Source organism: Bufo bufo, chromosome 5, assembly GCF_905171765.1.
Source record: "Bufo bufo chromosome 5, aBufBuf1.1, whole genome shotgun sequence".
Taxonomy (NCBI): Eukaryota; Metazoa; Chordata; class Amphibia; order Anura; family Bufonidae; genus Bufo; species Bufo bufo.
In genome coordinates, this window is record NC_053393.1 from 274892358 (window position 1) to 274964446 (window position 72089).

The window sequence follows — 72089 nt, forward strand, 5'->3', positions numbered from 1 at the left end:
TACTACATAAAACAAAAATATACATTACCCAAGGGTCAAGTGATGGGCAGAGTCTTGGGGCAGCCAGCTCTCAAGAGTTTTTCCCGATAATCCCAATGATTCTCCAGAGATCTATAATCCAAATGTTTCTTTGTGTGTTTGTTTTTTTTCTTTTCTTTCCTTTTTTTTTTTTCTTTCTGGTAACTGGTTTCTTAACCCAAAACTTATCAGATGAACACGCCCTCTGAGTTTGGAACTTCCAATCATTGTTGGATGGGTGTGGGCATTGATAAGGAGCATGACGTCATAATACTACCCAGAATGCACTTTTGCTACTGATGTCGTATCAACTGCTCATATCTAGGTGGCACTGTTGTGTAAGCAATAGGCATCATATATTTAAGGGTTAACTCATATATGCCTGATATTTTTACTACTACACCTCTGACGTCTAGAGGCCTTGTCTCAGGGCCGAGGGACAAACTTTGATACATGCATGTATACTTTGAGGAACATCTAGACAATTCACACACTGTGGAATTCATGTTCAGATATGAAAAACAATGAATTCTTAGAATTTGCAGGTGCGGTGTATCTTCTAACTTTCTAAATGTATAATATATTGTTACAATAACACTAGCTTTTGAGCAGCACAGTAATCTTCTCATGGACTTACTTTGGCCTACATGAAAATCCATACAAAAACAGTGAATATAAATCAACATTGCTCCTTAAAGGCAATGAATACCCATTATAACTAAAATAAGTAGATATAACTGTTACACTTATGAAAAAGCACAACAAATCCCCCTTCATTACAATGTAATCCAATAGAGAAGTTGGACTACATTGGAATGTCACAAAGGGCTTTTCATTCGGATTCTTCAGAGACATTAGTTCTTGTTTAAACTGTTCGTGACTCTCATGAAGATTTATTGAATGAGTCAATAATTTTGAGTGTAAGTCGGTGGTAACGACAGTACCCTCTACAACGGAATATAAGTCCGATAAATGTTTTTTCTGATTCTCCATCTCTGCATGAATACTCATTAGGTTCCTTTTCAGTGAACCAATCTCAAGTTCCAATGTCTTAATGGAGATGGAATTAACAGCTAATACACTGATACACCGGTGGCAATGACAGTGCCCACTACGGCAAAGATTATGGCGGCTGTAATCGCAGAAACGAACCGCTTTGGTCGTCGACTTGTTGAAAACTGTTCTCTAGTCATGGTTTTCCTTGTCTGTTCCAGGATCTGTGTAATCCTTTCTTGGGAATAGCCGATGTGCATTTGATACCAAATCTTTATCTCCGGAGACGAAATCTCGGAAATGTTGAACTGTCTTTCGACGAAGACACGTGGATCCAAACTGACGTAGATCTTTTGGGATAGAATCCTCTTATTCGTCAAGAGGAATCCCGTGGTATCCTGTAGCATGATCCCAGATGAAGGGCCTGGTACAGCAATCGGCTCGGCCTGGAACTCCTTCCCCAAGATCAGGATGATGTAGATAATGGCAACAACACTCGATGCCATCTTGCACCTGAAATATATTGTATGACAAATATAAGTACATACATCTTCCACTTTTTATCACTCCTGCAAGAAAAGAGTTAATACGACCATACATCTTTGATTTGGCATCGTTTCTTTTCTTGGACAGAGCAAGTTCTCGATACAAAAGTGAGTCAAGAGATAATTAGTTACAGAGGAAAATACATGAGGATAGGTTAGTACATTTGTATGTTTATACTATACCAATCCTGGGTTTCCGTCTTTAGCTGGAACCTTGATATCTCTTTACTCTTCATCATCCGGCAATCCTTCCATTTGGCGAAGTTGTGACCTAGGATGACAAACACGTAATTGATTAATATGCACCCATTTCTCTATAAATTCATCCCCCTTAGGAATTTTGATCTTGTAGACCATAGGTGACAATTTGTCAATGACGACATAGGGTCCCTTCCAGGAAGGCAGAAACTTATTTTCCTTCACCTGATCCCGGGCGAAGTTATAGTGATAAACCTGATCGAAATTTGGTACTCCTTTTGAGTAGTCTTCAAATCATAGTAGGTTTGGCGCTTACGGGCTGCTTTCTCCAGATTCTTCTGGGCAAATGCAAAAGCATGCTGAAGGTGCTTACGTAGATTCTCTATGTATTGATGGGCTGTTGAAGCATTTATCAAATTTTGATCTGTTGTCCGGTAGAGTAAATGCTGGGGTAACACCATCTTCCTTCCTGTGATCATTTCGAAGGGAGAAAGTTTGGTTGCTGCGCTTGGAGTGGCTCTGATGGCCATGAGAACCAAAGGCAACTTTACATCCCAGTCCTTACCGGATTCATTGACAAATTTCTTTAGAATGTTGACAATTGTTTGGTTGTAGCGTTCCACTCCACCACTAGAGGCTGGTCGGTAAGCTATATGTAGCTTCCTTTTTACTCCCAGTATCTCCCACGTTTTTGTCATCACTTCACTAGTGAAATGACTTCCGCGATCGGACTCAATGCGTTGGGGAAGACCGAACCTGGAAAACACGTGGTTAATGAGTAGAGACGCACACACACTTGAACTGCAAGTCTTGCAAGGCAAACATTCTACCCATTTTGTGAATAGACAAGTCACGGTTAACATATATCTGTTGCCTTTTGATGAAGTTGTTACTGGTCCAATAAAGTCAATCTGGATGTCTGACCATGGCGATGGACATCCCCTTTTCATCAGCGGTGCCCGATGAGTGGGGCTTGCGGCTGGAATTGAGGGCATATTAAACATCCTTGACAATATGTGCGAACGTCTTGCAACATATGAGGCCAAAAAGCGTAATCCCGTAGTAATTCATACGTTAACTTCTCACCTCGATGACCAGCCGTTGGGGCGTCATGGGCGTGTTGTAACATCAAACCTCTGGATGCTGTGGGGTACCACCCATTGTGAGATACCATTCTTCGAGGTTCTTACCAACAATCCATCCTGTAACGAGAATTGGGACTTACCCTTCATCAAATTCGTAACTCTTCTTGGCCTGTACAGTCCTTCCATAGTTACGGGACAGTTCTGCGGTATCTTCAATGTGTTTGTAAAACATACCAATGACTGGATCCCCCTTTTGACTCGCGATGAGATCCTCACTAGGGGAATCTTGGCTCCATTGTGCCACATTGGCTTCGGTTTCCCTTTTGGGCCTGTCTTCTTGTCATTGCATCACGTGGATAGTTCCCATGAGGTCATCAACGTCCAAGACTTCTCCATTAATGGCTGCTTGTTTAGCGACGGAATCTGCCAAATCATTCCCCTCTTTATCCATACCTGGAGATTTTGAGATGACCTCTTACCTTCTTCCAATAATGGTGAGACCATGGGTGGTAACCATGTCGGTCGATCTTACAAAAACATTTTACCATGCTTGACAGGCTTATTGTTACTTCTTGCCCATCTTAGACCCTTTTCCATCAGGAAGTACTCCACGAAGCTACTGCGAACATAATTAGAATCTGTGATTATAACAAACTCTTTAAGACCAGAATCAATAGCCATTTGTACTGCTTTATACACAGCGGTGAGCTCCGCGAACTGGCTACTTTTGGAACCAATTTTATATCCGACGGACAGGTCTGGGAATGTGTTATTCCATACGATTCGATACCTGCAACCAATTTGCGTTCAGTTTCTACATCGGTATGGAAAGAAACAGCCATCAACATATACACATGGTAAGGATTTGCAGTATTCCTCTTCATAAGGACTTGTATGGAGATGAATATTGTTCTTTCAGAAATCATTTTGTGGCGATTCACCCTTTATGTCCTGAATTGGAACAATCATGCAGTTCGGCTAATCCTTGAGCAACTGGATTCTTATTATTTTGTTTGTACCTGATTTCCAATGGCCATCCCATTAAGGACATCGTCCAGGCGGTTATCCTGCTGTTTGATAAATTCCCATCCTTGATTCTATCACTCTGCAAATATTGCAGGGGTTGGTGTGCAGTTTCCACAATGATCTTTTCGCCCTGGATAAAAACTCCTGAAATATTGCAAAGCCCACACAGTTGACAGTATGCTTTTTCACAGTCATTGAATTTTACCTCAAACCGGTGACAAGGACTTGCTGGCATAGGCGATGATCTTGTTTAGGTTGTCCTGTTTTTGGAAAAGGACTGCACTCACGCTTTTGTCGGTGAAGCCTGTTTCAATGTAAAAGGGTTTTCCACCTTCTGGATAGGCAAGGCATGGGGCCTGGATAAGTTTGGTTTTGAGCTCATTCCAGCTTGCTCATGACGCTCACTCCACTCCATTTTACCCTTTCTTCAGTAACTGCAAAAGAGGTTTTGTAATCTCGGCATAGTTATCTATGAACTTACGTGAATAGTTCATCATGCCCAGGAAGGATCTCAACTCCTTGGTAGTTGTAGGTGACTTTGTGTTGATCACTGCTTCCACCTTCTTCTTCTGTGGGTTAATTCCATCGGTAGTGATTTCATGACCTAAAAAATTGACTTTGGTACGAAACCTTTGAGCCTTCTTGTAAAGAAAGTTTTACCCAGCGTTTCTCAGTTGGGTTAGTACATGCCTCAGTTCCGTAATATGCTCCTCAAATGTTGTGCTTTTGATTAGGATGTCATCCACATAGGATAAGGTACCTCGTTCAGTGGCATCAGGCATTGCCTTATGCATGAACACAGCAAACTCATGACCCGCATTTATGTACCCGAAAGGTAATCGGGTCCATGCTTATGTTGCTTTCCAAAACGTAAAGGCCAGTTTGTACTGATCCCTCTCGTCACTTTAATTGTCCAATATCCTTGCGCACAATCCAGAGCAGTGAAAATTTTGGATCCCTGTATTTGCGCCATAACTCTGGTCAATATACGGCATGGGCCATCCGGACATGTATACACGTTTGTTTAACTGCCTTAGGTCCGATACAGAGACGAATGACCATTGGGTTTGAGAATCCCAAGCACAGGATGGTGATGTATGAGCTGTGTACTGGACGGATGATCCCCGCTTCTCCAAGTTTTTGACGATTTCCGATAGCGACTCATACGCCGCCAGCGGAAGTCGATACTGGTTTAACATATACAGGGGGTGCATTGGGATCTGTTTGAATTCTTGCAACGTGTAGGTCAGTTTCCCCACAGTCGTAAGAATCCTTAGCAAACATGTCCTGGAACTCGGCGAAGAGCCCCTTTAGCTGTTGACGCTCCGACTCCTCGGAACATGCGTCAGCCACAGAGATTTGCTCCTCCACCCGTTCCTGAAATTCTGGAAAGATTTCAGGCTGACTTAACTCGTAAGTTTCTTCAAGCTCACTAGTTAAATCGTTTTGAGTATTGCGTACCTTCTCCTTTCCTTGTTGGCATGACTCGTACTCCTTCTCATCGATCTCATGGTTGAAAACAAATGATGACTCTTCGATGTGGCATGTACCTTCTTCAGAGCTGAAAGGATAAACAGAGTGGATATTAAATAACCCCTCAGGTGTTGAGGAAAAATGTTGCTCCACTACCTGTTCTTCTGTCAAGTATTCATCAGGAATAAGTCCAATGACATCATTTTGGAAACCAAAAGTGTAATACTCCGAATCCATAGCCAGACCAATTATAGTGTCTTTTTGTAAAGATATACTACGGGGAGCCATGTTATGAATTACCATATGCAATGGATCCTGATGAATGTTTACCATAGGAGTCGGCTTTACCTTCAGGCAGAGTTGCTGCATCCGGTTGGACAAACAGATCAAAGCATCTGCATTCTTCAGTCTTTGTCCCTTCTTTATTTGAATGGGAAGAAGAAATGGTTTACAGCCTTCAGGGATTTTAACCTCATCTGCAACCACGATACTCACGGCATAGGCATCTGTTGTCCCCATCTCAAGGTCTTGCTCTTCATTCTGGAATCCCTCCGGGTTCCCAGGTAATCTGGACCATAGAGTATTGTTGATCATATCAATCTGCACAGCAAATCGGTGTAGAAGGTCATTACCTATGTACATCTGGTACCGTGGTTCATTCAACACAATGAATAAATGTTCTGTGGTTTTATCTCCTATGGAAATAGACAAAAGCAGGGCTTGACAAATTTCCTTGGAATCTAGGAGCCAGCTAAAAAAGTTAGGAGCCAGGCGGAGCCGCGTCATAAAGCACCCAGTAGGTGCCCCCATAGTGCTCCCCCCCCACTTTTCCATAGAGCCCCCCAATAATGCTGTATACCATGTTGCATATACCGCCGCTCCGTCCCCGGACCCTATTGACTATAAGGGGACGGGGGTGGAGCTCCGGCACAGCACGGCAGTTCGCGGTGAGAGGCCGCCGGACTAAAAAGTTGGACATGCAGTACTTTTAGTCCGGCGGCCTTTCACCATGCACTGCCGTGCTGCGCCAGAGCTCTGCCCCCATTATAGTCAATGGGGACGGAGCGGTGGTCCGGCGAAACAGCGGAAGGACGGATCTGACAGGGTGAACAGCCTGCCGGATCCGTCCTGCCGCAAGTGTGAAAGTACCCTTAGTTATATAGCTACTGAATGAGACAGAAGAAGGGATGCCTTTTAACATGTATATCTCCTTGAGAAGCCAAATTGATGCTAAAGGGTTAATTCAACCTGTAATCTAAACTGTGTCCTGTCACTTTATCTCTCTGCTCCTGTCCCCTTAATCTGATCACTGCTGCAACAAAAGCATCAGCCGACACAGCCTCGTGTAACCTGTTCTTTTAACTCAAAGAATCTAATGAGTCTCTAACTAATCGGATCTTTAGATTCTTTTAACCTGAGACTCATTCGATTCTTTCTAGACTCCCTCCTGTACTTGTGTCAGTGACCTAGAGCTGCTAGTCCTTGCCTCAGCTCTGATTGGTTGGTGGGCGGGGAGGGGAGGGGCTGGCAGAAGCAGCTTCCACTCTAGGATCAGATTACACTTCTCCCGAGCCCCTCCCCTCCCTGCTGCCAGCGTCTCGCTCTCTGTGTGCTGTGACTCACTGACTGAGGAGCTGTTTCAAACGGTGCTGCCTCCGGACAGAACGGCAGCTCCTCGCCCATCGCCCGGGCACCTTTGAAAACGGGCTGACAAATACCCAAGCGCCAGGACTAAATTTCTGGTCGCCATGGCGACCTGGCGCCTGGGATTTGTCGAGCCCTGGACAAAAGACATCTTGCAATCACATTATGACTCTGTGAATCTCCATCCAGATCATGAACCCATTGGTCCTGTGGAGAGAAAACTTTAATCATTTTAGGATTAGCAATCTGTTTCAAGAGACTCAGGCTTATGTAACTGGCTTCGGATTTCAGATCCAATTTGGCGTATTTCACCCGGGCCATATTGTTCACCTGTACGGGAATCAATAAGTTATCATTAACCTTCTCAATCCGTACCATGGATTGAGTATGCCTGGTCAGGTCCGCGACTTCGTAACTTCTCCCTTTAAGAGAAATAGTTAATGCATCCCCATCCAGGGTTACCTTTTCAATTCTGTCCTTCTGGATGGTTATGGTATGTGCGGCACGTTGACGGCTTCTCGGGCTCACCATTTTTCAGGATCGTGACATACAGTGTTTGATTGTTCCTAAAATGCACTTCAACAGAGTTTAAAAACCTTCCTCAATCACATGGACAATTACGTTGGGATTGTGCATTGCAAGAGTACTCATAGGCAATGGGTGCCTTCACCTGAGTCCAGACGGCTTCATTGATGAAGTCTACTATGGAACTCAATCTTCTCAGGAGGTCGATTCCTATGATCAGCCGATCATAGGGTAGGTCCACAATCAGTGTGGGATGTCTAATTATCTTCTTGCCAATTTGAATTTTAACCATGATGTACCTTTTACCTGCAAAGCGTCTCCGCCGACACTTATCAAAGAGCCATCAAACGATTTCAGTTTCGGCTTCTTTGCTGTCACCTCCGATACTTGTTCGAAATAACTATATGACAATATAGTGGCTTGTGATCCTGTGTCAAGTAAACCCCTGATTGGCCCAATAAGTTCATCTTGGAGATAGGAATCAAGAAAATATCGGCCTTTGATCTGAAACAAATCACATAACAAATTAGGGTGATCACTTATTTGACATTTGTTAAGGATTTGACCTTTCTGCAGCGTCGCGACCTCTGGTGAATTCTTGGAATTCCTGCTGCTCGCGGCAGCAGCAGCAGCAGCCCCCACCTTTGGGGAGCACTGGATCACATCACAGCTTACAGATGACAGCTCACAGGTTGATGCTGAGAGGATAGGATCACTCACTGGAGAAGACACATTAGTGCAGGAATCATCATGATTAGACTGTAATATAGACAACATGTTAGACATCTCCTCCTTGGCCTCAATTTTAGGGTCACGAACATTGCAAGGCAAAAGTAGGATTAGAAATCAACATTAGATTCTGTTACAACTATCTCAGTAGCCTTGCACCGGCCTGGGCTCTGACCCTGCCCTGCCTGCATTATGGGGCTGAGCTGGGTCCTGCAGTTACCCTAAAAAAGACTCAGGCTGTTTTCCAGTTGACACCTGGGACATTTTACTAATGATCTCCTGTAATTTGGCTACTTGATCTGCCAAATGATCCAAACAATGTTGTTTGGTTTGCGCACAGTTTGGACTTCTGGTGCTCCCTTATTGGAAGTGGGTGACCGACCTCTAGGTGAGGTAGGGGATTCAGGCCTATTTTCCTTCTGTTGTCTGGGCCTGTTGTTCCAGCGCCTGTATCCTTGGGGACCTCTATTGTAATATTGGGGACGGTAGTTAGACCTCCCAGCACTGGAGTTATCCCCCTCTGGCCCCTTTGGGGCTCTGAGGTCTTGCTTTCTTGGGTCCTACCTGTTGTTGCTGGGTTTGTTGGACAGGTCCTGTAGCCTGAGGGTACTTACGTGGCTGCGTTTCAAATTTGAAACCAGGGTTTACCTTAGCTTCTGCTACGCTTTGTTCTGGGGACTTTTTATATCTCCTCTCACCTGTAGCATGGCATTCACTGATGTTATACAGTGAGGTGGCAGCCGTCACCAACCTGTCCAAGGGAGCTTTGAGATCAAGATCTCTAGCCAAGCTAAGTTTAATTTGCATGGGCATTGCATCATAAAACAGCTGTTTGAACTCCTCAGACTCCCAGTTTGGGGATCTATACGCCAACCCATAGGCATTTTTAGGGATGGGGAGGAATTCCCGGGGACTCTGATTGGGTCTACATGTGAGTTTATAGATATCACGTTTTGCAGCAGTCACAGTACGGTAAGGGCCAAATTCTAATTTGACCTCATGCAAAACATCCTTCCAATCCAGAATTCCTCTCTCCCTAAATGAAATAAAGTAGTGGCGATATTTACCATCAAATGCCCATGGTAGGAATCTGATCCTGTCCGCATCAGAATACAATTTTAAAGAATCCATGTGGACTGGTACAGTTCTAAGTGATTGGCAATTTCAGCAGAACCCTTTTTAGAGAATTTGGGCACAGTGACATTTAGAAACTTAATAATACTCGAGGAGTTCTGATCCTTTTCTGAACACTGAGTATAGATAGTATTGATTTAGTAGCAGCATGAGGAGGCCAAAGAGTGGCACAATAAAGAGTGTGGAGGTGGCAGCAGCATGAGGAGACCACAGAGTGGCACAATGACAGAGTGTGGAGGTGGCAGCAGCAGCATGAGGAGGCCACAGACTGGCAAGGTGACATAGTGTATAGGTGGCAACAGCAGCACGAGGAGACCTGAGTGTTGAGGTGGCAGCAGCATCAGGAGACAACAGAGTGACCCGGTGACAGAGTGGGGAGGTGGGTGGCAATAACAGTACTCGCTGATGATGGTGGGTGTAAGAAGGAGCACCTGGCATCAGATGTGTGGCATCAGGTGGGTGGCAGCATCAGAATAGTAGCTGAGGCAGGTATCCAGAAAAAAACGGTCTCTGTTGTCAAGGTTTGGGTGAGGCAGCATGGATGATCTACATTGATGCATCAGGCATTGGTGGGTGGAAATACTGGCTGATCCACGCCTGATTCATCTTGACTAGAGTTGAGCGGACACCTGGATGTTCGGGTTCGACAGGTTCGGCCGATCTTAAAAAAAAAAGTTCGAGTTCGGCTCCCGAACTTGACCCCGAACCCGAACCCCATTGAAGTCAATGGGGACACGAACTTTTGAGCACTAAAATGGCTCTAAAAATGTTATGGAGAAAGGGCTAGAGGGCTGCAAATGCCTGCAAAATGTGGTTAAGAGCATGACAAGTGCTCTGCAAACAAATGTACATAGGGAAATGACTTTAAATAACATAAAATACGTAAAAATAAAAATCTTGATCTAGGAGGACGGGGTCCATATGGAGTAGGAGGTTGAGGAGGCAGTGGATGTGGCAGTGTAGGTGGAAGCGGCGGTGGAGGAGGTAGCCTACACTGCTTTTTGGTTTTAAATTACTTTAAAAAATTTTAAATTAGGGTACACCCCAAAACATTGGGAAATATAACTTGTGATAACCCCCTCCAGTCGTGCTAAACACATGTTCAGACAATACACTGGCTGCAGGGCAGGCCAGCACCTCCAAGGCATAAAGGGCAAGCTCAAGCCATGTGCCCAATTCGGAGACCCATAAGTTGCAGGGGCAGACCCATCAGTCAGTTCGTGTAGGCGTGTGCACATATACTGCCCCACCATGTCGCACGTCCCCGTGATGTTCACGATCCAATTGGATATCTGCTCTATCAACTTTCGATGTTCTTTTCTGCACCTACCATGTTGATCACGGTTAGCGGCGAATCAGGGTTCCACGCCGGAGAGGGAGCGTGAGAAAGGGATAGCACATCCAAGGGAGATCAATGGATGAAATTTAATTGTGATCGAGTGGAAATGTGGGAGAAGCTATTAAAATGGAAGAATCGAAGGAAAGGAGCAATTACCCACTCCCGACTCGGGGAGGTAGTGACGATAAATAACAATACAGGACTCTTAAGATGCCCTATTATTGGAATGATTAATAACAAATTATAGGGAATGTCACTGGGGTATTTAGGATTTGGAAACGCTTTGTTGACTCTAAATAACTTCTGCCTAATTGCACGTCCCTGTGACGTCCACGATGTTCTTTTCTGAGCCTACCATGTTGATCACGGTTATCGGCGAATCAGGGTTCCACGCTGGAGAGGGAGCGTGAGAAAGGGATACCAAATCCAAGGGAGGTCAATGGCTGCAATGGGTTTTTAATCGCCAGAAATAGGTTAGTGTCACCCACCAATGGAACAGATGATTTTAAAAAATTTCGGTTCCTGTCACCTATGCAGAGCAGGGGTTTATTCACGGCAAAAATTGTAAAATGTCACCCAAGAATGTAACAGAAAAATGTGTGAAATGTATTAACCTGTCTACTAGGTAGAGCAGGGGTATATCACAGCCAAAAATTGGTGAATGTCACTGACAATGTAACCGAAAAATTTGTGAAATTTATTAACCTGTCTACTAAGGAGAGCAGGGGTATATCACAGCCAAAAATTGGTGCATTTCAGCTGAAAATGTAACAGACAAATTAGTGAAATTTATTTACCTGTCTACTAGGTAGAGCAGGGGTATATCACAGCCAGAAATTAGTGAATTTCACCCGAAAATGTAACAGACAAAGTGAAATTTGTTTACCTGTCTACTAGGTAGAACAGGGGTGTATCACAGTCAAAAATTGGTAAATTTCAGCTGAAAATGTAACAGATAAATTAGTGAAATTACATAAAATAAAGTACAAATTGAATTTTTTTTTATCTTGATGTATGAGGTGGAGGTCCATATGGAGTAGGAGGTTGAGGAGGCGGTGGATGTAGCGGTGTAGGTGGAAGCGGTGGTGGAGGAGGACGAGGTAGCCTACACTGGTTTTTGGTTTTAATTTTTATTTTTATTAGGGTACACTCCAAAAGAGTGTGAAATATCCAAAATACAACAATGAGCAATTGCGCTGTAGTATAACAATGGCTGGTTAAGGCTGGTAAACATGTCTTTTCTGCACAAGGTACGGACAAGTCCTGTGGGATCCATGCCTGGTTCATTTTAAAGGGAACCTGTCACCAGTTTTATGGTGTCCTAACTAAGGGCAACATAAATAAGTGACTGATTCTCTTAGCAAAATGCTGGGTCACTTTCTTTAATTGACCCAGTCAATCTGCCAACATCTTGTATTGAAAAGCTCCAGCTGATAATGATGAGTCATGAATATTTATGAGCTCCTGACTCTCCCCACCTACCTGCTGCTGAGTGACAGTTATTTTCCATTTGAATCAGCAGCAGGTGGGCAGGGGAGTGGCTATAGCTCTGAATTAAAAATACGCTGGACTCAAATCAGCTCATTAGCATGCGGCATGTGGCATCTTTATGTGTATATTATGAGATAACCATCTGTCACACCAGTAAGTGAATACATCTAAGGTACTTTTTAGTAGTTAATGATTGTATATAATTAGTTAGATTATAATCAAATATCCACATGACAGGTTCCCTTTAATGAACGTGAGCTTGTCCACATTTGGCTGTGGACAGGCAGCTGCGCTTGTCTGTGATAACGCCCCCTGCCTTGCTAAACACACGTTCAGACAGTACACTGGCTGCAGGGCAGGCCAGCACCTCCAAGGCGTAAAGGGCAAGCTCAGGTCATGTGCCCAATTTGGAGACCCAAAAGTTGAAGGGGGCAGACTCGTCATTCAGTACGTGTAGGCATGTGCACACATACTGCCCCACCATGTTGCTGAAATGCTGCCTCCTGCTAAGACTTTACATATCAGCTGGTGGTGCTGGTTGTTGTGGCGTGCTGACAAAGCTTTTCCACATTTCGGCCATGCTAACCCTGCCTTCTGAGGTGCTGGTGGTGCCCCAGCTGCGTTGGCGACCTCTTCCTCCTCCTCTGCCTTCTGCTTCCACTGTGCCCCCGCTATCAGCTGGGAATGCCACCAGCAGCGTGTCTACCAGCGTGTGCTTGTACTCGCGCATCTTACGATCACACTCCAGTGACGGAATTAAGGACGGTAAATTGTCCTTGTAACGGGGATCCAGCAGCGTGGCCACCCAGTAATCAGCACAAGTTAGAATGTGGGCAACTCGGCGGTCGTTGCGGAGACACTGCAGCATGTACTCGCTCATGTGTGCCAGGCTGCCCAGAGGCAACGAAAAGCTGTCCTCTGTGGGAAATATATCGTCTGTGTCCTCTGTATCCCCCCAGCCACGCACCAGTGATGGCCATGAGCTGGTTTGGGTGCCACCCTGCTGTGAACACGGTTCCTCCTCCTCCATCTCCTCCTCCACCTCGTCATTCTCCAGAACTGTGCCCTGGCTGGACAATTGTGTACCTGGCGTTTGTGGGTGCAGGAACCCACCCTTGGATCCACTTGTGAATGACTGGCCGGAAACCCTATGCAATGATCCCTCTTGCTCCTCCTCCTCCTGTGCCACAGCCTCTTCCATCATCGCCAGCAGCGCTTTTATCAAGGAGGCATAGAAGTGGGATAGTAACGCTGAGAACTGCGTTATCGGCACTGGCCATGTTGGTGGAGTACTCGAAACAGCGCAACAAGGAACACAGGTCTCGCATGGAGTCCCAGTCATTGGTGGTGAAGTGGTGCTGTTCCGCAGAGTGACTCACCCGTGCGAGCTGCAGCTGAAACTCCACTATCGCCTGCTGCTGCTCGCACAGTCTGGCCAGCATGTGCAAGGTGGAGTTTCACCTTGTGGGCACGTCGCATATGAGGTGGTGAGCGGGAAGGCCGAAGTTACGCTGCAGCGCTGACAGACGACCAGCAGCAGGGTGAGAACGCTGAAAGGGCGCACAGACGGCCCGCACTTTCTGCAGCAGCTCTGACATATCAGGGTAATTTTAAAGGAACCTCTGCACCACCAAATTCAGCACATGCGCCAGGCAAGGGATGTGCGTCAAACAGGCTAGTCCCAGAGCTGCTACGAGATTTCGCCCATTATCGCACACCACCAGGCTGGGCTGGAGGCTCACTGGCACCAACTACTGATCAGTCTGATGTTCAAGGCCTGTCCACAGCTCCTGCGCGATGTGGGGTTTGTCCCCCAAACAGATAAGTTTTAAAACTGCCTGCTGTCGTTTACCCTGGCTCTGCTGAAGTTGGTGGTGAAGGTGTTACACTGACCAGATGAGGAGCCAGTAGAGGATGAGGAAGCGGAGTAGGAGGAGGAAGCAACCTGAAGTGCCCTGCAATCCTTGGTGGTGGAAGGACTGGGTGGGAGACAATGTAAAGGAACTGGAGGCACTGTCAGCAACCCAATCTACTATCACCTGTACTTGTTCTGGCCTCAACATTCGTAGAGTCGCATTAGGCTCGATCAAATACCGCTGAAGGCTCTGTCGCCTACTCGCACCTGAGGAAGGTGTTTCACTTGTGTGTGTGTGTAGCTGGCACAGATCAACCACGTCCTCTCCCTGCAACAGGAACTCCACCAGCAGCACCACGACCGGGGCCATGTCTCCTCATTCTCCGCAAATTTAGGATCGTTTTTGTAACTAATAGAATATAAGAGTGGTACGTAAAGCTTCTATTTCACCCTAAAAAAGGCTGAAAAATTCCAAATTTGAGTGTTTTGGGAACAAAAAGCTGTAATTTTACTAAGAAAATAGAACTGGATTATCTATGGCCTTTCTGTCACACTGTAATATGCTGAAAACAGCCAAATTTGAGTGTTTTGGCAAAAAAGCTGTAATTTGACTAAGAAAATAGAACTGGAGTATCTACGGCCTTTCTGTCACACTGTAATATGCTGAAAAAGGCCCAAATTTTGTGTTTTAGTATATCACACCCCTGCCTCAATCAGTTTGTTTGGGGGGGCAACTGGTATATCACACCAGTTGCAATTAGTTGCTCCAATAGCATTTTTCCATCTGTATAGCTGCGGTATCTCAGCAGAACTGCACACAACTGCTGCACAATACAAATGCACTTTATGGAAATTATATTATAGGTATATCACACCCCTGCCTCAATCCGTTTTAATGGGGGGCAACTGGTATATCACACTATTTCCAATTAGTTGTTCCAATAGAGTTTGTCCCTCTGTATAGCTGCGGTACATACAAAACAAAGTCTATTTACCCATTATGTGTTTCCACCGAGATGGCGCCAGCCACGACGCACGTTTCGGCGAACCTTCGTCTGGTGGCGTCATTTGCGAGGGTCACACATTAAATCTATCTATCTATTTGCGAGGGTCAACCAATTATAGGCCCCACAACATGATTGGGAAAACAATGACATCTGGGCATATAGCACTAAAGTACAGGAGGTGGGGAGAAGGTGAGAAAAAACAGGAAACATGAAGGAGGTGCAGAACATCGCGCAATATCCAAGATGACACGGCAGTCATATAACCGCTCGAGTCACATGGTGTCCCCAGCAATACCGCGATACTAAGATCGCGAAAGCGCCGATGGAACACAGCGTGATGTAGCACATGCGCGGGCTCGGAGCATTGAAATAGATAAGATAGTTTAATCCAGTTCAGTGGATGTATCTATATACTATAGAACAAAACATCAGAGTAGTGAATATAATTTATAAAGTATTTGAAACCTAGGGATGTTAGTGCATGGAAAAGAATGTATGAGAATACAAAAAAAAAAAAGGGTGTAAAGTGATGATTTGTGTTAAAGATCAATTGTGAAAATATAATAGACAAATAATGCAAATGTGAGCAACATAAAAAAAATAATGCAAATAAAATTGAAAATAAAATGAATCATGGTGAAATTTAAAAAAATGTGTATATAGACAAATATGAATGTATAACTATAAAAATCAAAAACTTGATTAATCAGTGTTTTAAACCAACCAAACTGATGATGATATTTCAATATTTTTTTTTTAAATCTGTTTGGTTGGTATAAAACACTGATTAATCAAGTTTTAGATTTTTATAGTTATACATTCATATTTATCTATATACACTTTTTATTTCACATTCACATTTATTCACCGTGATACATACATTTTCTATTTCATTTTATTTGCATTATTTATGTTGCTTACGTTTGCATTATTTGTCTATATTATATTTTCACAATTGATCTTTCACACAAATCACTTTACACACTTTTTGTATTGTCATACATTCTTTTCCATGCACTAACATCCCTAGGTTTCAAATTCTTTATAAATTATGTTCACTATTCTGATGTTTTTTTTCTATAGTATACAGCCACTGAACTGGGTTACGCTATCTTATCTATTTCAAAGCGCTGGGCCCGGGGGGCGGAGCCTGCGCCGGACGCTGGTGGTGGTGTGAAGCACAGCTCCGCTTCAAGCTAAACCCTCACAGCGTATTTAAGCCTAAAAGAAGTATCCAAAATGGTCAAAATCGGTTGCCCTAAAGTCGTTGACCCACCCGGTCCAACTAAAAACAACACTCAAGCGGGAGAGATGGAGAAATTCATCAAGAAAGCGGCGACCGCTTATATTGCCAGAGATTCTAAGATGGCGCCCCGGAACGCCGAAAGCAACCGGATATAGACCCCGCGCCTCTGAAGCTTCGGGTGCAGGTAGGGATGATTACCCTAAACCTGAGGGCCTCCCAATATCTAGAGCCTTCCCTAAAGAAACCCTGGCAGAAGCGCTTTACCCCTTGAGCCAAGATCTAACCTCAATCAAAGAGGACGTGCGCCATGTGGGGAGAAGAGTGGAGGCCCTTGAAGAAGCCCAAGCTGCCGCCAACCTACATCAGAGCGCAGTCTCTTCTAGCCTAACCAAATGTCAGGCCCATCTAAACGCTATATATTTAGCGATTGAAGACCAAGAAAATCGGGGGAGATGCAACAACCTGCGATTTAGGGGTATCCCTGAAATAGTCACTGCTGATGATATTCCTGACACAGTCGTCCAAATATGTCTGTCCCTCCTTGGCCCTGATTCTGCACATGAAGTGCTCCTGGAAAGAGCCCACAGAGCTAAACCTCAACAAGGTGAACCACCTAGAGACGTGATATGCAAGTTTCTGCACTACCCTGTCAAAGAAGCCATCTTAAACCGTGCTAGGAACACCCCAAATATTTTATGGGAAGACAACCAAATCTCTGTTTTTCAAGACCTAGCACAGTCAACATTGGAGAAAAGAAGAGCTTTAAAGCCCCTTACTGATTGGCTTCGTGCCCACAAAATAATTTACAGATGGAACTTTCCATTTGGACTTTCCTTTCTACATGAAGGTCAACGTGTTAATATCTCTTCTTTCTGCGACCTAGACAAGGCCTATGACCAGCTCAAGATTCCTCCTCTTCAGATTGAAAACTGGGACCCTGTTCTGGACCTTGCCATTCTCCCTGATCTTCCCCTGATCACACCATGGGAGACCCCCAAGATTCCGAAATCACAGAGATCCAAATGAGCCAACTCATCTTCCACTCCAAGAAGAATCTCCCTGGAAGACTAAAGTTAGAAGAAATGTACAGCTGATCATCAATACATACAAGGAACTCTGTGCTTTTACATAAGTATTGCTCTTATTCTCATATGTGCCTTATTTTTGAGACTATAAAGTGTGACTTCATGTATAACAGCCAGACGGGCCACCTGGTTGCCTTCCCCCCCTGCTTATGCCGGGGGGGGGGGGGGGTCACCCAGGTTTGCTCCGTTATCCTTCACCCTTTAGCTTCAGGAGGGTGCTACAATCTGTCATAATTCCCCCTTGTGATTTATCAGAGCTCTCAGACTCTGACAGTTCTCAGTTTGTCCTCCTTAAGAGAGTCTACCATGTTAGTTCTTCTCTTATTGTTATTGGGTTTTTTTTTCTTTCGTTACCAGAACCGACCATCTTAACATGCCCAGTACCTATTTGAGATGGGACCCCCTGCTGGATCCCGCTGCTCCGCCCCGGAGGGTTAAGTATATTAATGCAACACATTTGCACGGAACAATATCTAACAGTGATATCGAGGAGGTTCTTCTCTGTTTTCTATGGGAGAGATTGCTAACATTGTAGTTTCATCCTTTAAAGGGAACCTGTCACCGGGATTTTGTGCATAGAGCTGAGGACATGGCTTGCTAGATCGCCGCTAGCACATCCACAATACCCAGTTCCCTTAGCTCTGTGTGTTTTTATTGTGTAAAAAAACCCGATTTGATACATATGCAAATTAACCTGAGATGAGTCCTGTATGTGAGATGAGTCAGGGACAGGACTCATCTCAGGTTAATTTTCATATGTATCAAATAGTTTTTTTTTACACAATAAAAGCACACAGAGCTATGGCGACTGGATATTGCGGATGTGCTAGCGGCCATCTAGCAACCCATGTCCTCAGCTCTATACTCAAAATCCCGGTGACAGGTTCCCTTTAATGTTAAAGGCCTTAACTCCCCTTGAAAGCGGAGCAAAATTTTCTCTTATCTTAAAAAAGTAAAGTGCTCTATCATTATGCTTCAAGAAACCCATTTTAAATTAAATAAGTACCCCAACCTCAAACATTCTATATTCCCACACTGGTATCACTGTGGTTCCGATTCAGCGGCATCCAGGGGCGTGAGCATCGGGATCAGGAGGGACGTTCCCTTCTCCTATATCTCACACACTCAAGACACTGAAGGTAGATATGTCCTACTTAAGGGCAATATAGCAAACCAGACCTATACTTTCATTAATCTCTACGCTCCCAACAAAAATCAGATATCTTGGTTATTGTCCATCCTGATGAAGGGAAAGTGAATCCCGAAACGCGTCTGGGCTGGATCGCATACCTGTAAAGAAGCACCTCCACACCCACAAGCATGGCCATTCTGTAATCGAAATAGAGGACTGCCTAAACGATCATAACTGTGATCATAAATCGAGAAAGACACTTGCCTTCCCACTGTGCTGGACGCAAATCACGTGGGTCAGGTAAATTCCAAACGCACCAACTCCCGCGAGATCTCGGGTAAGTTGGCTGGAGGAAATCGTAGTGAGACACCGGCATTGCCCCGCGCCGCTCGACCGCCGTTACATCAAGTGTAAGACGTCAAAGAAAGACAAGCATTAAAAGGAAGGTAAGAAGATCTAATCCATAAAAACATATATGGTATTGGCATGGGACTGAAATATAACATCCACCTTACTGCACCAATGCATAAGATCAGGTGAAATAAGGCCCCCATTGGAGATATCACACAGCAGGACTTCCAATACATAGCTTCCTTTGGATATTCATCTATATATCCCAACTGGAGTATAAACTGCAGAGCACTTTATCACTGTGCAGCAATTTAGATATTTCAGAGGTATTGTGGATACAAGGAAACATTCCCACCAACGAATTCATTCCGTGGACTTTTGAGTTTTATGAATTGTATTTTAATAGATTTTATTGTATTTTAGTATATTGTACATGTGTTCACCTTATTATTGTGATTTAATTACATTTTATTTAAGTCCATAATTTTGGTTTTTCATTAATTATTCATTACTAGAGGGTGGGTGTCCCTCTTATTTGGGTTAGCAGCACCTACTCCACAATTCGTCTAGAGTGAGTCACCACCCTTAAGTTTAACTTCTTATTGTCCATCCTGTCTACACTGGAGCCATTGTTGGAGGGTGTGGTGGTGCTTGGAGGCGATCTAAATCTTACTCTAGAACCTTCAGTAGACTCATCAACAAAAAAATCCGCTATATCTACTAAAGCTCTTAACAGCCTTAAAAAAAAGCTTCACTCCCTCTCATTACTTGATGTTTGGAGATTGAGGAATCCCTCCACACGCGATTACACTTTCTACTCTAACATGCATGGCTCATACCAGAGACTGGATTATTTATTTATTTCTAAGGAGCACTTACAGTTTTGCCCTAAGACCTCCATAGGTAGCATCCACTTATCTGACCATTCTCCTGTGTTCATCACCATCTCTGCTCCCTCTCTACCCCCATCCCCCCTTTCATTTAGATGGAGACTAAACAAACTCCTTATCTCCCCCGGAGATAATCTCCATCGCACACAGAATCTTCTGGAATAATTTTTTGTCCATAACTCTATACCAGAAACCTCCCCCACGTTATATGGGATTCACATAAAGCCTATATACGTGGACATTTTATCAGCATGGGGACTAGATTAAAAAAAAGAAAGATCAGCCCACATTGACTCACTACTCTCCCAGATCAAAAAACTTAAAACATTACACAAACAATCCCTACTAGAAGCGCACTTTATTGAACTCTCTGATCTAAGAGCCCAATTGAATAACACATTGAACTCAATATCTACAAAATACTATCCTCACTCCCAATTTAAACATTATGCCCACTGTGATAAAGCATCCAAGTTTATGATGCAAAGCATTAAACAAAGGAGAGCACATAACTATATCCACAAAGTTAGCGGAGAGGTGGGGAAGAGGTCTTTACCACTTCAGCTATTGCCTCTCAATTTCAGAAATGTTATCACAAGTTATATAACTTACGTGATAATGAACTTGGAGGCAAGACCCCTCCTCCCTCACTACAAGCAATTAATAATTTCTTACAATCCTTTGCCTTACCATCCATATCAGTCCCACAAGCTCATACATTACAAGCCCCCTTCACTTTACAGGAAGTCGAAACGGCCATAAAACAACTTCCTAATGGGAAATGCCCTGGCCCTGATGGTCTCCCTGCCTTGTATTACCGCACCTTTAAACAGATCTTGTCCGCTCATCTTCTTACGATTTACAATAGTGCCCTGTCGGGTGTTCCATTCTCAGAAGATACGACTAGAGCTCACATCTCCGTGATTCCTAAGGAGGGGAAAGACAAATCGGATTGCGGGAATTACCCCCCAATCTCTTTACTGAACTTAGATCTTAAACTATTTGCAAAAATTCTAGCCTCTCGCCGCTTCTACCTGACCTAATTCATGTCGACCAAGTAGGCTTTATTCAAGGCAGAGAGGGTAAAGATAATACCTCCAGAGTTCTTAACACTATTCACCACTCTAAGAAAACAAAACAACCCATGATTTTTCTTAGTACTGAGGCCGAAAAGGCATTTGACAGAGTGGACTGGGGATTCATGCGCCTGACACTGCTAACCTTTGGGCTCCAAGACCCATTTGTCAATGCAGTCTTCTCTATGTATCTAAAAGCTTCTGCTTCCATAATCATTAACAACACTTTGTCCCCCTCCTTTGTTATCAGAAATGGCACCAGACAGGGATGTCCTCTCTCCCCCCTCCTTTTCGTTTTAGTCATGGAGTCCCTTTTACAGGCTTTAAGAAGAGATTATAGTATAGAAGGGGTTAAAATTGGCCACCGCTCACATAAAGTCGCCGCTTTTGCTGACGATTTGCTGATCTTATCCACTAACCCTACTACATCACTCCCTATTATATATAATACCTTAGAACTCTTCAGCTATTTATCCAACTTTAAAATCAATATGAAAATATCTCAAATTTTAAGCCTTGACCTCCCCCCTGCCACCAAATCCGAACTCATGTCTTTCTCCCCCTTCTCGTGGGACTCGCCATTTATTTCCTACCTAGGGGTTAAAATTGCCTCTTCCCTATCGATGCTTTTTAGTCTAAACTACACCCCCCTCCTTCACTCAATATCTGACCAACTTTCCACTTTACAACCCCTAATTTTATCATGGTTTGGGAGGAAAAACATTATCACCTCGTTGACCTTACCTAGACTTACCTACTTACAACAGGTCCTTCCTATTCCGGTGCCAAAAACATACTATTAAACCTTAAAGCGCCACATAAAACAGTTTCTATGGGCAGGGAAGAAACCACGCCAGACCTACTCCTCTCTTAATAATCCAACATCCCACGGTGGAATTGGTCTGCCCGATCCAGAGTTGTACGGCAGAGCAATCTCCCTATCTAGAGTGGTCAACTGGTTCATGAGTTCCCAACCTAGCGCTTGGGTGCACATGGAACAGACTGATTATAAACACCCTTTCTCCAGTCTTTTAGTTGGTGATGTAACCCCTCTTTCCTACACCAAACCTAATAACCCCTTGATCAGGACGTCTCTAGCTGCGTGGAAATGGTTTCAATCCACTCAGAATGCCATTCCTTTACCCTCCCCCCTAATATGTATAAAGGACATCTTGGCCCATGCTCCAACTGCACTCAGAGACAGCTTACCTCAACAACTCAACAATCAAGGTCTTAGCTCTGTTTGATGAGAGAATGAACTTCTTGACTCAAAAGGAATTCTCGCCCTTTTCCCTGAGCTAACGTTTTCATACCCTTTGATCTCATTTTTAAGATCTTTCATAACAAAACATATCCCCAAAAGTGCCCTTTTACGCCCAATCACATGTCTTGAAAGTCTAAGCTTTTCCCAAAAACCACCGCCTAAACTCATATCTAGGATCTACAAACTAATTGCAACCCCTGTATTGATGCCCAAACCGGCCTTCATCAATTTGTGGGAGAAAGACCTTAAAATTTCTTGGCCCCAGTCTGAACTTCCCTCATTATTAATAAATCCACACAAAAGCTCTAGATGTGTGCGAACACAGGAGAATGGTTATAAGGTGCTAACTAGGTGGTATAAAACCCCTGATGTCACCTGTCTATATAAACCTGGCAGGTCGGATGTCTGTTGGAGATGCCATGAACAGAAAGGTACCTTGTTCCACATTTGGTGGACATGCCAACTAATCCAGACGTGGTGGTCTGAGATCTTCACCCTCAGTAATAAAGTGTGCCAGACAGCCTTCCCGACATTGCCCTTATTAGGGCTTTCACCCCCAAACTCTTTTCACTCCCCCCTAGATTGTTTATCTCCCTTTTGGGAGCAGCAAGGCTCCTTATCCCCAAATACTGGCTTAACACAGACCTCCCCTCAATGTCTAAATGGATTCAAAAGTTTGATCAAATATATAGGTTTGAAGAACTTGCGGCCTGTGAGAATCACTCCATTACTAAATATAGAGAATGTTGGAAACAGTGGAGGTCCTTCAGGAACTTCTGATAGCCCGCTGTTTTAGCCATGGGCCATATCTACTCATGTCTACTCACAACTACTTATATCCGTCTCTACACTTAATACAATATTGAGTTGGAAACAGATCTGAGGACCCATGCTTTCCTTAGGGACTAACTCTGCTTAACTTACTGGACAAATGTCATTAATGTACAGTCGTGGCCAAAAGTTTTGAGAATTACATAAATATTGGAAATTGGAAAATTTGCTGCTTAAGTTTTTATAATCGCAATTTGCATATACTCTAGAATGTTATGAAGAGTGATCAGATGAATTGCATAGTCCTTCTTTGCCATGAAAATTTACTTAATCCCCAAAAAAACTTTCCACTGCATTTCATTGCTGTCATTAAAGGACCTGCTGAGATCATTTCAGTAATCGTCTTGTTAACTCAGGTGAGAATGTTGACGAGCACAAGGCTGGAGATCATTAGGTCAGGCTGATTGGGTTAAAATGGCAGACTTGACATGTTAAAAGGAGGGTGATGCTTGAAATCATTGTTCTTCCATTGTTAACCATGGTGACCTGCAAAGAAACGTGTGCAGCCATCATTGCGTTGCATAAAAATGGCTTCACAGGCAAGGATATTGTGGCTACTAAGATTGCACCTCAATCAACAATTTATAGGATCATCAAGGAAAGAGGTTCAATTCTTGTTAAGAAGGCTTCAGGGCGTCCAAGAAAGTCCAGCAAGCGCCAGGATCGTCTCCTAAAGAGGATTCAGCTGCGGGATCGGAGTGCCACCAGTGCAGAGCTTGCTCAGGAATGGCAGCAGGCAGGTGTGAGCCCATCTGCACGCACAGTGAGGCGAAGACTTTTGGAAGATGGCCTGGTGTCAAGAAGGGAAGCAAAGAAGCCACTTCTCTCCAAAAAAAACATCAGGGACAGATTGATCTTCTGCAGAAAGTATGGTGAATGGACGGCTGAGGACTGGGGCAAAGTCATATTCTCCGATGAAGCCTCTTTCCGATTGTTTGGGGCATCTAGAAAAAGGCTTGTCCGGAGAAGAAAAGGTGAGCGCTACCATCAGTCCTGTGTCATGCCAACAGTAAAGCATCCTGAGACCATTCATGTGTGGGGTTGCTTCTCATCCAAGGGAGTGGGCTCACTTACAATTTTGCCCCAAAACAACAGCCATGAATAAAGAATGGTACCAAAACACCATCCAACAGCAACTTCTTCCAACAATCCAACAACAGTTTGGTGAAGAACAATGCATTTTCCAGCACGATGGAGCACCGCGCCATAAGGCAAAAGTGATAACTAAGTGGCTCGGGGACCAAAACGTTGACATTTTGGGTCCATGGCCTGGAAACTCCCCAGATCTTAATCCCATTGAGAACTTGCGGTCAATCCCCAAGAGACGGGTGGACAAACAAAAACCCACTAATTCTGACAAACTCCAAGAAGTGATTATGAAAGAATGGGTTGCTATCAGTCAGGAATTGGCCCAGAAGTTGATTGAGAGCTTGCCCAGTCAAATTGCAGAGGTCCTGAAAAAGAAGGGCCAACACTGCAAATACTGACTCTTTGCATAAATGTCATGTAATTGTCGATAAAAGCCTTTGAAACGTATGAAGTGCGTGTAATTATATTTCACTACATCACAGAAACAACTGAAACAAAGATTTAAATGCAGTTTAGCAGCAAACTTTGTGAAAACTAATATTTGTGTCATTCTCAAAACTTTTGGCCATGACTGTACTTCACTACATTGTACCTGGTAACATGTACTCCATTCTTTATGTTTCTTTATTTTTTTCGGTTATTAATTTTTTATGACGCAATATTCTGTATCCTGATGATTTTCATTAACCCCTTAGGGACCCATGACGTAACGGTATGGCATGGGTTTAAAACTACATTGCGGCACGGCGGGGGTTAATCGGAACAGAATGTCCGCTGAAATCATTCAGTGGGCATCCTGTCACAACGCCGGGGGGGGTCGTATCGGCGATCGCAGCAAACCGCAGGTCAATTCAGACCTGCGGTTTGCTGCGTTTCCGGTCCATTCGGGTCTCCAGTGACCCAATGAACCGGAAAAGGATTACACACCACCAATCACAGTCTGAGCATTTGGGAGAGGCGGTGCTGGCCGTGGTGCTGATTGGTCCTGGAGAGAGGCAGGAGATTCAAACTCCTGGCGCTCCTCTCTCCCCTCCTCTTCCTGTTGCTGCACCTGCACTGTCCAGCACCAACCTCACCAGCTCAAGCGATCCCCCCGTTGGCACCCATCACCCTCCAGGTAGGTTAGGGTCAGTGAGGGAGAGGCACCATTAGGCAGGGATAGAAGGGAGAGTTAATTAGGGGGAAAAAAATATATAAAAAGTTTTGATTTATTGTTTTTGGTGGTCTCTGGTGGTTGGGGTCCACAGCACTTAGCTGTGAGACCCTAGACCCACCCAGGGGTGCTACCACTTGCCAGCACCCCCACCACTTTATAGATTTTTTTTTTTTGCATGCACTGACTGTGGCCGGACGCTAGCGTGCGCCAACTGTGGCCGGCGCTCTTAGCGTCCCGCCACTGTTAGCGCATCGCCTGCCCCACCGTGCCCCCACACGCACGCACATACACACACACACACATACCCATGGCCCGCCGGATGTTCTCGGTGGAGGAGGCATATGCCCAGCTTGCCTCCGACTCCGAGAGCCCAAGTGAGGATGAGGATGACCCCACGTTCCTCTTGTCATCCGCATCCTCCTCATCATCATCTGATGACGATGAGCCCCCAAGGCGGCGGAGACGCCGCCAGGCAGAACCAGGGGCCCCACATGCTAGGGACCCTGCGGCCCACCCTAGTACGAGCCGCCCTGGGGCTCATACTGGTTTCCCGACCCACCAAATAAGCCCACCGGAGCCACCTGCTGGTGAACTTAGCTGGTGTCCCCCAGTGGATTTTGAGCCTGAGATTCCGGATTTTGTTGCCAATCCAGGAATCCAGATTTCCACAGTGGGCTTTACTGAAATGGACTTTTTTAGTTTTTTTTTTCAGTGACCCATTTGTGAACCTGATGGTGGAGCAGACGAACCTGTACGCCCAACAGTTCGTTGCGCAGCACCCGGGCTCCTTTTTGGCAAGATCCGGTGGCTGGACGCCGGTCAGTGCAGCCGAGATGAGGACATTTTGGGGCCTCGTGCTGCACATGGGTCTAGTGCAAAAACCCAGTGTCAGGCAATACTGGAGTGGGGACGTCCTCTACCAGACCCCACTCTACAGTATGGCCATGACACGTACCCCGTTTGAGGCCATTCGGAAATGTCTGCATTATTTAGATAATGCAGCATGTCAGCCCCCCCTGTGAAATTTGCACAGGCCTACGTACCTGGAAGGGAGGTCGCGGTTGATGAGTCTCTCGTTGCGTTCAAGGGGAGACTCAGTTTCCGCCAATACATTCCCACTAAGCGGGCGAGGTATGGCGTGAAAATGTACAAAATTTGCAAGAGTACCTCAGGGTACACTTACAAATTTCATGTGTACGAGATTCCTGTATTCAACCCCCAGAATGTCCCCCCACTCTGGGTGTAAGCGGGAAACTCGTGTGGGACCTTATGTACCCACTGCTAGATAAGGGTTACCACTTGTACGTGGATAACTTTTATACTAGCATTCCCTTGCCGCCAGATCCACGTCCGCTTGTGGGACCGTGCGGAAAAATCAGCACGGCCTCCCTGCCCAACCCCTCCAGGTACCTATCCCCAGGGGTGAGTGCCCTTACCAGTGGAAACCTGTTGCTGGTCAGGTATAAGGACAAGAGGGATGTCCTTATACTGTCCACAATCCACGGTAACAGCATCACCCCAGTCCCTGTGCGATGTACCGCGGCAACGGTCCTCAAGCCCGAATGTATCGTCGACTACAATCGGTCTATGGGAGGAGTTGATCTCTCTGATCAAGTCCTCAAGCCATATAATGCCATGCGCAAAACCCGGGCATGGTACAAAAAAGTTGCGGTCTATTTGGTGCAGGTTGCCTTGTACAACGCTTTTGTACTATCCTGAAGCGCTGGCAGTACAGGGACATTCCTCCAATTCTATGAGGCAGTCCTCAAGGACCTGATTTTTTCTGACCGGGAAAGAGCAGGAATTGGAGGCGCCCGGATCGTCCCTGGCCAACATTTTCCAGGTGTGGTCCCCCATACTGGAAAGAAGGGACAATACCCAAAAAAGATGCAGTGTGTCACAAGAGGGGGATACGGAAAGACACCACCACTCAACGTGACACTTGCACCGATCATCCGGGCCTCTACGTTATCGATTGCTTTAGGGAGTATCACACTTCCATGGAGTACTAAATTTTTATAATCCCCAACAGTCCCCTAGAGAACATAAAAAACTATGGCTCTCAGACTTGAGACACGGAAACAATTTTTTTCCCCAAAAAATATTAGTTTTAGTGCAGGCATCCTCAAACTGCGGCCCTCCAGATGTTGTAAAACTATAACTCCCAGCATGCCCAGACAACCTACAGCTATCAGCAGGGCATGGTGGGAGGGCCGCAGTTTGAGGATGCCTGCTTAGTGTCTCCAAAGCCATACATATTGGGCATCGCCGCGTCCGTAAAAATTTTCTCTATAAAAACATTTAACCCAACCCCCCGATGAACAGCGTTAAAAAAAAACAAAAAAAAAAACACGCTGGGCCCACGCTACACCACGCTGTGTTCCATCGGCACTTTCACAATCTTAGTATCCCGGTATTACCGGGGACACCACGTGACTCGATGAGCAGTCATGTGACCGCCAAGTCATCTTGGATATCGCGTGATGCTCTGCACCTCCTTCACGTTTCCTGGTTCTTCTCACCTTCTCCCCACGCCCTGTATTTTAGTGCTCTATGCCCAGATGTTATCGTATTTCTAATCATGTTGTGGGGCCCATGATTGGTTGACAACTGTATTTAATGTGTGACCACGCAGACGAAGGTTAGCCGAAACACACGTCAGGGCTGCCGCGGCACCATCCCAGAGGACACACATAATGGGTGAATAGACTTTATGTTTTGTATGTATTGGATGCTTATATGCACTTGATCATCATTTATATGAGGGAATTAAGTCACCATTTGTGTCTCCTACTGTGGACGTTGCCTTTTCCCTGCACTTGGTTTTATATATGGATTGTCATTAATTGTGTTAAAGTATATTCACATGTTCAAATATTGCGGACAATGGTTTAACCCAAGCAGGTGCCAGTTTATTTTTGCATATTCTACCCCCTTGGTCCTAGCAGTTGCCTTCCTAGGACCCTCCTTGGAGTTCTACAGAATACAAGCATTTCTGTGACCCACAAAATAAATAAGCAGGGTAAAACGCCTTTTACCCCTTTCAGGGACTACAGATTTTGTATTATTGCACTCATTTGAAGACTGATGCCCCACTTCTGCTGCCGAGTGGTCTTCCACTCTTATTAGGGAGATATCTGGTCTCTTCACCACTAAAAAGCAGGATAGGGAAGGGGAAAAGAAAAAAGGAAGACCAATCTACATGTAATGCAATACTCTCAGGCAACAGCCAGACAATGAAAGCTTGCTACATACGTCTGCCAGACCCTGTGTGAGCCAGGAAAGCCACCCAGACTTATAAAAGGTAGCCTCTAGTCATCCTTCTATCCGGGAAAAGAAACAGAAATGTAGGGGGTGTTCCCACCTTTTAAATCTCTCCATAGGGGTTTCTTTCTTGTCCTGGGAACAGTGTCTCTGGTGCCGTTATGGACATAAAAGTTAAAAAACAAACACAAAACGTCTGGTTCATGGCATTTATTGTAACTTCCCCCACAAGACTACAGCTAGCAAAATATCAGCATTTCAGTAAGTTGAGACCCACCAGGTTATTTATAGACTAGCAGATAACATTAGCAAATATGGCGTTTAATGGTTGTACAAAAGAGAATTGTTAAAAGTCTGTTGAAAATCAAGTGTTATAGCTGCACTTAAACAGCTTGTTGTTCTCTGAAGTCCAAATGATTTGGTCCAGTAATACATTGGCAAGTAAGCGATTTCATGAACGTGTATACTTTCCCCAGATATGAAGCATGAAGACTGAAGCAATAAATAGCAGGCTCATCACTAGAACTGGAACAGGACCCCTGTAAAAAATAAAAATAAAATATATATTTTTTCCCCTAAGGTGTAAGTATCAAAGTATTTTGTTGCCCACATCTATGAATGAAGAGAAAACTCTAGAGAGAGGGGACACACACACACACTGAACTCTGGTTCTATAGAAATATGCTTTGCTTTTATTGAATCTGTGGCCAATGTGGATGTTACGTTTCAGCCAATTAAGGCCTTTATCGGACTGGTGCCGCTTAGAGGGAGAAATAAGGATAATCTTGTAATATGGTTATCAGCACGCTCAGTTGTAAGCGTGCGTCCACCTCTAGTCATAGGATACCTGCAGAGGTCTCCATCTCAGGGACATCTCCTACAAGCTAGAAATGAAGGCATTCAAGTAAGCCATTTTGGCAATACACGGTCAATATATAACAAAACTTCCCCTTGCGATAACAACTGACTGACGGGGAGTAGAAATCTATACTGCTGTCTGATGAATACTTATGTCCTATTCACAGGATAGGTGCAAGTGTCTAATTGGTGGAGGCCCAACCTCTGATGTCACTAAGGATTTTGAGAACAGGGGTTCGAGTCTCCTTATTTCAATAGAGTGGTAGTTGTGCGTGTCTGACAAAAAATAAAAATAGCCAAATTGCGTATTTTTTTTATTATAGCATTTACCGCATAATGGTTTTGACTTTTTTGGATGTGGCGATACCCAATATGTTTATTTTTTTATTGTTGATATATTTTTATATGTAAAGTAGGGAAGGGGGGGGGCTAGAACCCTTGTCCTATTTACCCTAGGGTGAATAGGATTTTACACTGCCTCTGCCACCCCGTGCACACAGCAGCAGGGAGCTTACTATGGATGGCTTTAGTAGTGTCCTGGCTGCCATAGTAACCGATCGGAGCCCTGTGATTTCACTGCTGGGGCTCCGATCAGAAGCTGCCACTGCCACCAATGAAAATACTTAAGGTAGGGGGCCCTGTTTAGTATGGAGCTGCTCCTGGTACAGCATATATGTCAGAGAGGTGCAGCACCTGAGGTGTTAATTGACAAGGTTTGGCAGGATCGCAGTCCCTTGTCATTGAGGCCATGTGCCGCACCTCTCTGAAATCTCCCGTACCAGAAGCAGCTCCATACTAAACAGCACATTGTAGGTACAGGACCTATGGTGATGACAATCATGTGATCAGCTGTGTGTGTGGGAGGAGTTAAGGGAACACATGAGACTGTAGGACTGTGCTGATTATGAAGGTACCTTAGTGTAGCATGTGTACCATATAAAGCAGGGCTATGTAAGTGTAACGGGCATGTAGCAGAGCTACATATCAAGCATTGTTATTGGTAAAAGGGCTGCTGATTTTTCAATTTGGGCGGCTGCCAGGCCATTTGCTGTGCCACTCTGAGACCACTTTGGAGGACGCCTGTGCAGTGGAGCCACCATCTTGACCAATCCTGCTAGTGGAGTGGCAGCCTGGTGAGGTAAGCAGCCTCTTGGTAGAGGTGCTGCAGGAGGTGTGGGCACTAGTAGATCACCTGATGGGGTGACCAGGTCTGAAGTGAATACACAGCAGGAACTGGACAGTTATAGCCAAATACCGTATTTTTCGCTTTATAAGACGCACCTAGGTTTTTGAGGAGGAAAATGAGAAGAAATTTTTTTTTTTAACCAAAAGGTGTGCTTTTGGTAGGTTTTGAACTAATGGTGGTCTGTGGATTATACTGATGGGGGATCTGTGGATGACACTTATGTCATCTACAGATCCCCCATCAGATGCATCAGTGTGGAGGGAGGAGGCGGAGACACTCATGGCGGGGCCCGGTGCAGTGATTCTACTCTAATACACCGGGCCCCGCGGCTGTTAAGTACATTCAATCCGAATGGGTCCGCAATTACTGTACTTACTGTAATACCGTATGTATAGCATTAAGACGGCGCCGCCTGCCCCAGCTCACTCGGTCATGCGCCGCCTGCCCACCTATCTCACTTTATGAATGAACCGGTAGGCGGCGCATGACCGAGGGAGCTGCGGCGCCTCCTTAATGCTAAGCATACGGTACTACAGTACAGTAATTGCAGACCCATTCGGATTGAATGTACTTAACAGCTGCAGGGCCCAGTGTATTAGAGTAGAGTCACTGCACCAGGCCCCGCCATGAGTGTCCCCAACTCCTCCCTCCACACGGATACTTCGCTGGCCTCGCTGTGCAGCATAGCGGCCAGCGAAGTATCCGCTTTATAAGACGCGCGGTCATTTTTCCCCCACTGGGGGGGTGGGGAAGTGCGTCTTATAAAGCAAAAAATACGGTAATTACAGAATATTCTTGGGAGCACTGTTTATGGCTGTGTTATGGGGGCACTACATACAGAACTACATCTGACTCTATAATGGGGCAAGTACATATGGAAGCACTGTGTACGGCATTGTTATGTGGGCACTGTATCTCGCTCTGTTATGGAGGCAGTGGACTTATGTTTAGTATATGATGTTGGATAAATTTTAAATTGTCTAAATTTGCCATTTCTGCATGGAAGACATTATAGGGTGGACCGGTAATGGTTTCCTGCATAAATCGCCTCATAACGTTATGTAGGCCAATGTATTATATTTATGAATAACCACAAAACTCGTACTCCTACTCAGCTAAAAATACTCCTCAAAATTGCCAAGAGGAGTATTTTTACTCTAAGAAAAATAAGAAATGTAGTGTGACCTCTGTCCCCATAACATATGCAAATTTTCAAAAATGAAAGCCCTCTGTCAAGCCAGAGGCTGCTTAGCCCACCAGGTGCCACCCTGTGATGGTCTTCATCCCAATGGACCAAACATCTGCCTAATTACTGTGAGCTCTTTATAGTATTTTGGAAAGACTGAATGACATGTATATAAAAATGTAGGTTTGTTATGTCTGTGTATGCAAATTGTCTGATGAAGGCTAAATTATAAATGACCATAAATATTCACCTGCTTCTCGTCGCTGAACATTATCCTCAAAATAAATGAAAATAATAATAATAATAAGTAAATAAGTATTCAGAGGTATACTGGAGTTTTGATCTACACAGATTACTAGGTTGGTAACCTACAGCCAGCACCTTCACACAAGAGCTGGTGTGCCATGGTTAAATGGGGCTTTCTGACTTTTATACCGATGACCTATCCTCAGGATAAGTCACCGGTATCTGATCAGCGGGAGTCCAACATCCAGGACCCCTGCCCGAGTGTGAAAATCCATTTAATTTCTAATCTAGCAAATAAATAAGGTGTGCTGTCCATGGCCAGCTTGGATGACAACTCCTGTCCTGAAAATTTAAGTACTTACACTTTAAGACCTGGAGAATCCTCTGTGTAGAATCTCCACATGCCCCCTGTGCCAGCAGATGTGGTCCTTCCTGAACTTCTTGTACCACTACTTGTCGTTTTCCTATAAGGAATTAAAGTTCAGAATACATTTACTTAGTGGCGTTGTCTGAGATTATAAACTTGGACATGCTCCCAAATGGTGTAAAATGGGGGGGGGGAGCAGGAGAGCTGAAGGTCCTGCCCTCTCGGTGCACTGAAACCCTCATCACCATGACTAATAAATTGCTGATTTCTCATGAACAGGGCCACAGATTTTAATGAGAGAGGCATTGTTTAAATCGGCAGGATCAACCCTACCAGACAGAATGCCTGGTTTCATAGAATTGACGATAGCTAATAGAATGCACATCTGTCAGCAGAGTCTGTTTAAACAAGAACTCCCGCAAATATTTGCATTCTCTCACCTGCTAGAAAGGTACATTATGTAATCTGTAGTGAATGTAATCTTCTCATCAGTGACCATTTGTGAGTTATTCCCTCCCTTCTAATTTTTAGCTGTCATGTGACCAACTCTCTGATCTCCAACTGACACAGGAAGTCAGTTACTTCTCTATTCATTCCTATGAGACTGAGGCTCCCAAAGGAATACATAGAAAAACTGGCATCCTGTCCACATATAAGATGCTGTTATTAGGAAAGTCTGATTGCTGACACAGCCGAGAGGCAGAAGGGAGGGGATAGCTCAGAAAAAACAGACACTGATGAGAAGATTACATCATGCACCTGTCTAGAAGGTCAGAGAATAACATTTTCTGCGATAAATTTTAACATTCAACAAGAGGACCTGTCCCCACTCCAGACTTGCTTGTTTTAGTAAATAATTGTTCCAAATTAAGCAACAATTCTGCAGCATCTATTCTTATGGTGTTGTACAGTGTAGACTAAACATAAACTAGAAGTTTATGAATAAAAGGTACACCCAGGGGTTAACCGTGGGACGTGCGTCTCTGGACAGTGTCTGACTGTACAATCAGCGCTTCCAGTGGCAGACTGTACAGGGACACACACCTGGTAACATCCAGTTGTACCTTTACTTATAAACTTCTAGCAGGAATAATAGAGGACTACCACAACAGACAGTTAAGAATAGATGCTCCAGAATTCTTCTTGTATGGAGAAATGTGAACAGTTACTAAAACAGACATATCAGGAGTGATGACAGTTCCCCTTTAAACTTTAAGGGGTTTTCTAGTCCATTTATACTAATGGCCTATCCTCATGACAGGCCATCAATATCTGATCAGTGGGGGAAGGGGAGAATTAGACTGTGATTCAGGCACTGGCGCTACTGCAAAACAGCTGTGCGGGTGTTGGTTCCCCGCTAATCAGATATTTATGGCCTATTCTGAGGAAAGTTGCTAATTATACATTGTATTTGCCTTCCTCTCATTTCCATGTCTGACTCCACAAGACAATTCAAGGTGTCCAGCATTAACTTTTTACTTTCACTCGCATTTTGGGCGGATCAGTCACGGATCTGCAAAAACAGATCCGTTACAATAATACAACTGCATGTGTCCGTCATGAACGGATCCGTTTGTATTATCTGTAACATAGCCAAGAAGGATCCGTCATGAACTCCACTGAAAGTCAACGGGAGACAGATACGTTTTCTATTGTGTAAAAAAAAAACAGATCTGTCCCCATTGACTTACATTGTGCGCCAGGACAGATCCGTTTGGCTCCGCTTTGTCAGGCGGACAGCAAAACGCTGCAGGCAGCGTTTTGGTGTCTGCCTCCAGAGTGTAATGGTCACTGAACGAAGGCAAACTGATGCATTCTGAGCGGGTCCTTTTCCATTTAGAATGCATTAGGGCAAAACTGATCCGCTTCTGAGAGCCCATGACGGATCTCACAAACGGAAAGCCGAAACGCCAGTGTGAAAGTAGCCTAATCAATATGTTACAGTAACAGATAGGCTAGCCTTTGTTTTCTGCACTTGCATCTGGATGGTCAGGGTGCTGCGCAAGGGAAACTTCTTGTTCTGGTGATTATTGGGGGTTCCGGCAGGTGACAGAATATCTTTGGAATACCTCTTTACCACATTAAAACGTTTACTACCTTTGTCTCACAGTGGATCCTGCTGCTCTAGGCGAAACAGCTTTACTCGGAGAACGTCCAGAAGCACCAACATTGGTAGAACTTGCTGCAGGACCAGGCTGGGAAAAAGAAAAATCACACATCTTAAGTATGCAAAACATCCATGTCTGTACCTGACCTTATAGCGATGTAAGTGTATGTACGTCACTAGTTACCAAGTAATGTATGGAGCAGCTCAGGAGCAGACCCAGCTACATCCAAGGCAGGTGCAGTGCCCCAGACTAAAAAATTATTAAGGAGCCATTGGCTCCTAACTTGAAAAATTTAGGAGCCAAAATGAAATTTTTAGTTGCCAAATTTAAAATGCATATAATTAAAAAACAAAAACCTTGTGTAGTTGCCCATTTGTCTCTCCTTTTGATTCGTTCTTCTAACCCCATCAATCTTGAGGAGTTGTGCACTCATTACTATGACCTCTCAGACTGGCCAGATTCACATTGCTGATCATGCTTCCTTGATCCCTAGATGCTAGGTCTTGGCTCATTCGCTTCCAGGCCCCCGCTGCTTGTCTTGGGTTTCTCCATGAAAACTTTTATCTTGATGCTGCTGCAGCCAATCACTGGCCACAGTGAAGATCTGCTCCCCTTGCATCACATAACCATTTAACATAATGCCCACCACACTCACAAGCCAATCAGCGAGCAGGACACAGGAGGAGACTCACAACCATCCAATAGAAACGAGCATTGTACATGCAGCAGTGAATACACGTGAAGGGGCGGTGACCGCGCAAGCAATGGGTGGGAAAATTACTAGCCAATCAGGGTGAGGTGAAAGACTACTCCAAACTTGCCAGACTGCTGGAAGCGGGAGCACAATATGTGGGAACCCAATCCACGCCCACCCTCTGACGGGTAGTGTGAGGGGTGGATCTTCACCCAGCAGACGTCTGCAGAGTGTGTCTACTGGATAAAATTTCTTAAAGGGTTTCTACCACCAGAAATACTGTTATCTAGCTGACTGACATTAGCGATGCGCCAATGTCAGCACTACATAACAGTATGTTTCTAACATTAGTCCCTGCAGCCGTTTTTGTAAAAAAAAAGCACTTTTATTATATGCTAATGAGCCTCTAGGTGCTATGTGGGCATAAAATCAGCACCTAGAGGCTCCGTCTACTCACGCTTTATCCCGCCCAGGTCCAGTGTTCTGCCCGCCCCGCTCCTCTTGATTGATGCCACTGTTCCCTGCATCGTTGGCGAAATCCAGCGCCTGCGCCATTCACTTCTGTCTTCAGCGCAGTGAGTGAATGATACGATCCTGGTGCCGGATTCCTCACTGCGCCGACTACGTCACAGTGAGGAAGCCGGCATCCGGAGAGGTGCCTTCACTCACTGCGCCGAAGACAGAAGTAAACGGTGCAGGCACGGGATTTCGCCAACGATGCAGGGAACAGTGGCATCAATCAAGAGGAGCTGGGCGGGCAGAACACTGGACCTGGGCGGGATAAAGCGTGAGTGGACGGAGCCTCTAGGTGCTGATTTTACGCCCACATAGCACCTAGAGGCTCATTAGCATATCTATAAAAATGCTTTTTTAACAAAAAACGGCTGCAGGGACTAATGTTAGAAACACACTCTTATGTAGTGCTGACATTAGCGCATCGCTAATGTCAGTCAGCTAGATAACAGTATTTCTGGTGGTAGAAACCCAAAGGCAGAGCAGTGAAGGGTCTAGGCGCAAATGGCATTTCTAAGTCACATTGGCAACCGTTTTGGTCGCCATCTGTATTACACCAGCCAATAGTGACCATGGCATCCGAATGGTTAGACAGAGAAAGTTGCCTTTTGTACTCCAGTTGGTATCCCCATGATGTAATTGATGGGTCCCGATCAGTTGCTATGGCAGCCAGAGGCCTTCTGAACATTCCCAGGCCTACCATCATCTGGCACCTATTTATTAGGGAGTTGGAGTCAGAACTTTGGCTTACCGGCTCCACAGCCTTGGATCATTCAACTACTTAACCCACTATGGTAGGTCAACGCATACACACAGGCACATTTGGCATATGCTACAATGGCCTTTATAAAATGTCTTCTGGGCAAGGTAAGTCAAATGGCTCAAGGACGAGTTACTGTGGCAAAATAAATCTTAGAGGGTTTATTCTAGTAAATTATTTGCCACCTAACCACAGGATAGGTAATACATATATTATGAAGGTGGGTCCAACCGCTGGGATCCCTTGTGATGCTGGACTAGTATTGTACATGCCTGTCCATTAGAAAAGATGCCATGTTACTGGACAGCACTGGTGTCTTCCAACCAAGGACAGCATCTGCATGGAGTCTGTTTGGCTTCCTCCCACACTCCAGACACAGACAGTGAGGGATGATAATGTCTGTAAGGCACATGTAACTCTACCTTACTAATAGACGTGTAGGGGCGGCCTCCAGCAGCCAGATCCCCAACGATCAGCTGGCTGACCCCCTCCAGTCACCAGAAAGAGCAGGGCTCAGCCGGGTAATAGTGCGAATAATCAGACATAGCGATAAACGAGGAGACGGGAGCAGGCGGCAACACCTCATCACCAATAAGGGGCAGCAAACTAACAAGACACCGCCATTAAGGACAACTTACCATTCTGCTGTCGGACTGTTCACACCACTAACGCCTGAAAAAAAAGTGCAACGCAGCGTCACTTATTCACTGTACTAAAAGGAACGCGTCAGCACCAGCCAGGCGGCGACCAATCAGAGCGCCGAGCGTCATCACGTTTACGCCTGATGTCCTTTTACTTTCCAGCCCCTAATATAGTAGAGGAAAAACCTTGCGCTAGTTTTGTCTCCATCTGACTAGTACACGTCTGCAGCGGCAGCCATTTTATCGAAGATAAAATCTAGTTACAAGCAACTGTAAAGACCTTTACTATAATGGCGGTAGGGCCTGAGACAGAAAAATGACACATGACTCTGTACACTGAGACGTATCGGCTTCTGGGACACGTCAGCATTCATGGCCTGAAACCTTAGCTTGTTGTGAGTCACTGAGTTGCCAGTGACAATCGTAAAGACTGTCGTGTAGCCTGTAGACCCCAGTATGTGTGTGTGTCTGTGAAGTGTAGGCTGGTGCCTATGTATACTCATTGCACAGGCTTTTCTGATTCCACAGTCCAGGTGTGTGAGTACTGAGGCTCCAGATAAATTACATCACTGTGATCATTTATTTACATATTTTGGGGGGACCTTGATATATTTATTACTCATGTATGGCTTTGTGCACATTACCTTACAAAAGTATCAGGTTATATGTTCTGTAATGTCCACATTAGCCCGGGATACCTTAGACTATTATGGAACCATATTTTTTTTTTTTTTTAGCTATAATGAAAAATATACTTGCCTACAAGAAAATAACACAAAATGTTATATGATTTTTTTTTTACAGTCATTGGCATTTTGTATACAGTTATATAGGAATATTGTCAAGTAAGTCTGCTGTATGCGTTTTCTTTCTGATGTGCTGTGACGTGTATATGTTTATATATAATAGGGAGATAATAGATCGCACAAATAACGGCGTGTGCGTAAAGTGAGTTACTTTGCGTGCAGGAAACCATCAGATCACTATCTGTTGTGAAGGGTGTGTCCAATATGTTGGATTGTTTATCGCCTGATCATGGGGGGCACCCACCCCCATCTGCTGATCTGTAACTTGGTGGAAAGTATGGGCAAGTCAGGGTACTTTCATACTAGCGTTTTTCTTTTCCGGCACTGAGTTCCGTCCTAGGGGCTCAATACCGGAAAAGAACTGATCAGTTTTATCCCCATGCATTCTGAATGGAGAGAAATCCGTTCACGATGTCTTCAGTTCATTCACTGAACGGCGTTTTGGATGGAGGAAATACTGATCTCCGTCCAAAATGCCGGATCAGAGGGATCGATCCGGCATTGCAGTATTTTTAATGCCAGATCCGGCACTAATACATTTCAATAAATGGTGTGGTCAATTTTTACCTCAGCTTCTGAGCGGTGAAACAGACCCTAACAGCTTATTGTGCCAAGATTGCGGGAATCATTCGGATCTGAGGCCTGCCACTGTAATGTTCCTGTGGAGATCTGCCTGTGGTAAGTCTCTATAGGAACATTGTGAATCTCTTAAGAGACTGCAGTGGTAACTCGTTGTAGTTTATGGGAGAAGCGATCAGATGATCACATGTTCATGTCTCCCAAATAACTTTATTTATTATTGTTTATTTTTAATTGCTAATGCCATGTCCCAAAATACCTGTTCATCTTTCACAAGAGCAATACGGATTGTATCAGGATCTGTTCAGGGAAAAACTGAGGGTTTTGCATGCAAGTTCAGTCAGTTTTTTCTGTGATTTGCGTTCAGTGTTTCCGTTTTTTTCCGTCTGGATTGTATCTGCATTGCATGCTGTTTTCATGCCCATGAAGAAAAACTGAAGAATTCCAATCTACATCTCCTAGCAACCATCAGTGGAGAACACATTACTCCCAGATGCCTTCCGTTTTTCACACAAGCCCCATTCACTTCTGTTAGGCTACTTTCACACTAGCGTTTTTTACTGGATCCGGCAGGGTTCAGCAAAAACGCTTCCGTTACTGATAATACAACCATCTGCATCTATTATGAACCGATCCGGTTGTATTATCTTTAACATTTCCAAGACGGATCCGTCATGAACTCCATTGAAAGTCAATGGGGGACGGATCCATTTTCTGTTGTGGCAGAGAAAACGTTTGCATTGGGGGACATGCCGGATCCATCAGTTCAGTTTTGTCCCCATCGACAATGAATGGGGACAAAACTGAGGTGTTTTTTTTTTTTTTTTCTGGTAGTGAGACCCTATGACGAATCTCAATACCGGAAAACTAAGTCTCTAGTGTGAAAGTAACCTTAAAAATGCACAATATAGAACATGCTGCGATTTTTCCTGAATGCAAAGATGATGCGTGAAAAACTACTCTGAAGTGCACAGACCCATTGCAATGAATGGGTTAAAATTGAGACCGAATGCTATGCGTTCACTACACGAATCGCATCCGAAAGGAAATCTTGCTTGTGTGATAGAGCCCTTAGGCCAGGTTCACATTACCATTTAGTTTTTGTTTTTCTGATCCGTCGGAACAACAGAAAAGTCCTACATACACAACTTTTTTTCTGTCTAAAACTAAAATAACGGAAATGGCTAAAACGGATGCAAAATGTGCATAATGAGTATAACGGATGCTTTAAATACTGGTTCAGTTTTTTTGTTTATTTTTCTGTTCAAGATGGATCAGCAGAACGAAAAACTAAACTGTGACGTGAGCCCGGCTTTAGGCTACATGCACACGACCATGGTGTGTTTTGCGGTCTGCAAATCGCGGATCCGCAAAAAATGGATGGCGTCCGTGCGCGTTCCGCAATTTGTGGAACGGCACTGACAACCTTTAATATAACTGCCTATTCTTGTCCGCAAAGCGCGGACAAGAATAGGACAGGTTATATTTTTTTGTGGACCACGGAACGGAGCAACGGATGCGGACAACACACGGAGTGCTGTCCTCATCTTTTGCAGCCCCATTGAAGTGAATGGGTCCGCATCCGAGCCGCCAAAACTGCGGCTCCGATGCGGACCAAAACAACACCCGTATGCCTTAGGGTAGATTCAGACACAGTTTTTTGGAGGAGGTTTTGAGGTAGATTTGCATTCAGGTTTTTCAGCCAAAGCCAGAAGTTGATTCAAAAGGTATTGGAAATATAAAGGAAGGACTTATACTTCTCCTCCCTGCTGGATCCACCGCTGGCTTTGGCTGAAAAATCTGCCTAAAAACCCACTCCTAAAAACTTTATATGATACTGATAAGGGGCATGAAGGGTCTTAGCGTACTTTCACACTTGCGTTGTGAGGATTCCGGCAGGCAGTTCCGTCGCCAGAACTGCTTGCCAGATCCAGAAATCCGTATGCAAACAAATATCATTTGTAGACGGATCTGGATGCGGATCCGTCTGACAAATGATTGAAATACCGGATCCGTCTCTCCGGTGTCATCCGGAAAAACGAATCCGGTATTTTTTCCCCCCACAGATTTAAAGGTCTGCGCATGTTCGGACCGGAAGAACGGATCCGTCAATGTGGCAATTTTAATGCTGGATCCGGCACTAATACATTTCAATGGAAATTAATGCCGGATCCGGCATTCCGGCAAGTGTTCAGGATTTTTGGCTGGAGAGAAAAATGCAGCATGCTGCGGTATTATCTCCGGCCATAAAACGTAAGAGGGACTGAACTGATACATCCTGAACGGAATGCTCTCCATTCAGAATGCATTAGGATAAAACTGTTCCTTTTTTTTTTTTCCGGTATTGAGCCCCTAGGATGGAACTCAATACCGGAAAAGAAAAACCGCTAGTGTGAAAGTACCCAATAAGAGGTTGTACTTTTATAAGGCTGGGTCCACACTTGACGTTTTGATAAATAATATATTAGATTTGTGAAAATTATCTTTTTCCTATGGAAAAAATGTATGCTTGTTCAGTGCAGATTAGTGAAATATAATAAAATGCATATTTATTTTCATACAGCTTATATCCTGCTGATACCATGGGACCCTCTGTGCTTTTCATTCATCCAGATCTTGGCATTGGAGGAGCTGAGAGACTTGTTGTTGATGCGGCACTTGCACTTAAATCACGTGGTTGTCAAGTTCAAGTGTGGACAGCTCATTATGATGTAAATCATTGTTTCTCAGAGACATTGGATTCAGGCATCCCGATTAGATGCTGTGGAGATTGGCTTCCTCGAAGCATTTTTGGCAGATTCCTGGCTCTGTGTGCATACATTCGAATGCTGTTTCTGGCCTTCTACATAGTCTTTCTTAGTGGAGAACAATTTGATGTTGTGTTTTGTGACCAGGTAAGTTTTGTGCCCAGGTAATTTTCGCTCTCTATTGCAGTAAGATACAGGTGATTAGATCTGCAATACCTGACACAACCTATTTACAAGAATGGTGTGATTTCTAATAGAAAGCAGGCAGGTTTTAGTCTCACATGCTGTTCATGACACCTCCATGATTCCTTATTCAGATCGCTAGAATGCAGATGCATTTTACCCTCCTTTTTTATGGCCACAAGAACATGGAGAGCTAAGTTTGGTTCACTTGAACTGTGGGAGGAGTTCTTTCCGTACAACCATAATATGGATGCTAAGAGGACAGTATTGTTACAGATAGATCTGGATAAAGTAGAGAGGTGAGCAGAGAAGCGACAAACAAGGTTTGAGTTTGATAAATCTAAGGTTATGCACATGCTAAGAGTAAAAAGTAAATGGGGAAACACTGGGTAAAACTGATATAGAAAAGGACTTAAAGGGGTTCTCTGGGAGTTAAGAAAATAAAAATAGATATTAGTTTATTATAAATATATTCCCAAATACCATTCAATAGTTATTGGCTTTTTTTTCTAGGGAGCAATCATTAGGAGAAATTAAATGGCCACTGTCCTATTGGTACACACAAAACCTGTCCTAATCACACAGGAGGACAAGTTACTTCACAACACTGAAGTAAAGAGTTGCCTCAGCCTTCTCTCTGCTGTGCTTGTCAGGGATTATGATCCTGAATACAGATGATAACTTTTACTGAATCTCTCTGGGAATAGAGTTTATGAAGAAACATGAAATACAGAGAGGACAGACAGGACATACTGTGGTAATGTGTTGCTGTGTAATAGAGACTGCATACAAGAGCTGCTGCTCATCAGTCACATCCCTCTCATCCTCCTCTCTGTGCTTCATGTCTTCTCATGAACTCCATTCCTACAGAGATTCAGCTAAAGATTTTATCATCTGTATTCAGGACCATAATCCTTGACAAGTAGAGCAGATAGGAGGATGAGGCAACTCTTTAGCTGTGTGTTGTGAAGTAACTTTTCCTCCTGTGTGACAGGTTTTGTGTGTACTAATAGGAAAACGGCCATTTTATTTCACCTGATGATTGCTCCCTATACAAAATAAGCCATTATAACTAATAAAAGGTATTTAGGAATATATTTATAATAAAGTAATATTTAAGTATTTTTATTTTCTTAATTCCCAGAGGCCACCTTTAAGAATTTTACTTTGCAGTAAACATAACTTTAACGACGTGTGTATAGTGTGTGTGTATACATAACCACATAGTATTAGCTTGCCTAATTATAGCTTGCTGATTTTTCAAGTGCTGATTTTTATAAGTGCATTGGAGATATTCAGGAGATACTCAGGAGGTAATCTGGAGGTGGATACAATCTAAAAAAGTAAGATTTGTTTGTTTAAAATCTTTCCCCTCTTTAAAATGGCAGACCTGTTTCTGTGCAGGAATTGTTGTGCTTTTATTTCAGGTTCCACTCTTCGGAGGTTTGGATGCTGTCTGATCTGTAGACAGCTCTCCATAATGCAGCAGGAAATCACATTTTTTAAATCTGAGATTTGTAAATTAACCGTTAAACAAACTCAGGCTGAGAACATTGCAATGCCACTGCCACAGAGGCCCCCTAGAAATGGAAGATGGGTTACAGCAGGTTCTGGTAGACTGACTTGTTGATAGAAGACATGTCCCACAGTCTGTAGCTCTCCATAATTCATTTGCAGCACTTTCAGAGTGCAAGAGCAACATGGAGGATGGCTCAAGCACAGTGGGTGAGAAACAATTATCTCCCATGCCTAAAGTATGCAAGACTGCAGCCAAAGACAAAAAGGAGAAGGTGAGGACTGATAGTAAGCAGCTGTTGGTGGGCGATTCCATCATAAGAGGTGTGAAGTTTGAGGAAAATGGTGTTGTGAGATGTCTCCCTGGTGCTACCGCTAGCAGGGATAGACGACGTATCCTTAATATTGTTAGGCAAGCAAAGCAGGAAAGGGAGGTGGATGTCATTGTCCATCTTGGGACAAATGATCTGGCTTGCAATGAGGTTTCAAAGGTGAAGTAAGCTTTTCACACACTTGGAAATGATATACGAGAGGTTGCATCAACTGTTTCATTCTCTGCAGTTTTGCCTGTGCATAACCTTCAGCATGACAGGAAGATGCGCATTAAGGAATGTATGGCTTGGTGAATGGTGTCTGAACCAAGGGTTTGGCTTTGTGTCTCATGTTAGCTCTCGGAATGGAAAAGAGCTGTACAAGAAAGATGGTTTGCATCTTTCTCTCAAGGGAATGAATGTCCTCAGTGAACAGTTCAAAGTATTTGCTAAGGAGCATTTAAAGGGACTCTGTCACCACTTTCTAACCCCCCCTTTTAAAAGTATTGTTCTCTCCATGGCGCCCTTGTGATTACAAAGGTGTTGTTATAACATAAATTCGCCGTCTCGTTTTGATAAAAATACCTTTTATCTAACCTGTCAATCTTGTGGATAAGGTGCCCAGGGCGTTTCTGAAGGTCTGAAGCTGCCGCCCGCCGCCGTTGGTGCCCAGCTCCTCCCCTGATCCTTTCAGCGCCGCCTGAATGTAAAGAAATCCGCCTCCGGCTCTCGCTCAGTGCCCCCTCCTCCTTTTCAAAGATCCCGCGCGTGCGCACAGGCTTGTGCCTGATGTGCCCGTGCGGACATTTAGAATCAGCCTCATTGAGCGAAGTGCGCATGCGCGCACTTCGCTGAACCTCCTCATCAGACGAGCACTGCAGCCAGCCACTCAGAGCCTGCGGCTCCATACAGCGCTTGGCAGGCTCTGAGTGGCTGGCTGCAGTGCTCGTCTGATGAGGAGGTTGAGCGAAGTGCGCGCATGCGCACTTCGCTCAATGAGGCTGATTCTAAATGTCCGCACGGGCGCATCAGGCACAGGCCTGTGCGCACGCGCGGGATCTTTGAAAAGGAGGAGGGGGCACTGAGCGAGAGCCGGAGGCGGATTTCTTTACATTCAGGCGGCGCTGAAAGGATCAGGGGAGGAGCTGGGCACCAGCGGCGGGCGGCAGCTTCAGACCTTCAGAAACGCCCTGGGCACCTTATCCACAAGATTGACAGGTTAGATAAAAGGTATTTTTATCAAAACGAGACGGCAAATTTATGTTATAACAACACCTTTGTAATCACAAGGGCGCCATGGAGAGAACAATACTTTTAAAAGGGGGGGTTAGAAAGTGGTGACAGAGTCCCTTTAAACTAAGAAAGGGGGGCAAAAGAGTGACAATCCAGCAGTCCGACTGCCCCCAAGAACAATGCCAGAAGATGCCAGTAGCACATAGGTTAAGAAATGACAAGCTCCGAGTCTTGTCTACAAATGCTCGCAGTTTAGGGAATAAGATCAATTAACTTGAGGCTATAATGGCATCTGAGAATATAGATTTAGTGGCTGTTACTGAGACGTGGTTCAATGGAAGTAATGACTGGGATATAACAATACCAGGGTTCTCGCTATATAGGAAAGACAGAGAAGGCAAGAAGGGGGAGGGGTGGCCCTGTATGTGAAAGATAGCATAAAATCGAATTTAATACAAGTTAGCGAGACCATTTTAGAGTCAGTTTGGGTTACCTTGCAGCTTGATAATCATAAGGTAACTCGTGTAGGTGTGATATATTGACCACCTAGCCAAGTCAAAGAATTAGATGATCTGCTAGTTGAGGAAATAGCTAAAATGACATTGAAGGGGGAAGTTATCATTATGGGAGACTTTAATCTTCCTGATGTAAACTGGAAAACCAAAATAGCTAGTTCTGCCAGGAGTACAGATATTCTAAATTCCCTACTGGGATTATCTCTACAGCAAGTAGTTGAGGAGCCAACCCGGAAGGAGGCCTGTAGGGGAAAGCTTGGGATCTAGTGATCACCAGTCAGTGTGGTTTACTATAAGTACAGTGACACCACACAAAAACAAAAGTTTTAGATTTTAGAAAAACTGACTTTTCTAAAATTAGATTAGTGGTATACGAGTCCCTATCAGATTGGAACAGTTTCAATAGAGTCCAGGAGAAATGGGACTACTTAAAAGTGGCACTATTGAAGGCAACAGAAAATTGCATTAGGCTTGTCAGTAAAAGCAAAAAAAGGAAGAGACCACTGTGGTACTCAGCAGAAGTGGCCAAAATCATTAAAAACAAAAAGATAGCATTTAGTAATTATAAAAAAACAAAAACAAAAAAAAAAAACAAGTATGACAGGCAAATTTATAAGATTAGGCAGAGAGAGGCCAAACAAGTTATAAGAGCTTCTAAAGAGCAGGCAGAAGAGAAATTAGCTCAGTCAGTGAAAAAAGGCGATAAGACATTCTTCAGATACATAAATGAAAAAAGGAAACTAAAACAAGGAATTACCAAATAAAAAAAAAAGAAGGAAGGTATATGGAAGAAGATAAAGAACTAGCTGACTGCCTCAATGAATACTTCTGTTCAGTTTTTACAAAGGAAAATGAAGGAAAAGGACCTCAGGAAGGAAGACTAATGAATCTGTTGATGCATGTGTCTTTACAGAGGAAGAGGTTCTAAGTCAGCTGTCTAAAATTAATACAAATAAGTCACAGGGGCCTGATGGGATACACCCAAAGCTATTAAAATAGCTCCGCCATGAACTAGCAAAACCATTAACAGATTTATTTAACCAATCACTGGTAACAGGAGTTGTCCCAGAAGATTGGAAATTAGCAAATGTTGTGCCCATTCACAAGAAAGGTAGTAAGGAGGAATCTGGCAACTATAGGCCAGTAAGCTTGACATCAATAGTGGGGAAATTAATGGAAACCATACTCAAGGAGAGGATTGTGGAACATCTAAAATCCCATGGATTGAAAGATGAAAAACAGCATGGGTTTACTTCAGGGAGATCATGTCAAACTAATTGTCACTACCAGAGCTTTGAGACGTTCTCACAGCTCTGTTTCTCCGCCCCTGTGATGAAGTCTTTACTTTCTGTTTCCTTCCTCCCAGCTGTTCCTCCTGCGGTTGATTTCCCTGCCTTTAAATCACCCCTCCTATTGTAGGGCGTGGATTATATTTCTCATTTCAGTTGTAGCTCTTGCTTGAGTATCTTCACTTGTAGCTATCAGTTCACTGGACCTGTGTTCTGCTGCAGCAAGCACTCCGGATATTGCCAGCTGTCCTTGGATCCGTCTTCTCTGCGGCTGCAGCTCCTTCAGCTAAGTGTGCAGACATTGTTGTGTACCTGGTTATTTTCTGACTGGATCTGAGGTGGCCACGGTTCCCTCCATATACTGAGCAGGGCACCGGTGGCCGTGCCCCTTCCACTATTGTAGGGGTTACAGTGGTCATCAGTCTTAGGTACGCGGGCATGCCTCGTTCCGCCATTTGGATCCGGGCATGTGCTTTAGCAGCATAGGGAGAGCTTTGAGGGTCTGACAGGGGTCCCCCTTTATCCTCCCTAGTTTGGGTCCGGTCAGTAGCTATTTTTACTGTGTATACTCTTGTTGCTCACATACAGCCGTGACACTAATCTTATTGATTTTTTTTGATTGGGTGACTAAAATAATAGATGGCGGAGGTGCAGTAGACATCGCTTATCTAGACTTTAGTAAGGCTTTTGATACTGTCCCACATAGAAGGCTTATCAATAAATTAGAGTCTTTGGGCTTGGACTCCCATATTGTTGAATGGATTAGGCAGTGGCTGAGGGACAGACGACAGAGGGTTGTAGTCAATGGAGTATATTCAGACTATGGTCTTGTTACCAGTGGGGTACCTCAGGGATCTGTTCTGGGACCCATATTGTTTAATATCTTTAACAGTGAAATTGCAGAAGGCCTCGATGGTAAGGTGTGTCTTTTTGCTGATGACACAAAGATTTGTAACAGGGTTGATGTTCCTGGAGGGGTACACAAAATGGAAAAGGATTTAGGAAAACTAGAGGAATGGTCAAAAATCTGGCAACTAAAATTTTATATTGATAAGTGCAAGATCATGCACCTGGGGCGTAAAAACCCAAAAGCAGAATATAAAATCAGTGATACAGTCCTAACCTCAGTATCTGAGGAAAGGGATTTAGGGGGTCATTATTTCAGAAGACTTAAAGGTAGGCAGACAATGTCATAGAGCAGCAGGAAATGCTAGCAGTATGCTTGGGTGTATAGGGAGAGGGAGGTGCTCATGCTGCTCTACAGAGCACCAGTGAGACCTGATTTGGAGTATTGTGCGCAGTACTGGAGACCATATCTCCAGAAGGATATTGATACTTTGGAGAGAGTTCAGAGAAGAGCTACTAAACTAGTACATGGATTGCAGGATAAAACTTACCAGGAAAGATTAAAGGACCTTAACATGTATAGCTTGGAAGAAAAACGAGACAGAGGGGATTTGATAGAAACTTTTAAATACATAAAGGGAATCAGAGGGGTAAAAGAGGAGAGAATATTTAAAAGAAGAAAAACTGCTACAAGAGGACATAGTTTTAATTTAGAGGGGCAAAGGTTTAAAAGTAATATCAGGAAGTATTACTTTATTCAGAGAGTAGTGGATGCATGGAATAGCCTTCCTGCAGAGGTGGTAGCTGCAAATACAGTGAAGGAGTTTAAGCATGCATGGGATAGACATAAGGCCATCCTTCATATAAGATAGGGCCAGGGGCTATTCATAGTATTCAGTATATTGGGCAGACTAGATGGGCGAAATGGTTATCTGCCGACACATTCTATGTTTCTATGTTTAATGCAGCTGCTGCCAAGGCAAATAACATTAGGGTGCATCAATAGGGGCATAGATACGCATAAGAATATAGAGTAGGTCTACAAATTTACAAATCTCTAGTCACTGCAAACATCTAGTTTTCTATGCAGTTTTGGCATTCTTTACTGTAAGAGCAGTGAGACTATGGAACTCTCTGCCAGAGGAAGGTGTCATGGCAAATCCACCTTGTTGGGAGCAACAGTATAACATTTTACGTTACTAGGTTTCTGTGCTGGCCGCATACTCCACCCTGACCCTTTTTTGACTGACAGGCCAGATAGCATAGACATAATCACGCCTGGCCCTAAAATCTCATGGCTGCACAGTACAGGGCTGGAGATTGCTGGGCAGATATAATCTGTACTCCTCATCTGCCCGGTATATCTACAGCCCTGTATTCTGCAGTTTTGAGATTTTGGGGTCAGGTGTGATTACCTGTATACTGCCTGACCCTATCAGTCAAAGCACAGAAACTGACTGGAACTTCGGGTGCAACGGCAATGCCCTTTTTGCACCTAGGGACTCATTTGCATATACTATAAAAGCTTATTTCTCCAAATTGGGGTCATATATCCCCATAGGACCAAGTGTGTTTCTCTCACCTGACAAGCAGTCATCTAAACATTCAAAAGGTTTTATTTCCAGGTATGTGGTGATCAATTCCATTTAAGTATTTTTTCAGCCTTATGCCTTATTCACTACATCCTACACCAATATGGGAAAGACCTGCACCTGCACACCTGGTTTTGGCTGATGGAAAAAACTGACCGAAGACTGACTTGTGAATAAGACTTTACAAACTGTTACTAAATTGTATCCAAATTATGGTTGTCTGAATGAGGCCATATGTTCATGAAGAGAGGTTTTCTCATTTTTAGCAGTACGTCCCAGAAGCCCCCTTAAAATTCTCTATTCAACGAGTGGAAATGTCATGAATGGTGGTGTGTATAATTACAATCTCTGAACAGTGCTGTGGAATATGCTGAGCCTTTATAAGCAACAGGAAATTATTTCTCCAGCGACTTACAAAAATGTATGTTCTAGTTTCCACTATATTATTCAGATTGTTCCTACTTATAAGAACAGTAAAATTAATGTTTCCTGTAACTATTTTCAGTTTCATGTTTCTTTTCTTTCTAGATCTCTGCTTGCATTCCAATTTTCAAACTGACCAGAAATAGGAAACGCGTTTTATTTTATTGCCATTTTCCCGACCAGCTACTTACGCCAAGAATATCATTGGTTAAAAAGATATATAGAGCTCCCATTGATTGGTTGGAAGAGAAGACCACGGGCATGGCAGACTGTATTCTAGTCAATAGTCATTTCACTGCACAAATCTTCAAAGAAACATTTACATCATTATCTCATATAAAACCTGATGTTTTGTATCCATCCTTGAATGTTAGCAACTTCCAGTCTTGTGCTTTTGATGGTCTGGCTGGACTTGTACCTACAAAGAGAAAGATTGTATTTCTTTCAATCAACCGATATGAGAGAAAGAAAAATCTTAAACTTGCACTGAAATCTCTGTCTACTCTTCGTGACAAAGTAAGTTTGCAGGACTGGGAGAAGATTCACCTTGTCTTGGCTGGAGGATATGATGAGAGAGTAAGAGAAAATGTTGAGTATTATCAAGAACTAAACGAGCTGGCAATCAAGTATGACATTTCCAACCATGTGTCATTTTTAAGATCTTTTTCTGATAAACAAAAACTGAATCTTCTTCACAACTGCACATGTATATTGTATACTCCAAGCAATGAACATTTTGGAATTGTCCCTGTAGAAGCTATGTACATGTACTGTCCAGTAATAGCTGTTAACTCAGGTGGTCCCCTTGAATCTGTTGTCGATAATGTCACAGGGTTTTTATGCGCTCCTACACATGAAGCTTTTTCTGATGCAATGGAGAAGTTTGTTAAAAATCCTTCACTTAGGACAACAGTGGGGAAATCTGGGCATGGAAGAGTTATGGAAAAGTTTTCTTCTGAAGCTTTCTCAAATCAGTTGTATCATTACATCTGTAAGCTGGTAGAATGGAAATAAAATGTCTATATGAATAAATACATATTTTTCTACTACCTTAACAGATTTTTTGTACTAGAACACTGCACTGAAAAATGTTAATAGTTGTTGAGCTTTTTTTGTTTTTAATTTGACAGCGTGCCTGAAACCTAGCCAACTTGAAATTGGGGCTTTACTGATAAGGGAGATGATCTGAATCTAGATTTCTGCCTTATGCCTCATTCACACATATTCAGGCATATTCTGGTATGTATTTTCATGAGTATATGTAAGCCAAAACCATGAGTAAAAGATAAACAGAAAAAATATAATTGAAATATTTGTACCCTTTTCATATTTTGGACCTCACATTCTACTTTTGGCTTACAAATAATGATGTAAAACACTGATGAAAATACTGGTGTGAATGAGGTCTAACGTAGAAACCGAGCCTTAAAGCAGTAAGGAACCTGTCCATTGAGTAAATACACCAGATGCTCAGAGATCTGGACCTGTGTAATAGATATACAGAGTAGCTTTCTCCCCAAGGGCAAGCGTACTTTGGCATTTGAGAGGTTGTTCATGGAAGATTGTTTTTTAGTGTGCTGTGTTTGTTATTTAATATTTTCTGGTGCACTGTGAGGTCCTTTTCAAAATAAACATTCCTTGTTGATACTTTATTATTCTGAATGTCTATTGATTCTATTTTGGTGAAGTGAAAAATCATCAGATCTATATGAAAAAAGATGAGGAGTAGAACAAATCTTTGTTAGACCTGGGAGCCAGCTTCAAACATCAGGAGACTGCAACAATATTAGGAGACTTATTTTCTCTCTCATCTTTCATGACGTTCTCCCACCAGGTAGGGACATGAACTATAGATTAGATCGTCCCCAAGTCCTCCTCAGTGTCCCATCACTTCCAGGTGGGGAGAAGATCATCCCAGCACCACAGCATTTATAATGGGCCTATTCCTGTTGGTGTCCTGGAGGTGCCTCCTCTCCTACAGCCTTCTGTTTGCCAGGCAGTAGCCCTGCGCATGGTGACTACTACTAGACACTCAGGGAAAATAGTACAAAAACAGAAATGTCGGCAACATATCCTCCATTGTTTCCTTTACTCAAAATGGGTCCAACAAGGTGCAAAAATAGTGCAATATTTCGACAAATCCATAGTATTTCTCAAGCATAATACAGTGTGAATATATAGTACTAGAAAATGACATCAGTTTCACACCAATAATCATCAAGTATGTAATTAATATACCCAACAGTGATGTGCTCACCAATCACCTACAATATAAGCATGATTGCTATATTATTAAATCTATAATTTCAAAGTCCCATCAACATACCACGGTGGAAATGGGTGGACGGGTTTCCACTAGATGGCACATGTCTTCAGCATCTCCTTGCTCTAAACGTGCATGCCCAACTGTATCGACAAACTTTTTTTCTTTAGACACTCAAGGAGTCACTCTGATCTTAGCCTGCCGCTGCCTGATAGGTCATCTCCAGTGGATGAGGGCATGAGTGGGGGTCCACGTGCAAGTGCCTGATTCAGGTACAGGACCCCTTTCAGTGTGGTACAGTGTGAATGGTGATGGACTGGAAGTTCTGGGTCCACCTATAAACGTTATCTGTTTGTGCCTTGCTGTCTCTCTACAATTATGTCTGAAGTTGGAGACAGCATAGAGACCACTCAGTGCACTGGAACTATGAGTTACTGTTCAGTGGGGGCTATTTGAAGGGGTTTTCTGCTTATATTAAGTGTCAGCTATCTCCGGAATCCCCATAGAAATTAATAGAGTGACCGCATGCATGTCTGACTGGCCTCTCCGTTCATTGCAGGGGGTACGGAGTCCCTGTTCTTGTGATCTTTAGGGATCCCAACAGTAGGACCCCCACCAATCTAATAGTTAGGACCTATCCTGTAGATAGGGGATAACTTCATGTTTTACACACTAGTATTGAATTGATAGAGTGATAAGGATAATTCTTACAAATCAAAATTTGCACCAAAATGTGAAATTTGTCTGTCCAAACTTGTTGAATCCTATTCAAAGAAACTATATCTGTGTCTTGCTAGGAATTTAGGAGGTCATTTACAATCAGAAAAACACCTATTTTAGGTTATCTGCGCCGCAATCTGCGACTTTTTCCCCGCTCACGCCAGGTCTAAAAAAAGTGTCATTCATGATTTTCAGCAAAATGATCTACCTTTTCACCGGCAGTCTTCGGCAGATACACTGCCAGCTAAAGGGCTTATTAAGACCAGTGTCTAAAATGCCGGTCTTAATAGATGACTCCCTTTAGTCTCTTCCCTTAAAGATCAAATGAAGGATGTGATTAAACAGGAGATGCGATCTGCTTTGGAGCAATTCCCTATGGTTAATCCGTCTCCATCTAAGAAATGGCATTAGTTCTTCCTCCTCTGACCCAGATTCTGATGATATGAGTCAGGAAACTGATTATGACTCTGAATGTTCAGGTTCAGATTTCAAATATAAAAAGTATTTTCTTTGATAAAACTAAAGAATGTGTTAAAATTATGGCTGCTCTTATTGCTTTAACTAAGACAAGAGTAGAGAGGTCAGACCATCATACCTCCCAAATGCCCCAAATCTGGCAGGACAGTCCCAGATTTTGATGGCTGTCCCAAGAGGGCCGAGGTAAGTCCCCCTCTCAACTGTTGATTGTAGTGGTAAATTAGGGAGCTGTCAGCTCCCTGCTTCACCATTCATCTGCCGGCACTCCCCATGAGGCATGGTGCGGTCACAAATCCTGCTGCTGGGCTGTGTAGAGGAATATGTGCAGGCTGATTCCTAGGCTGGCACGCTGCTCCCGCACAGCCCATCAATATGTAACCGCATCATGCCTGCTGGGGAGCGCAGGATGTGCACGAATCATTTGAGGAATGCCTAGGTGAGTATTTAGTGTTCTTGTTTATTTTGGTAATGGAGGTGGCACTACTGTAATGACCGGCGTCACGCACAGGGAGGAAAAAGGGAAAGCCCTGCCCAAGGGAGAGGGAAAGGTGGTGACCCCTAACTCACCTTGTGGCTGGCACCTGACTGCCCTGACATCCCTAGACGGGTTCCTCACCCGTGCGGCGATCACGTGCCTAAACCCTGGCTTTCCCTAAAATGAGCCCTAGATAGTGAACGGGCCGGTGGGATCGCTAGTCCGCACCACTGTCACTAAGTGGGAAACACCAGGGAGAGGACAGACAAACACATACACCCAGGTGGGCAACCACAATAGACCACAAAGGTCCAACAGGGATCCGGAGGGTAGCGTTGTGGACCAACTACCAGAGAACACAGCAACACAGCTCCAGAGGGTCAGAATAGATGTCCAGGCAGGAAGCTCTATATCTGGCAACCAGAGAAGTGTGAGAGGGGAATATAAGGAGGTTTGGGAGTGCTGGACAAGGAACAGCTGAGGAGAAGGAGCTACGGATCCCTTAGTGAGCCAAAAGGGTTTGCAAAGCAAACCCAGAAAGCTACCACAAGGAAACAGCCCTATCTTACATAGAGCGTGCAGCCAACCACTGCGACTTCCTGACCCCGGATATAACGGAGTCAGGCGTGGTTCTTGACACCCTCGTGACAGTATCCCCCTCTCTACGAGGGGCCTCCGGACACTCAGGACCAGGTCTCTCAGGATGAGAGGCATGAAAAACCCGAACTAGCCTGTCGGCGTTTACCTCAGACGCAGGAACCCACATTCTTCCTCGGGACCGTAACCTCTCCAATGCACCAGATATTGAAGAGAGCGGCGGACCCGACGAGAATTAACAATTTTGGATATCTGAAATTCTAGATTACCATCCACGACAACAGGAGGGGGTGGCAGCGGTGACGGTTCTAGAGGTGGAACATATTTTTTGAGTAACGACTTATGAAAAACATTATAAATTTTAAAAGTCTGAGGTAACTCCAGGCGAAAAGCCACGGGGTTGATGATGGCTACAATTTTGTAAGGGCCAATAAACCTAGGACCCAGTTTCCAAGAGGGAACCTTCAATTTAATATTCCTAGTAGACAACCACACATAGTCATTCACTCCTAGGTCTCTTATCAGCCATGCATTTGTATTTACCTCCCATATTTTTCAAGTTAGCTTGCACCTTCTGCCATACCGATGAAAGAGATGACGAAAACCGTTCCTGTTCGGGAACACCAGAAGACCCCCCCTCTTTGAAAGTACAGAATTGGGGATGAAAACCATATGCACCAAGAAATGGTGACTTGCCAGTGGATTCCTGACGACGATTATTTATGGCAAACTCAGCTAACGGTAAATATGATGACCACAACTCTTGGTTTTCAGACGCAAAACATCTTAGATATGTCTCAAGGTTTTGGTTGGTACGCTCAGTCTGTCCATTCGACTGAGGATGGAAAGCTGAGGAAAAGGACAAGTGTACCCCCAAACGGGAACAAAAAGCTTTCCAAAATTTAGAAATAAACTGGGTACCCCGATCCGAAACAACATCGGAGGGGACCCCGTGAAGCTTCACGATTTCACTGACGAATACCTGAGCAAGAGTCTTAGCATTAGGTAGTGCGGGTAACGCAATGAAGTGTACCATTTTGCGAAACCTGTCCACTACTACCAAAATAACTGTTTTACCCGCAGACAAAGGTAAGTCAGTGATAAAATCCATTGACAGATGTGTCCACGGTCTATTGGGAATGACGAGTGGTAATAGAGACCCTGCAGGATGTGTATGTGAAACTTTTGCGCGCGCACAGGTAGAAAAAGAAGACACAAAATCCAATACATCTTGACGCAACCTTGGCCACCAAAAACGACGAGACAATAGCTCCAAGGTTGCTTTACTACCCGGGTGCCCAGCAAGTGCCGAATTATGATGTTCCTTTAATAATTCGAAACGTAGGTTCAACGGTACAAACAATTTCTCTGAGGGGCAAGAGACCGGGGCGTCCCCCTGGGCCTCTAACACCTTCCCCTCCAGAACAGAGTGTACTGCAGAAACAACCACTCCTCTTTGAAGAATGGGCACCGGATAACTCACATTGCCCCCTCCATGGAAACAACGAGATAGTGCATCAGCCTTGGTATTCTTTGCCCCAGGACGATAGGTAATCACAAAGTTAAACCTGGTAAAAAATAGCGACCACCTAGCCTGTCTAGGGGTGAGACGCTTAGCTGATTCGAGGTACAGAAGATTTTTGTGGTCCGTAATCACAGTGACGGGGTGGACTGCCCCCTCTAAAAAGTGACGCCACTCCTCAAACGCAAGTTTAATAGCTAATAGTTCCCTATTGCCAATATCGTAGTTCTTTTCTGCTGCAGATAGTTTTTTAGAAAAGAAAGCACAAGGACGCCATTTGCCAGGAGACGGACCCTGAGACAGCACCGTCCCCACTCCCACCTCTGACGCATCGACTTCAACAATAAAAGGCTGAGAGACATCAGGTTGGACTAGTACAGGTGCTGAGGTAAACCTCTCTTTTAGAGAGGAAAAAGCAACTTTAGCGGCGTCAGACCATTTGGAAAAATCAGTCCCCTTCCTAGTCATGTCAGTAAGGGGTTTTACAATAAGTGAATAATTTTTTATGAATTTCCTATAGAAATTCGCGAAGCCCAAGAACCGTTGTAGTGCTTTGAGGTTCTCAGGAAGATCCCAATCTAAAATTGCCTGGACCTTCCTAGGATCCATACGGAAACCTGAAGCAGATAAAAAATAATCTAGGAATTGTATCTCCTGAACGGCGAAGACACATTTTTCAATTTTAGCATATAATTTATTCGTCCGTAGGACCTGCAGTACTTGTCTGACATGCACCTCATGTGTTCTCAGATCAGATGAATAAATTAAAATATCATCTAGGTATATTACCACAAACCTGCCGATTAGATGACTAAAAATGTCATTAACGAAATGTTGAAAGACGGCAGGAGCATTGGTCAGACCGAAAGGCATAACTAGATTTTCATAATGCCCCTCAGGGGTGTTAAAAGCTGTCTTCCACTCATCCCCCTCCTTAATACGAATCAGATTGTAGGCCCCCCTAAGATCAAGTTTGGAGAACCACCTAGCACCCGCAATCTGGTTAAACAGGTCAGGAATGAGAGGAAGAGGGTATGGGTCTCGGATGGTTATCCGATTTAATTCGCGAAAATCTAGGCAAGGACGCAGGCCCCCATCTTTCTTTTTAACGAAGAAAAACCCTGCAGCCACGGGTGAAGAAGAGGGTCTGATGTGTCCCTTAGCCAAGCTCTCGGAGATATAATCTTTCATGGCTTGTCTCTCTGGACCCGAAAGATTATATAACCTGGTCTTGGGTAATTTTGCACCGGGAATAAGGTTAACCGGGCAATCATAAGGACGATGAGGTGGTAACTTCTGACAACCCTTTTCAGAAAAAACATCCTCAAAATCCGAAATAAATGTAGGTAGGGTAGTTATGGAGGACACTAAGTATTTGCTATTTAAGCAATTTTCTCTGCACTGCTCACTCCACTCCAATATCTCCCTGGCCTGCCAATCCACCACTGGATTGTGCGCTACCAACCAGGGAAGACCCAGCACTACCGGAGTGGGAAGCCCCTCCAGAACATAACATGAAAGCATCTCGTTATGGTGGTCCCCTACCCGAAGGTGTAAATTATGAACAATGTGGGTGAGGTTTCTCTGAGACAGAGGAGCAGAATCAATAGCGAATATGGGTATAGGTCTCTGTAGCGTACAGAGAGACAAACCCATAGTGCGGGCAAAATGGGCATCTATCAAATTTACCCCTGCTCCACTGTCTAGAAAGAAAGAAATTGTCTCCGTCTTATCACCAAAAACAATAACCGCTGGCAACACAAATTGCGATGTACGTATGGAGGAAACGTATACCCCCCGGTTGACATCCTCCACACAGCCTGGGGTTAGTAGTTTTCCGACGGTCTTTTGTTTCTGAGGAAAGAAGGACAGACATTAATGAAATGACCCCTCTCCCCACAAAAAAAACAAACCCCACGCCTACGGCGAGCCTCAGGAGGATGGACCTGACGAGTAGTTCCTCCTAGCTGCATAGGCTCGTCTAAGTCCGTACAGACTAACTGCTGCTTGGGAGGGGTTACCAATGGCTCCGGTTTTTTCAACCTGTCCCTAAGACGTCTATCTATTCGGATAGAAAGGGACATAACTGTATCAAGGGAAAAGGGGGTCTCATATAATGCAAGCGCATCCTTAACCCTTTCGGATAACCCAGAGCAGAACTGACTCCTGAGAGCCGGGTCGTTCCATTGGGTATCCGTAGCCCACCTACGGAATTCCGGCCGCTCTCCTTGTAAGAGTCTCCGTAATCTTGATTCAGCCAGTGCGACTCGGTCAGGGTCGTCATATATGAGATCCAAGGCCCCGAAAAACTCATCCACTGACCGAAGAGCCTGGGAATCAGTAGGTAAAGAGAACGCCCAGGACTGCGGGTCCCCCTGCAGCAGGGAAATAACAACCCCCACCCGCTGTTCTTCATTAACAGAGGAGTAAGGGTGCAGTTTAAAGTATAATTTACAGGCCTCACGGAATGTCAAAAACTTGTCCCTTCCCCCAGAAAATCTGTCAAGGAGAGGGACCTTGGGTTCCGCAACAACCTGGTTACCAGTAGCAACCGCTGGGCTTGCGGTCTGTTGTAATTGCTGCTGTTGCTGGAGGACCGACGCCTTCAATCCTGCCACCTCCAAAGACAGGCCATGAAATTGTTTGGACAGAGCAGCAATTTGATCCATACTGGATTCTAAGTAGGTAAAAAAAAAAAAAAAATTATTTTTTTTACCTACACAAAATAAGGGCCAGATATAATGTAATGACCGGCGTCACGCACAGGGAGGAAAAAGGGAAAGCCCTGCCCAAGGGAGAGGGAAAGGTGATGACCCTTAACTTACCTTGCGGCTGGCACCTATACGGGTTCCTCACCCGTGCGCCGATCACGTGCCTAAACCCTGGCTTTTCCTAAAATGAGCCCTAGATAGTGAACGGGCCGGTGGGATCGCTAGTCCGCACCACTGTCACTAAGAGGGAAACACCAGGGAGAGGACAGACAAAACAGACAAACACATACACCCAGGTGGGCGACCACAATAGACCACAAAGGTCCAACAGGGATCCGGAGGGTAGCGTTCTGGACCAACTACCAGAGAACGCAGCAACACAGCTCCAGAGGGTCAGAATAGATGTCCAGGCAGGAAGCTCTATATCTGGCAACCAGAGAAGTGTGAGAGGGGAATATAAGGAGGTTTGGGAGTGCTGGACAAGGAACAGCTGAGGAGAAGGAGCTACGGATCCCTGAGTGAGCCAAAAGGGTTTGCAAAGCAAACCCAGAAAGCTACCACAAGGAAACAGCCCTATCTTACATAGAGCGTGCAGCCAACCGCTGCGACTTCCTGACCCCGGGTATAACGGAGTCAGAGCGGAGTCAGAGCGTGCAGAACTGTTATTTGACTTTTTAACATTATTTATGATGAAATAATTAATAAAGTAATTGTATTTTTTAACTAATTATGGACTGTGTGGCAGTGGTTTCTTTAATTGGTGTAGTGAATTTATTCTAGTAGCACACAGTGGTTATACATTTTTGGAGCCGTATAGTGGTTGGGGTGATATTTAAAAGTTGGACAGGATGGACCATGACAAAATGATTAGTAGGCTGGAACAAAGGAAAAGACATGCTTTTTACTGTACATAGAAACCTACATTAATCAGACGTGAGTGGAAGATTCCTGATAGAAAGCTCTTTATTCCAGGAACCATTAAGTGTAGACTCCCATTATCAAAGTAGGTGGATCTTTTTCAACTCATTTCCTCAAAATAAGCGATCTTGCTTGAAATAGCAACTTACAGAGTACTTGTCTCTCAAGTTTCAGCAACCCTAAATGTATTGTACCCCCAATATACAAATCACTGAATCACAATATATTCGTACTCCCAAAACTTTATTAATAGAAGTTGCTATTTCAAGCCAGTATCTGAACAATTTAGGACACCTCCAAATTAAATGGACTAAACCCGCTTGTTCTTCACCACATCTTATCTGTGGATCTCAAGACAATTTTTTTTAACAATAGGGGTGAACGATATAGCCTATGGATAAGAAAAAATTGGGAGATCCCATGTGGGGCCCTCAGCAAAACCATTGTCCTGTTGTATTAAATATATAATTTGACAATTCTCCAATGTCTCTTTCCCATTTTGCCTTTGCGACCATTTGTACCTTCGATTGTATTACCTTTATTAATAGGTTATATCTCCTAGAAATAATACCCTTTACTTTTCTATTCATAAGAAACTGATTAATGATCTCTATAGGGACTTTTTTTAAAATATTTCTCTGGATCAACCGATGAATTAATTGCATCCTTAATTTGCAAATATTTATAAAAATCTCTAAGGGGAATCCCAAATTACTTAATCAAAGTTTCAAAATCCTTCAGTATATCCCCATCAAACATGTGAGACAAAAGAACGTACTCCCCTATTTTTCCAATTTACATAGTGCTTAAGTTTTTGAATTTCTTTCAAATTAATATTATTCCATATTGGATTATATTCCAAAAAACCTTTTATACCCATTATCTTTTTAATTTCTCTCCAAGTGCTATCAATTAAGTTTAATATTTGATTATTAGTGTTTATACTCCTTAATATACCTGATTCCAAAAACTCCACCTACTTACCCTGGTTACCCTTATCTCCAATTTTCATCTAATTCTACCTCAATATTGGGTTTATTTCCCCCTCATCCATATGAACAAATTGTGCAACTGAAAAGTATAAGTACCAATTCGGAAGAGACAGTCCCCTAGCAGGTAGTTGTAATATTTCTTATTTTTTATCCTGGATATTCCTCCCTTCCAAATTCCCTCATTAATTTATTAGTGTCCTAAAAACATATTGGGGCATTTTGTATTACAAACAGATCTCTTAGGAAGAAAAATCATCTTTATCAAATTAATTCATCCCATCATCAACAGTGATAATGTTTTCCAAATATGAATTCTCTTCCTCAATTCATTTATAAGGGGGGCAGCATTTAATTTAACATACCATACTCCAAATTCAGTGAAATATTTATTCCTAAGTATTTAAAACTTCCTTCTTAATTTCCATTCAATTCCCCCTCACCTAATTCCCCAATTTATTTTCAATCCTGAATAATATCCAAACATTTCGAAAATACTCATCACTTTATCCAAGTCCACCTCAGTTTTCCCCAAAAACAATAAAATATCATCGGCATATAACATAATTTTTTCATTAATACTGCTGTATTGGAGCCCCCCTAATCACATCGCTTTTTCAAATTATTAAAGCTAATGGCTCTATTGCAATAGCAAGGAGCAGTGGGGATAGGGGGCAACCCTGTCTAGTGCCCCTAAAAAGGGCAGGTATGTTACCCCATCCACCGCTACCCTTGCCCCAGGATTTGAATATATATTAATTTAACCCAATTTCTAAAACCTTCCCCAAAACCAAAACATCTAAGGAACTCCCACAGGTATTCCCATTCTATACAGTCGAACACTTTGGATGCATCTAGAAACATTATACCTTTCTCACTACTTTTATCTCTCCCTTCTATATTGCTAAACACTCTTCTAATATTGGAGTATATAATTCTCCCTGGAATAAAACCCATTTAATCTTCCTTTATTATTGTTTTTATTATTTTCGCCACTTCTTGGTCTGTACAGATCACTTTACTACAGTTCCCTGCTTATCTGTCATTCTTATCCTACCTGTAATGATAGCACCTGTGTATAGATAAGACAGAATCCATCATTCACAATAGGTGATTGTCAAAGCTGGTCTAGTCTTTGCTTGTATAATGACCTCTGCAAAGGTCTGCTGTGGGCAACTAAGCCAGTTCTACTTTACAGCAGTTTTATAAATCTCCCCCAAAGTCCTTTCCAGTAGAAAGAGAATAAGAAAAATGGTGAGAGATGGAAATCGCAAAAAGGAGGAAAGAGTAGGGGCTTTATTTTTAACCTCAAAATTACTGAGTCCTCTAAACCAATGTTCCTCAACTCCAGTCCTCAGGGCCCATCTGTTGTTCATGATTTGAGAATGTCACACAGAATTAATACCTGTTGTAAGTCCTGATGCATTGACAATAATTATATCACCTGCTCAATACTATGGGAATTCTGAAAACATGAGCAGAAGGTGGGCCCTGATGACTGCAGTTGAGGAACATTACTCTAAACCATGTTGCCACAAACTGGATGTTGGGTTAAAAAAAATATTTGTTTTGGAAGGGCAAAATAATTACCACAAATTCTTGGGTTCTGAACACTCTAAAAGGAGGGTATTGGAGGGTGCAGCATTCCATATTCCATTTCTTCCCCCTTCCCTTTTTCTTCAGTGTTACCTCAATTCAAAAATCTCTACCCTTACAGCAAGCCCTAGAAAAAGGCATTTCGGATTAATTGTCAAGGAGGTTGATTATCCCTGTTCCACCTGATCAAGTGGGGCTTGGCTATTATTCAATAGTGTTTTTGGTCAGAAATCCGAGTGGAACCTTATAATATAATAAATCTTAAATGCCTGAACAAGGTTGTAAATTACTAGGTTCAAGGAAACTGTAAAATCCACAGTAACCCTATTACAGAAGGGAAACTATAACGCCTAGTTAGACCTGCAAGGTTCATATTATCTGATGCCCAACTGTCAGCAGGATCAAAGATTCTTTAGACTGGCAGTATATACAGGTGCATCTCAATAAATTAGAATATCATCAAAAAGTTAAAGATGCTGTCTGCTTTTTTAATATTGATGTCCAATATGTCAACTGTTGTATCATCTTTGATGGATAGAAATTTGGAGGAGATCTTATCCTTTCCCATCTCAGAAGACACTGTTTATGGGAGTCCTTCCAGATCGACGATGACGTTTACTGCTTGCCCCTGAACTTTGAAAACCTTCTCTGGAGGGAGAAAACCTTTCTGTTTAGATGGTATGGGAAGGACAAAGGAAAAGGATCGCTGTCAATCTCAATGTGCTGCTCTGAGCCTCACCCTCGAGACTGTGCATGTGCCTCTGCCTCATTTACAGGAAGTTATCATACTTGTAACACGCCAACTATGGAAAGCGTCCCCTAGATCAGAACTGCACATTTTGCGCAAAGGCTCTTGATGGAGCCGCCTAGTGTGACACATTGAGAATATTACAACAATCTTTCTCCCTGGTCCCTCCTATACCATCCATAGTAAGTGATTTTTATTTTTTTTTGTATAAACTTTGAGATGTATTTCTGTAAGTATGTAAGAATCATGTTAATATGCTGATTCATTAATTTACATACATAATTGCCACATGATCTATGAGGGCGTGTATATATATATATACACCCACCTAAAGAATTATTAGGAACACCATACTAATACGGTGTTGGACCCCCTTTTGCCTTCAGAACTGCCTTAATTCTACGTGGCATTGATTCAACAAGGTACTGATAGCATTCTTTAGAAATGTTGGCCCATATTGATAGGATAGCATCTTGCAGTTGATGGAGATTTGAGGGATGCACATCCAGGACACGAAGCTCCCGTTCCACCACATCCCAAAGATGCTCTATTGGGTTGAGATCTGGTGACTGTGGGGGCCATTTTAGTACAGTGAACTCATTGTCATGTTCAAGAAACCAATTTGAAATGATTCGAGCTTTGTGACATGGTGCATTATCCTACTGGAAGTAGCCATCAGTGGATGGATACATGTTCTCATCCTGTTTACCATTTGAATGTCTCAACAGAAATCGAGACTCATCAGACCAGGCAACATTTTTCCAGTCTTCAACAGTCCAATTTTGGTGAGCTCGTGCAAATTGTAGCCTCTTTTTCCTATTTGTACTGGAGATGAGTGGTACCCGGTGGGGTCTTCTGCTGTTGTAGCCCATCCGCCTTAAGGTTGTGCGTGTTGTGGCTTCACAAATGCTTTGCTGCATACCTCGGTTGTAACTAGTGGTTATTTCAGTCAACGTTGCTCTTCTATCAGCTTGAATCAGTCGGCCCATTCTCCTCTGACCTCTAGCATCCACAAGGCATTTTTGCCCACAGGACTGCCGCATACTGGATGTTTTTCCCTTTTCACACCATTCTTTGTAAACCCTAGAAATGGTTGTGCGTGAAAATCCCAGTAACTGAGCAGATTGTGAAATACTCAGACCGGCCCGTCTGGCACCAACAACCATGCCACGCTCAAAATTGCTTAAATCACCTTTCTTTCCCATTCTGATATTCAGTTTGGAGTTCAGGAGATTGTCTTGACCAGGACCACACCCCTAAATGCATTGAAGCAACTGCCATGTGATTGGTTGACAATTGCATTAATGAGAAATAGAACAGGTGTTCCTAATAATTCTTTAGGTGAGTGTACAGTTGTGTTCAAAATTATTCAACCCCCAATGCTGTAAAGGGTTTTAGGGAATTTAGTGTACATTTGTAATTGTGTTCAGAATGAAATCTTACAAGGACTTTTTAAAGAACCAAATGCAACTAAAATGACATCAATTGTTTTTGTAATACAGTATTAAATGTTTTTTTTGTGATTTCTTCATTGACACAATTATTCAACCCCTTAAAGACTACCACTCTTAAGAACAGAGGTTCATTCAAGTGTTTTCGATCAGGTATTGAAAACACCTGTGGATGTCAAGGAGCAGCAATCAGGCATAATAAGCACCAATTAGGCAGATTTAAAAGGACTGTGATACTCAGTTCCTTCTAGACATTTAATGGTGTGTTTACAAACATGGTGAAGTCAAGAGAATGGTCCAGGAAGACAAGAGAAGAGGTGAAAACACAGGAAGGGCAATGGCTATAAGAAATTTGCAAAGATGTTAAACATACCAAGAGACACCATAGGAAGCATCATTCGCAAATTCAAGGCAAAAGGGCACTGTTAAAACGCTACCTGGTCGTGGCAGAAAGAAGATGCTGACTTCGACTGCTGTGCGCTACCTGAAGCGCAAAGTGGAGAAAAGTCCCCGTGTGACTGCTGAGGAACTGAAAAAAGATTTGTCAGATGTGGGTACTGAAGTTTCAGCTCAGACAATAAGGCGCACACTGCGTAATGAAGGCCTCCATGCCAGAACTCCCAGGCGCACCCCCTTGCTGTCTCCAAAGAATAAGAAGAGTCGACTGCAGTATGCCAAAAGTCATGTGGACCAACCACAAAAGTTTTGGGATAGTGTTCTGTGGACTGATGAAACAAAATTAGAACAGTTTGGGCCCATGGATCAACGCTATGTTTGGAGGAGAAAGAATAAGGCCTATGTAGAAAAGAACACCTTGCCTACTGTGAAGCATGGTGGGGGGTCAATCATGCTTTGGGGCTGTTTTGCTTCTACAGGTACAGGGAAGCTTCAGCGTGTGCAAGGTACCACGAATTCTCTTCAGTACCAGGAGATATTGGATGAAAATGTGATGCAGTCCGTCACAAACCTGAAGCTTGGGAGACGTTGGACCTTTCAACAGGACAATGATCCCAAGCATACCTCCAAGTCCACTAGAGCATGGTTGCAGAATAAAGGCTGGAACATTTTGAAGTGGCCATCGCAGTCACCAGACTTAAATCCGATTGAGAACCTCTGGTGGGACTTAAAGAAAGCATTTGCAGCCCGCAAGCCTAAGAATGTGACTGAACTGGAGGCTTTTGCCTATGAAGAACGGGCGAAGATACTCGTAGATCGCTGCAAGACACTTGTGTCAAGCTATGCTTCACGTTTAAAAGCTGTTATAACTGGAAAAGGATGTTGTACTAAGTACTAAGATTGAATGTCACTTGGGGGTTGAATAAAACTGATAATGATGTGAGCACAGAAAAGACATTTGTGGTTATTTCATTATAAATGTTATGTTATATTTGTCTGACTTACAAGTGCCTCTTTGATTTAATTGTAAACAAGATGACTGAAATGATCAAAATCAATGTCAAGCTGGCCAAAACACTCAATTTCAGTGAGGGTTGAATAATTTTGAACACAACTGTATATTGTAAGAAGGTACAAGGAATCATCGTGGATGATAGGTACGTGTCACCGAGGTTCCTGCCGCAATGTATGAGAAAGTGGCCACCAGGGAAAAGCTGCCCCAAGACCAGTGGGCTGAGGTCATCGCTCCTTTCCTGGCATCAGAGTCCCAGCGCATATATTTCAACTTGCTGGACGATGAAGCAGCCGACTACACGAAGGTAAAGTGTAAGATTTTGGCAAGACTGTAAATGTGTTGGTTCGGGCCCAGCGGGTACATCAGTGGGGGTTTAAGGCGGCTGAGCCCGCGAGACCCCAGTATTATAACTTACTCCACCTTTTGCAAAAGTGGCTACAGCCTGATGTGCTGAGTCCCACAGCTATGCTGGATAGACTATTGGCTGACATATGCTGGAAGGCTTTGCCACCTCCTCTCCAGCTCTGGATCGGCCAGGTGTCTCCTGGAAATGGTGGAACGCTATGAGGCCACTAAGGATCTTAAGGGGTATTCTTTCGGGAGGGGGGCAGGTAAACCTGGTGACCCTAGTAATGGCTGCCCTAGTGCGGTCCGCTGAGTATACTGGCCAGAAAATTGGGGTGATGTGCATTCACAGAGATTTAAAAGAGACTTAAAAGACTACCCCACAGAACTGGAGACTCTAACCACGGTAGCCGGCAGGTGGACCCACGAAGTGGCAGTCGCCGCAAACTTGCACTACGAACTCATAATAGGGTGAGACTTTCCGGGTTTCCTGGCCCTATGGCCGGTTGTGAGAGTGACTGGTACCCCTGAGTCAGGGGTGAGCCCAGGAGATTGGCCTTGTTGAGGACGGCCAGAACCCTGAGAACCTGAGGCCGAAAGGCCAGCAGTAGGGGTGACTGCCACCTCAGTGGAAGAGGGGGAGACAACCATGCGTAGGGTAATAGTGGAAGATGTGAGGGAATTGCCACCGGGACCTGAGTTGGCAGACCTCAACGTCCCCGGGGAGAATTTCGGTACAGCCCAAAGCCGAGACCCACCCTATCCTGGGCTTTGGAGAATGTGATAATAGTTGATGGGGTACCCAAACAACCTGGGGCCGAGTCGATGTTTTCCCATTTTGTGATCAACCAGAATATGCTATATCAGGTAAACTAGCTGCGGGGTGAACCCATTGAACAGTTGGTAGTGCCCCGGGCTTATCGAAAACTCGTGTTAGCGTTAGCCCACCAACATGTTCTCGGGGGTCATCTGGGACTGCAGAAGACACAGGACCAGATACTACAATGGTTTTACTGGCCCAGTGTGTTTAGAGAGTGGAAGACTTTTGCAAGTCTTGCCCGACCTGCCAAACCACTAGCCCCCAGCACCTGTTCCGCAGTCCCTTAGTGCCTCTCCCGATTATCGAGACTCCATTTGAAAGAATTGCTATGGATCTCGTAGGCCCAGTACCGAAGTCCGCTAGAGGGCACCAACATATCTTGGTAGTCCTAGACTACTCCACTTGGTACCCGGAGGTGGTGCCACTGCGACATACATTGGCCAAACTCATAGCAAAGGAGTTAATGGAGATATTCTCCAGAGTGGGGCTACCTAAAGAAGTTCTGACTGACCAGGGGACCGCTTTTATGTCCAATATCATGCGGGAACTCTGTAAGTTGCTGAACATCAAGCAGATACGGCCGTACGTGTAATAACAGCCATTTTTTATGTGTCAGTAGTGCAGCATCCCACTACATGTGTGTGGACACTGTTTAAAAGCACTTTTTACTCAAAAAAAAACTGTACTATGCTGTATTATATGACTTTGTACTAATTTATCAGTAAAATTCCTGTTACCAGGCACATTAGGTGTAATTTATACATCCCACCACTAGATGGGGATAAAACTTAGGTCTTTTATATATACCTAAATCAAGCCTAGTTAGTCACTGGAGATCAGGGTTGAGAATGGATCAGTCTTGAGCAGATCTGAGTAGATCAGATTAGATTAGTGGGAGAGAATGCCGAGTGAAGACTCCACACCACAGATTAGTGAGTGGAGCCAACTTCGCTATGAGGTAGTACCAAGGTGTGAGGCGCAGAAGAGCGTTTTCCTTCTGTGGCCGGACTATACACTTGCATCCCTGACCAGTAGGAGAGAGTTTACCTCCCTGGAATAGAAACAAGCTTCCTAACGATTCATCGGTGATAACAGCCATTATTGAGGGTTACAGACACCTTTGCACATGGTGGAGGACTTATAGCTTCCGGCAGCCACACCATACTTCTGGGAAACAGGGTAGCTACCTGTCTCAATATTCAACTTGGAGGGAAAGGACAAGGTATAGGACTGAGCACATCAACAGGAATAAGGTACTCCTCAACCACAGCTCAAATCAAGCCTAAGAAAGCCTGGAAACAGTGGACTTGCAGATTATCTCTCATACCAACCAGAGACTGTATTTTGTACTGCTGCAACCAAAGTCATCAACAGTAAAAGTTGTGAGTTGCATCTTACCACTGTCTACCTCATTATTACCATTATTGGTTGTACCACCATTAACGGTACTGGCGTCACGACAAAAACCATCAAGGGACTCAGCCGCAACAAGCACCCTAAGCACCCCTAACATCAAGGGCACCTCAACCACCATCTTGGCTGATGCTTCCCTACCACAGAGCGTGCCCCGGAGGATTTCCTGCTGTCCACCTCAGCACTGTGCTGCCAGCCCACGGAGGCTTTCTGCTAACCGTGAGTAAACTGATGAACTGTGTGTTATTATTTGGCCCCTCATCGGTCCACCGTGCACCTCACGTGTTGCCCCTGCGCTACTGACTGGTTGCAGCAGCAGTTGCTGTTTGACATCTTGATACTTAGTATGGCTGTTATAGCTGATCCGGGACAACTCTTACTGGGAGTAGTCAAAGTGCTGGTTGGGTGACTACTCCCCATGTTCCAGGCCAGGTTTTGCCAGGCATAAAAACCAGCCAGCACTGCCAGGTGAGGAGGATTACCTCCGTCTGACAGTGGAGCTCAGGAGGTCTGTGTGCTGTGATCTGAGGGCTGTTTTGGGTTCCGCGGCTTGAGCCGGCTGGAGGGCTCAGACCCCTGTGAGGGGGAACAGGCCGCCTGCCTGTGGACTTGACAAAGCAGAACTTCTAACAGGGTGTGAAATAACACCCAGGAGAAAAGGTGACTGTTTTGTATATAAACTTTTCATGTGTGTGAACGATCACCAAGTAACTTGCATTTTTGTTTTGCTTTCACGTGTGAATAGACACTGATGTTTTGAACCAAGAAGTTGTACTTTGCCTCTGAGCTGCACCCGCTAATCCTAACTACCAGAGCAAATCCCCACATTATATATGGCACATACAATCACATTGCTTGTAAAAAAAAAGTTGAAACTTTGCATGGCTTGGTGAATAAACTTGAATAATCACTGAAAGAAGACAAGTAATCTTTATTATGATACTGCCCCCAATAAAATAAATACAAAGTGTTAAGAGGTGATGTATGCTAAAGTGTTGATCCTGCAGATTTTCTTGGGATGTCTGATCCCAGTAAGACATTGAGAAGGAGCTGGAGGAGGATCTATTTTTTTCTTCCTGTCCACAAATCTCAACATACTTATTAAAAGTGAATTAACCAGTAAGTATCATCTAGTTTTCCATGAATTCAATTGAGGTCTATTTTCTCACATAGAGGCCTCATTGTAGAGTAGTATTCCATTTAAAAGAAGTCACCTTGTCATGGTGGAAAGACACAAATTAAAATATGATTTTATGAAAATATGTTCATAAAGTAACCCATATTCATTGATATAGTGAATATACAGTGCCTTGCAAAAGTATTCACTCCCTGACTTTTTTTGTATTTTGGTGCCTCACAACCTGGAATTAACATGGATTGTTTGAGGATTTGCATCATTTATTTTACAGAACATCTCCACAACTTTGAAGATGTGTATTTATTTATTTATTGTGAAGCAAACAACAAATAGGACAAAATAACAGAAAAAGTCAATGTGCATAACTATTCACCTCCCTAAAGGCAATACTTTGTAGAGCCACCTTTTGCGGCAATCACATCTCCAAGTCACTTTGGATAAGTTTCTATGAGCTTGCCACATCTTACCACTGGGATTTTTGCCCATTCCTCCTGGCAAAACTGCTCCAGCTCCTTCAAGTTGGATGGTTTGTGCTTGTGAACATCAATCTATGAGTCTGACCATAGATTTTCTATTGGATTGAGATCTGGGCTTTGACTAGGCGATTCCAACACATTTATATGTTTTCCCTTAAACCACTCAAGTGTTGCTTTAGTAGTGTGTTTGGGGTCATTGTCCTGCTGGAAGGTGAACCTCCGTCCTAGCCTCAAATCACGCACAGACTGGTACAGGTTTTGCTCAAGAATATCCCTGTATTTAGCACCATTCATCTTTCCCTCAACTGTGACCAGTTTCCTAGTCCCGACTGCTGAAAAACATCCCCACAGCATGATGCTACCACCACCATGTTTCACTGTGGGTATGGTGTTCTTTGGGTAATGTGATGTGTTGGGTTTGCGCCAGACATAGCGTTTTCTTTAATGGCCGAAAAGTTCAATTTTAGTCTCATCAGACCAGAGCACCTTCCACCATACATTTTGGGAGTCTCCCACATGCCTTTTTGCAAACTCACAACGTGCCTTTTTGTTTTTAGCTAAAAGTAATGGCTTTCTTCTGGCCACTCTGCCATAAAGCCCAACTCTTATTGTCGTCCTATGGCTTATTGTCGTCCTATGTACAGATACTCCAGTCTCTGCTGTGGAACTCTCCAGCTCCTCCAGGGTTACCTTAGGTCTCTGTGCTGCCTCTCTGATTAATGCCCTCCTTGCCCAGTCCATGAGTTTTGGTGTTTGGCCGTCTCTTGGCAGGTTTTCTGTTGTGCCATGTTCTTTCCATTTGGTTATGATAGATTTGATGGAGAAGGAAAGTAATGCCATATGGTTTTTGAAAGGCCGATTTTCACTGGGATAATTTTAAGTTGCCATGTCACATTTGAAGACCCCCTGATGCACCCCTAGAGTAGAAACTCCAAATAAGTGACCCCATTTTGGAAACTACAGGATAAGGTGGCAGTTTTGTTGGTACTATTTTAGGGTACATATAATTTTTGTTTGCTCTATATTACACTTTTTGTGAGGGAAGGTAACAAAAAATAGCAGTTTTGGCACTGTTTTTATTTTGTTTTTTACAATGTTTATCTGACAGGTTAGATCATGTGCTATTTTTATACAGTAGGTTGTTATGGATGCGACAATACCAAATATTTTTTGGTTGTTTGTTTCAGTTTTACATATCATGTATTTTTGTTGTATTTACACATTTTGATTGCTTGATATTACACTTTTTGTGATGTAAGGTGACAAAAAAATTGCTTTTTTTTACACAGTTTTTTTTTTTTTTACGTTGTTTACCTGAAGGGTTAGTTCATGTGATATTTTTATACAGCAGGTACTTCTGGACGTGGTGATACCTAATATGTATACTTTATTTATTTAGTTAAGTTTTACACAAAAACAGCATTTTTGAAACAAAAAAAATCATGTTTTAGTGTCTTCATATTCTAAAGAGCTATATCTTTTTTTTTTTTTTGCGATTGTCTTAGGTAGGGTCTCATTTTCTGAGGGATGAGATGACGATTTGATTGGTATGATTTTGGGGTGTGTATGGCTTTTTGATCGCTTGGTATTACACTTTTTGCGATGTAAGGTGAAAAAAAAAAAAATTGTTTTAGCACAGTTTTTATTTTATTTTATTCAATGGTGTTCAGGTGAGGGAGTGGATCATGTGATATTTTTGTAGAGCCATCATTACGGATGCGGAAATACCCAATATGTCTGGTTTTCTTTTTATAAATTTTTTTTATTTTTTACAATTTTATGTATTTTATTTTGGGACTTTTTTTTTTTTACTTGATACTTTATTTTTTTATTATGAAAAGCATTTTAACTTTTTTTTTAACTTTTTATTTCTGTCCCATTCTGGGACTTCAACTTCTGGGGTCTAATCCCCTCTGCAATGCATTACAATAACAACCTGTATTGTAATATATTGGCTGTCAGCTGTTATGCTGACAGCCTGCATGTGAGACCCAGCCTAAGGGCTGGATCTCACAGGCTTCTGTAGAAGGCAAGCACCGATGCCTATGGAAGGCCTCGGGCTTGCCTTCTCTGCCATCGGGTCCCTGCCACTGCAGCGCAGGGACCCGATAGGAAACGGAGGGCACCCGTACCCTCCGCAAACCCTCTGCATGCCGCGGCATACAAGGGGTTAACACGCCGGTGTTTTTACTGATGCCGCCGTATGCAGCAGGGGCCCCGGCTGTCAGTGACTGCCAGGTTCGTGCCTCTGATTGGGCGGGCGCAGCTACTGCATCTGCCCGATCAGCCTGCCGTACATGTACGGCGCTGGTCCTTAAGTCACGTCCAACAGAGCCGAAGAGTTTCATATCGCTTGTCTGAAAGAGATTTAAACCAGCACCTGTATCTGAATTCTTTTGTCTGAGTTCTTTTGTAACTGCATGTAATTAAAAATTTAGCATAGCCACTGAGTTATTCAATAAAATGTGTCTGTATAGCGCCACCCATAGTTTATAAGGCTGAAAAAAGACATCTGTCCTTCCAGTTCAGCTGGATGGCCAATTTTCCTCATTTTAGGGGAAAATAATTCCTTCCCGACTCCAATCAGGCAGTCAGAATAACTCCCTAGATCAATGACCTTTTCCAGTAACTATAACATGTAATATTATTACACTCCAAAAATACATTCAGGTCCCCCAGCCCCCTTTTAGCTCTTCTATTGAATTCACAATCACCACCTCCTCAGACAGAGAGTTCCATAGTTTCACTGCTCTTACCATAAAGAATCCTTTTCTATGTTTGTGTACAAACCTACTTTCCTCCAGACGCAGAGGATATCCCCTTGTCACAGTCCTAGGGAAAAAATAATGATGAGAGAGATCTCTGTACTGTATCCTGATATATTTATACATAGTTTTTAGATCTCCCCTCAGTCATCTTTTTTCTCAAGTGAATAACCCTATTTATGATAATCTTTCTGGGTACTGTAGTCGACT

At 43.7% G+C, this 72089-nt stretch overlaps 2 protein-coding genes across 2 annotated transcripts; one reads left to right on the plus strand and one right to left on the minus strand.

The window, feature by feature from the left end:
- Positions 1 to 28641: 28641 nt before the first annotated feature.
- Positions 28642 to 37135, minus strand: SEC61B (SEC61 translocon subunit beta). The gene is made up of 4 exons (XM_040432608.1): positions 37003 to 37135; positions 34387 to 34484; positions 32285 to 32386; positions 28642 to 28985 (listed from the first exon to the last, which is right to left on the minus strand). The coding sequence occupies exons 1-4, from the start codon at positions 37003 to 37005 to the stop codon at positions 28898 to 28900; spliced, it is 291 nt and encodes a 96-aa protein (XP_040288542.1). The 5' UTR covers positions 37006 to 37135; the 3' UTR covers positions 28642 to 28897.
- Positions 37136 to 37338: 203 nt separating this feature from the next.
- On the plus strand, positions 37339 to 50696 carry ALG2 (ALG2 alpha-1,3/1,6-mannosyltransferase). The gene is made up of 3 exons (XM_040433061.1): positions 37339 to 37538; positions 40954 to 41284; positions 49150 to 50696. The coding sequence occupies exons 2-3, from the start codon at positions 40973 to 40975 to the stop codon at positions 50056 to 50058; spliced, it is 1221 nt and encodes a 406-aa protein (XP_040288995.1). The 5' UTR covers positions 37339 to 37538; positions 40954 to 40972; the 3' UTR covers positions 50059 to 50696.
- Positions 50697 to 72089: the final 21393 nt, after the last annotated feature.

Coding starts and splice junctions, on each gene's coding strand:
- ALG2 (XM_040433061.1), top strand. CDS start 40,973: ATGGGACCCTCTGTGCTTTTCATTCATCCAGATCTTGGCATTGGAGGA. Junction 41,285..49,149: donor ATGTTGTGTTTTGTGACCAG/GTAAGTTTTGTG, acceptor TTTTCTTTCTAG/ATCTCTGCTTGCATTCCAAT.
- SEC61B (XM_040432608.1), bottom strand. Junction 32,387..34,386: donor GGATCCACTGTGAGACAAAG/GTAGTAAACGTT, acceptor AATTCCTTATAG/GAAAACGACAAGTAGTGGTA. Junction 28,986..32,284: donor GATTCTCCAGGTCTTAAAGT/GTAAGTACTTAA, acceptor TATTTTTTACAG/GGGTCCTGTTCCAGTTCTAG.